Source organism: Ixodes scapularis, unplaced genomic scaffold (genome assembly GCF_016920785.2).
Source record: "Ixodes scapularis isolate PalLabHiFi unplaced genomic scaffold, ASM1692078v2 PGA_scaffold47__10_contigs__length_4178495, whole genome shotgun sequence".
Taxonomy (NCBI): domain Eukaryota; kingdom Metazoa; phylum Arthropoda; class Arachnida; order Ixodida; family Ixodidae; genus Ixodes; species Ixodes scapularis.
In genome coordinates this window covers 3,165,548-3,236,543 of record NW_024609876.1, presented here as the reverse complement: position 1 = coordinate 3,236,543, position 70,996 = coordinate 3,165,548, and the positions used below count along the sequence as shown (strand labels likewise).

At 47.2% G+C, this 70,996-nt stretch overlaps 3 protein-coding genes and 1 long non-coding RNA gene across 4 annotated transcripts; 1 reads left to right on the top strand and 3 right to left on the bottom strand.

Annotated features, from left to right (window-relative positions):
* Window positions 1-49: 49 nt before the first annotated feature.
* LOC115312705 lies at window positions 50-4,311 on the bottom strand. Its single transcript, XM_029971598.4, has 3 exons — window positions 1,297-4,311; window positions 946-1,102; window positions 50-451 (listed from the first exon to the last, which is right to left on the bottom strand). Exons 1-3 carry the CDS (start codon window positions 1,539-1,541, stop codon window positions 59-61), a joined length of 795 nt encoding a protein of 264 aa, XP_029827458.2. The 5' UTR covers window positions 1,542-4,311; the 3' UTR covers window positions 50-58.
* A 5,318-nt stretch (window positions 4,312-9,629) lies between these two features.
* On the bottom strand, window positions 9,630-9,873 carry LOC115314836. Its single transcript, XR_005714998.3, has 2 exons — window positions 9,758-9,873; window positions 9,630-9,689 (listed from the first exon to the last, which is right to left on the bottom strand). It is a non-coding gene; the product is annotated as an uncharacterized LOC115314836 (long non-coding RNA).
* A 3,753-nt stretch (window positions 9,874-13,626) lies between these two features.
* LOC115323878 (RNA 3'-terminal phosphate cyclase) lies at window positions 13,627-41,177 on the bottom strand. The gene is made up of 11 exons (XM_040207489.3): window positions 41,032-41,177; window positions 40,810-40,910; window positions 37,753-37,896; window positions 36,303-36,426; window positions 33,932-33,990; window positions 32,341-32,482; window positions 27,784-27,908; window positions 26,472-26,530; window positions 24,430-24,524; window positions 20,820-20,924; window positions 13,627-13,729 (listed from the first exon to the last, which is right to left on the bottom strand). The coding sequence occupies exons 1-11, from the start codon at window positions 41,086-41,088 to the stop codon at window positions 13,649-13,651; spliced, it is 1,092 nt and encodes a 363-aa protein (XP_040063423.1). The 5' UTR covers window positions 41,089-41,177; the 3' UTR covers window positions 13,627-13,648.
* Window positions 41,178-63,367: 22,190 nt separating this feature from the next.
* Window positions 63,368-64,367, top strand: LOC115323872. The gene is made up of 2 exons (XM_029984381.3): window positions 63,368-63,426; window positions 63,543-64,367. The coding sequence occupies exon 2, from the start codon at window positions 63,544-63,546 to the stop codon at window positions 64,327-64,329; it is 786 nt and encodes a 261-aa protein (XP_029840241.2). The 5' UTR covers window positions 63,368-63,426; window position 63,543; the 3' UTR covers window positions 64,330-64,367.
* The last annotated feature ends 6,629 nt before the right edge of the window (window positions 64,368-70,996 follow it).

Genomic DNA, 70,996 nt, shown 5'->3' with positions numbered 1-70,996 from the left:
CCACCGAGCTACTCTTGAATGTAGCATAAATGCACACCGGGACAGCTTACATTGCAGTTTACGAGGCATTTTTATTCATGAAAGCCATCAATGAAGTCGCGAGCTCTTGCTGCACCTTGATGGCGGTTTCTTGCAGGACTATTTCCCGCTCGCGTAGGGCAAACTCTCTTGCCCTCGATGCCTCAAAACTCTGCCTGAGCAGCCTCTGCTCATCAATCACCGTTTTAATATATGCGGTGCTTGGAGCTTGCGGCCTCTTCCTTTTCTGTGGCCTGAGCGGCACGTTGCTCGTGCCATTGACGCTGCTGGGCCCCGGCCTGCTGACACTTGTAGTGGCGGGGGTGCTGGTGACTTGGCTTTCCTCGCCACGCAGCTCCTCTCCCGGTTCCTCGACGGGCTCCTCGAAGTAGTCCACTTCGACCACGCCTCCCTCTTGCATGTCGGAGAGCAACTGAGAGGAGTACCACACAAGTAGTTTTCTTGTTAAGCTACAAGAGACTGCAGCAAGCTGTTAGGTGCCACCCAAAGCCATTATACAAGGGGTACTCAAAAGTAACGGAGCTCCAACCCTGTGTATGAATGCTTTGTAGTTGAGAATCATAATGCTAGGTATTGCTACCATAGTTATATGTGTCAAGAGTATAGCCATAGTCTGGCAGAACCTTGAATTTTTAAAGCAGCCACAATGCTCCACTTCAGCTGAAGCTCTTGCATCAAGCTTTACCGCACTGCACCGTCACACGCATGCAAAGTTTCATCGCTTTGCAACGGCTTGTCGAAAAAGCAGCCAAAGCAGAGGAGCACCTCGATTAGCTCGGTGAACTCTGCTCGGTGGGCAATTTTCAAAATAATTTCATGCATTTGCCACTGGCTGCCACTTGTACATTGAAATGATTTGTTATTAAAAAATGCGGAAACTTTTTTGAGAGAAACCACGAAACCCACCTCCACTACTGCTGGTGTAGCATTGTTAGAAGCTAGGCTTTCATCCACGAGGGTCGTGTCGTTCAGCGGTAGGGACCCCAACAGTCGGTTGAGGTCCCAGAAGAAGGGCCACTTCATGGCACCGGAACCCGTGGTGGTCCCTTCCCTCAGGTGTTTTCTGAAAAATGGAATTGCAGTAAATGGCAACTTTATGCAAAGCTATTGATGTATGTATAATGGGATTTTTTAACTGGGATATTTAAATCATGATTTAAATCATGATCTAAACCACGATTTAAGTAATCTTAATTTTTATTTTCCGTACTGACTCGTACTACTCTCAGGGTGCATGAAACTTTACAATTATCTTACCGGTACGTGTTGGTCAAATTTTCTATCTTGGTGTGAACCTGGCCCTTCGTCCTCACGATGCCGCAACGAAGCAGCTCCTCCGCAATCTCTTCGTACACTCCTCCGTTACGCTTGGCGCGTCGAAGGTCCTCCATTCTGCCCTCCCAGAGCCGGATCAACGTCCAGGTCTCCTGGGAAGTCCACACTACGCGCGGTTCCCTCTTCTTCGCGGCCGAAGGTCCCGCTGGTCCCGCTCCGTTCGACATGGTGTCACTTCGCGCGCGTTCTTAAAACGACTTAAAACAATAAAATATATATGTACAACAAAAATATTATTTATATACAACACAAGAATAAAAGACTATAAAACGATGATAAAATATAAACAAAAGAAATAGAAGATGAGACAGATAAATGGCAAAAGGAATGGGAAAGCTAAACAACCGAGGTAAGCGAGCGAGCAGACGAGCGAGCAGACAACGGCTGGTACTGGGCAACTGAGACCGCGAGTATATTAAACGAATATATCGCAAAAGGTGTGCGAGATATACAGGTTATAAGCATTTTTTTCTAAAAATAATTGCTACAAGCACTGTTTTCAATTGTATTTATATTATTTATAATGTTTTATTTCAATTCGCGGAACTTGCGCTGACCGCTGTTGACGAGGCTACACATTTACGAGCCGTAAATGAGTTTGGGCGAACTCAGTTGAGCTCGAATGTCATTTAAGTCGAATGTCATTTAAGTTCCCGTGTGACACTGCCTAAATGACATTTACGCTGAATGTCATTTGGGGTAAATGTCATTTGAAGTGCCCGTCTGACAGGGGTATTACTACCACAAGTTCCTCAAGAACGCGTCCTCGATCATGGCGCCGTAGTACGAGCTTCTCCGCGCGGAGGCAAAGTGGGAATGGGGACCCAGACAGCAACGCGCGTTTAGCGAGGCGAAGACCCAACTCAAAAAAGGTGACTTCTTGGCGCATTTTGACCCAGACAAGCCGTTAATTCTTGAGTGTGACGCGTCACCATTGGGCATTGGCGCCGTACTGTCTCACGATGTTGGCCAGGAGGTCCTGCGCCCCATAGGGTTCCGCTCTCGCACACTCACAGCCGCCGAGCGGAATTATTCACAGTTAGAGCGGGAGGCCCTCGCTTTGGTGTTCGGTGTGTCGAAATTCCGAACATACCTCTTGGGAAGGTGTTTCACGCTCGCGACTGACCATAAACCCTTGTTGGGGTTGTTTCATCCTGATAAGGCCGTACCGGCGATGGCTGCGGGGCGGATCCAACGGTGGGCTCTGCTGCTGGGGGCCTACAACTACGTCATCCAGCACAAGGACGGCAAAGCCAATATTCCGGCCGACGCACTCAGCCGGCTTCCAGCGTCTGGATCAGCACCCCCTGAATCGGCGGAAGACGTGGATGGCTGTGAGTATGTTCTCCTCACTGAAAGCCTCAACGATGGCGCCTTGTCGGCTAAGCAGTTGGCCGTTTTGACGGCGGAAGATGATGGTTTCGCAAAGGTGCGGAAGTGGGTACAGGAAGGCTGGCCCTCTCGTCTAGCACTAGAGGACAGCCATTTAAAACCCTACTTTGACAGGAGAGACGAGATGACTGTTAGCCATGGGCTTTTGTATTGGGGCCATCGCGTGGTTGTGCCGCAAGTTGCCAGACCAGCAATGCTACGACTACTGTATGATACGCATCAGGGAATGGGCTCCATGAAGACGCTAGCTCGCTCAATGCTGTGGTACCCGTGCATTGACCAAGATATTGAGCGACTCGTAAAGACGTGCCATATTTGTGTGCAGGCCGCACCGATGCCACCTAGACAAACACCTGTTCCGTGGCCGGAGACGGGGCGACGCTGGTCCAGATTGCACATCGATTTTGCGGGACCAGTGGATGGTTTTATGTTGTTAGTTGTGGTAGATTCACACACGAAGTGGATTGAGGCGGTGCCCATAAAAAGTGCCAATGGGGTTTCTACGGTTGAGGCGTTGCGAACGGTATTTAGCACCTTCGGGTTGCCAGAAACCATTGTATCTGACAATGGCCCACAGTTTACATGTGAAGAGTTTGGAAAGTTTCTGCGGCTCAATAACATCGTTCACCTTCGTACGGCACCTTACCACCCCCCGTCTAATGGGCTGGCGGAGCGCGCCGTCCGTACAGTGAAACAGGGACTTAAAAAAAACAAGCAAGGGTCGCTGCAGACTCGTCTAGCAAGGGTGCTGCATCAGTACCGTCGGACACCTTCCGCAGGTGGCAAGACCCCGGCCATGCTGCTAATGGGATACGAGCTGCGCTCAAGGCTAGATAATGCGGTCGTAACCCCACCATCACGAGTCAACGATCGGAACGACACTTATACCAACAATCCTGTCCACACAGGGGAACCAGTATGGGTGCGAAATTTTGGAAGAGGTGAACTGTGGACACCAGCTAGAGTACAGTCCACGGACGGCGCACGCATGGTCACCGCCGACGGCAACGAGGGAGACGTCCTTCACAGACACCTCGATCAAATCAAGCCCCGGCTTCCCGAAAGTCCACCGGAAAGTGCTTCCAGTCCGTCACGTCTCCCGCCGCCGGAGGCAGCGCCAGGCCTGCAGCGACCGACTCGAACCAGGAGAGCCCCAGTGCGGTTTTCCCCCTAGGAGGGAGAAGACTGTTGCAGATCGGCTACGCCGCCACAAGCACAGTGGCGCTTGTCATCTTATCTTCCACCTTCTCTCTCCCTTTCCCTCTCGCCTTCCCCTTGCCTGTCTACCATATAAAGCGCAAGCTGCGCACGAATAAACGTTGATTACCAGCCGCTATCGTCACGTTCTTGCGGCGTCGTAACACACTCCACGCCGAAATCACCTGCCGGCGCTGCTGATCCGAAAGTTTAGCACTAGGTGACGCCAGCGGCCGCCTGATCGTAAGAGTTGCACCATATTTGTGTTTATACATCCACCATCTACTTGCCTTGTTGCTGCTGCACTGCTGCAGCTACATCCGCTAGGTTTCATTCGTGCTGCGATTCTGTACCCACGTGGTTCCGTATCTACGGCATCCGAGGTTTTGCCATCGTTCGCTGGCTTTACCGGTATCGTGCTCCGGATTGCAGGTGTAATTAACAACGTTTAGCCTCCGTGAAACCGGTGACCTTATGATCTACACGGAACTTCGGAGGCAAATCGCATCGCAATTTGGTAAGTTATCAAGCTATTTTTTCAGCGATAGTTTTAGTCGAACCAAATGGGAATGTTGTCGGTTGTCCTGTGTCTTTTTGTTTGGATTTCAATTCGCAAGGTTTGTCTAGATTGCTCCCATGTCCTGGTTCTTTTTTCAGGCTCAACCGCTTCACACTGTAGCTATGAGCAACCAAAGCAAGTTTCAAAAGGATTTGACGATTTCCGAGGAAGATAATGATCCAGAACGTGCCAAGACAGTGAAAAGAGCCCGAAAGTCCTACGACGACAACAGGAAGTACCTCGAAACCTGGGAAAAAGAATTTACATGGTTGACCAGTGTGACGTCACAGGGTGTGAAGCTTCCGTTCTGCAAGTTATGCCGAAAATCACTGCAACCGCACTGCGGGACACTGGCCAAACGTGCACAGGGAGCTCAGCACAAAGAAGTTTTCAAGTCTGCATCAGTGTCTAAGATGCTGAATTTCCCAAAGAAGCCAGGCCTGTCAGATGATCTGAAACGTGTAGAGTTAGAGTTAGCTCTCGCAACATGCTGCCACTGCCCTACCTTGGCAATTGACCATCTAGGGGAAGTGATAAAAAAGAATGGTAAAGGCAGCACTTTTGAACACTTGCGTCTTCATCGAACCAAGTGCACTGCTTTGATCAACTCTGTCTTGTCCCCCTCTCTTCGAGACGAAGTGATGACTGACATCAAAGGCAAGAAGTTCTCTCCGATGCTGGATGAGACCACGGACATAAGTGTTGAGAAGTTGCTTGCAATATGCACTCGGTATTTCAGCGAGAAATCTGGCGAAGTTGTAACTCCCTTCTTAGGGCTTTATCCAGTCGTTCATGCTACTGGTGAGGCACTTTTCCAGATTGTCAGGGGTTGCCTTTTTGAGTATGGGATGTGCCTTTCGGATTGTGTTGGAATTGCCTGTGACTGAGCTGCTGTAATGGTTGGCGAACACAACAGCGTGTGGTCACGAATCAAGTAAGAGTCCCCTAATTGCATCCTGAACAAGTGTGTCTGCCATTCCTTGGCCCTCTGTGTGCAAAAGGCCTTCGAAACCTTGCCTTCTAGTCTAGGCTACCTGCTGACTGAAACCCCAGGATGGTGTTCAAACAGTACACTCCGACACCGTGCTTAAAAGGAACTTTTTGAAGACCTGAAAGAACAAGAAGTGAAAGCAGAAAGTGCCGAGAAGAATTGCCACATGCCATTTTTGAAGTTGTCTGGCACACGATGGCTTGTTCGAGGGCGTGTCATCAAGAGATTTCTTGAGCATTGGAACGGGCTGAAGGCTTACTTTAAGTTAGCCATGCAAGAAGGATCTCAAGAGGTGAGGTACAAGGCTCGTTTGATCCATGACATGCTCCATGATGACGTGAATTACCTTTATTTCATATTTCTGTCTCCCATCGTCCTTGAATTTGAGAAGATCAATGCCTTCTTCCAGTCAGTGAACATTGATCCAGACAAGATGTTCAAGGAGCTCGACATACTTCACCGAGCGTTGAAGTCAAGAATCTTCAACAGGCAAGGGATTGACAGACTTTGGAGCTCAGTTTACCAGTGAACTACTTCGTTGCTGCAAGCACCAGGAGTCCAACCTTAGTGAAGCTGCCGTGGAAGGGCTCAAGCAACGCTGCCAAGATTTTCTCAGTGACTTGCTAAAAGAAGTGGAAAAGCACCTTCCTGCCAATCAAGCAATTTTTCAAGGCATCAATGGACTTCACCCTTCTAAAGTCCTGTCCCAAACTGCACGCCTTTCTGTTTTGCAACTTCCACTTCACCACCTGATTGAAGAAAGCTTAGATGTTATTGAAATGCAATACAGAAAAATTGTCATGCATCTTTGGAGTGAGGAGAACATATTCAACGGCAAAGTTCCAGAGGATTCTGCAACATTCTGGGCTGGAATTTTCAAGTACCAAAACGGCATGGGTCAAAAACCCTACAAGGAACTGGCACTGTACGCACTGGCCTGTCTTTCGTGCCCAGTGTCAAATGCGGTAGTGGAGTGGGTCTTCAGTCAGGTCAGGTGTGTGAAGACGAAGTACAGGAACAAGATGTCACTGAAAACTTTGGATACCATTGTATGAATTCGCACAACATTGGCCTTCAGGGAGGTGTGCTGCGTGAAATTCACTATTACTGATGATATGCTACGCAGGTTCCAGTCGGACATCTATGATGCTCAAACGGACGATTAGAGGGCGAACGACATGTTTTTGTATTATTAGTAATATATGTGTCTGACGAGTGCTGGTTCTTTGTCATTTTTAGGATTTTTTGGCTATTTTAGTTTTTGGTGAAATCTGGGGAAATTTTTGTGAGTTTCTGGTGTCGCGGTCACTTTTCAATCTGGCAACACTGGCCTCAGCCACCGTGATGGGTGACGGAGCTCGCGCATGCTACAGATAACATTTCGCAGCACCTTGCGCCAGTCCCTGTTATCTCGTGGGTGTCGGACGGAAGCGAGCAAAAAAAGCATGACCGCGAACAAGAAAGGAAGCGCACGCGCAAAGCGTGAGTCTTGGCAGTTAGTTAGTTAGTTGGCGGTACCTAACCCCTTTTGAGACAGGGGGGTCAGCAAAAGTTCAAATTGCCGACACAGGTAAAAGTTTTAGTTCTTGTTTTGTTTTAGCTTTTCCCACTTTTGGGACACTTTCACTGGTTGGCGATCAGATGCAGTCTCTCCCATCCAACGAGAATGCGCTTGGTTGCTAGTGAACCGTGGGCTCCTTCCCCGAATCCCAGCATTTCGGGAATCCCCTCTTCGCTGGTCGCCGAGAGCGGCAACGCGCCGTGAGATGGCGCAGCCAGTCTTTTCGGCTGGCGCTCCCGCGCCCCGCAAACTTTTACCGCCGACTGTACTATCGGGGAAAAATGAAATGCGAACAGAGGAGCGCGTGGTTCGCGGTACAGGCTGCGCCGCCTGGAAGTGAGCCTAGGAGCGAGGGTGCGTGGCCTACTCCGACGTGTTCACGCCCCTCCCTCTGCGCTCCCCAAGCTTCAGCAGTGCGCCTCTTAGTGCGCTGAATGCTTTCACCGCTATCTTTGCTGGCTCAGCGCGCGCGGTGCAAAGAAGCTCGCCGCACTCGCCGAGCAGGCAAAGATAGCGGTGACAGCTTTCAGCGCACTGAGAGGCGCACTGCCGAAGCTCGGGGAGCGACAATCGAGGGACGTGAATACATCTAAGTAGGCCACGCACCCTCGCACCTAGGTTCACTTCCAGGCGGCGCAGCCTGTACCGCGAGCCAGACCAGAGGAGTGCAACTTCCTATACCGCCCATGGAACGCAAATTGGAAAACCCTGGGAGGCCGCAGCGCCATTTGAATCCCCTGGTATCTGGTGGCTGTACTAAAATCAACATGGCGGCACAGCGAAACCAAAACCGAACCTGCACGGCAGCGCCATTGTGTTTCGATGGATGGGCGGTAGCTTGCGCCACCTAGAGTGAAAAATATATATATATTGTAGCTTTTTTTTTTTTTTTTCTCGGTTTGCGCGTTGCTTTGCTAGGCTTCTGCTGCTTTGCGGCTGGTCTTCGCATTTCAATGCTGGTTAACGTGCGTTGAAACGCACACAAGCCAGCACTGAAAAGCGAGACCAACAGCAAAGCAGCAGAAACCTAGCAAAGCAACGAAAGTGACACATACACAAAAAATATGCAATGCTTGTCCTTTTGCGTTCATTTTTATTCACCAGACAGTAGAAAATACAGACGAAATTTCTCACTGTTTTGCACACGAGAAACAAAGAAATGAACAACAAAACAGGATAAAACGTTAAGGTTACGTGCGACGAAGGTGATGATATGCGTCCTTGCAAATTTGATTATATAAGTAAGCATATAAGTAAAGACCGACGACGGTGTCTTAATTGCAACTAAAAGAAACTAAGCAATGAGCGCCAAGAAAAACAGCTCAGCTCTTTGGTATTGAGTCTTCATCGAGAACCTGCCCATTCGTTTTTAATATTATCACTTAAATTTAGGAGTGAGTCACTGCTTAACGAAACGGGAAACCAGAGCGGATCGCTCTATCGCTCATCCTCAGTTAATCGAAAAATATTTAGGCTCATATTTTCACTCCTCGCGAACAGACGCGTTAATCGCTGACAACAGTGCCAAATAAACAGCTCACAGCAAAAAGTTTGCCATCTTTTAAAGTGAGCATATGTGCTCGATCTTGGTATGAAAAAGTCTACACAGAAGTCTCCAGTAATTTGACAATGACATATTTCTCGCGGCGAGTGAAGAGCAATCCTGAACAATGATAGGATTTGGTTTTGTGATTGGAAACCATCGTAGCTATTGCTAAAATCAAACAATTAATACTCACCACCACTGCGACAGTTAGGTTTTGTTGCAAACATCTAATCAGAAACTTAAGCAAGAGAAGACCAAAAGAGCGTACCGCACGTCCATTCGAACTCGAAACCATTGATATCCCGGCTTTCGGCAGTCATTGTTTCCCCACTTGGCACATCAGGTGGTGTGTTGATGACGAAAATCCATGCTTGACCACATTACACCAACAACGAGTTCCCACGAAAAAGAAAAGATAGCCGCGCGCGCGCACGAACGCGGGACGAATCTCGCGCCGCGACGCACTCCCAGAAGCGAAACAACTCGCCGGCTCTCGTCCCTCCCGCGTTCTAACGGTCCACCGACTTCCCGGCGCCAGCGGCCAGCGCATCTCGAGGCGCGAGGCGCGGGTTCGGAGAGAGAGAAAGCGCGCCCAGACACGTTGAAAGAGTGAAAGAGAGAGTTACGATAACAAGCTTCAAAGCCATTCACACCTTCAAAACAACTTCACTTTTATTTCGCATCATTAGATATATGAATCAATTTTATTTAAAATTAAATAGCAAGTGCCAACAGCCGCTGGGAGCGCGGCAATCGGAAGCAGTTCGCCGGACCGGACAAACGTCATAAGTATACGCGGCGGGACGGAAGTAGCCGGGAGCTTCACCCCACTGGCCAGACCGCGAGCCACGCGCTCCTCTGTTCGCATTTCATTTTTCCCCGATAGTACGTGCGAGCCGCGCCAACACTGCAAAGAATGTATTAACAAGCACGAGACGAACAAGCTCACCGGACGACAATTTCACGGCGCGAAAGCTCTCAGGGGAAGCTTTGGTTTTCTTTTTGTGTGTGTGTGTTCGAAGAACGTTTCTGAACACTCGAACAAAGGAGACCGCTCACGACGACAAAGCTGCAAAGCAAAAGAGGAATGTGTTGGTGCGTAGGATGCCACGCCCGTGACATAGGGCTGTTGCTTACCTCCTGCGGCATCCTGTCCGTCAATGTCACAAACCATAACTACAAGGAACGGCCACAATTAAAGCACGAGCTGGACACAATGCGCGCAATGCCTATCATGGCGGATAATTTTTATATCTGTTGATGTCTACTGCATTAAAGCCTATGGCGTTGGTTGTTCAGCTCATCAGTTAGCCTAATGTTTTGTTAGTTGTTGTCATATCAAACGAAGTTAATTACATTAAAATATATTCTTATAAAAAGCACTTCAGTCGTAAATTGGCAAAATTGTCAAAAAAAATTATAAACTCTAAGTCTCGATTTTGGTCTTACTTCTAGTTTCGTTTTCCACAGCAACGCAGCTGGTCGAACCGCAGCTCGTTTTTTCAAGCGATTTTAATGGACTTTTTTGGGGCGTGCCATAATAACCACCCTTCGTCTGTCTGTAGTGTGAAATTCCAACACTCTCTATAATTCTTTCAGGTATGCTAAAATGCGAACCCATTTTTGGAACAGGTTCACTGCGCGTGACGAATGAGGAGGCGCCATTGGCCAAAAGCGTGCTGGGCGTCTTCCAGGGCATCTTCACGAATCCGAATGTAGACAACCGGAAGCCGGAAATAATACCCTGGCAGTGGTCGCGATAAACAAACTTAATAAGTGTGTTGGAGTAACTCTAGGTGACTGAAAATATGGTCCACGTGATGTGTCAATCACGGTCATCCAAAATCATGGTGGTGGAAGAGCGCAACTATACTCCGCGACAGCTTTTCTTGGCAATGCAGTGGAAGGTACAGGCCCGCGATCCCCTCTCCCATTTTGAGTGTGCGCGGGCTCTCCTCCTCTCCCCGGAAATGGGGGAGGAGGAGAGCCTGCGTACACTCAAAATGGGAGAGGGGACGCGGGCCTATACCTTCCACTCTATTGCCAAGAAAAGTTGTCGCAGAGTATAGTGAAACGATCGACATACTCTGTACGCCAGGCGCCGAGGGCCGGGAATCTGCCGTCCGAACGGTCACACTCTGTTCAAGCAAAACAGAGTTCGAGGGGTACCATGATTGTTTCTTAAATCTTCATGATCCTTTTCGAAACGTCACGTGCACCTACCACCACTAGGAGATTCTTTTCAGCTTAGAGAGCCTGTTAAGCCCTCTTCCCGAGTCTGGTGCACGACCCTGGCTCCACCCGCGCCTCCCATTGATTAAACCCTCCCTTTACACGGCTCTCATGTCACATCATCGGCCATTGCCGCGTCATTGACTACATAGACCCTAGTAACGTTGCCCGCACCTCCTGCAGCGTGCATCTCACACAACCAAACTTTTTTTTTCCTTTCAAGAACAACTAGAAATGACTACAGGAATGACTACCAGCCAGGGTCGACCTTACACCATCAAGCGCCCCGAGCAAACTTTGACCATGCCCCCTCCCTAACCTCAAAGGGCCCATAAACAAATTTTGGGCTGGTGTAAATCAACTTATATTGGGATTTTACTAATAGCACATCGTTCAGTGGGCCAAAAGAAAAAAAGTTAGAAAGTCAAAAGCCTGACTTTCGGTACGAAAATTTTGAAAACACAGCAGACTATTTCGTACCTCCTTCCCTTCGTAAGCTCTCTGCCTTTTCACTGCGATACATCCGCGGACACCGCAGCGCGTCATCGGGCCCAAGCGCACGTCGCACGGCACCGGACCTCACTTAATCCCTTCAGGGCCCCTAAGCCGACATTCTGGTGGAAGCTACGCGTTTGCCGGACCAATCAGCCACCTCCCTGTCATCACTTGACCTCATTCTGTGCGCGTCGGTATGCGCGCGAAAGGGTGATCAGGTCGCAAAAGTGTGGCTGGCCCAACGAGCAGATACCTTCCACAGCACTGTCAGCTTCGGGGTGAACGGGGTGGGGAAAGCAACTTTTGTCTGAATTTTGAGCGACGGGATAATCTTCTAGGGGGACAATGGCTGTGTCCGGCTACACAAACGAGATTCCGAGCAAGAGGGACTCCCCCCATTCTGTCTTCTTGAACTGTTTGTTAGAATGCCCGATTTATGAGTTGAGGAGGAAAGAAACAGGAAAAAGTTGGAAAAGCGTTTCACGACTGCTTTGAATATGCGAGTAGTGGCCCAACGTGAGTGTTTCGCGAGCCGAGAACCGCATTCCAAAAACGATTGGCCATCGACCATATGGCGTCGTGTCGGGCGTTGTGCTCAAATAGATAAAAAAGCTAGAAACAAATACAATAAGGGGTGCTGCGGGGCCTTCCTATTGATGGCGCCCCGTGCGACTGCCCAGGTAACCCCGGTGGTACTGCCACCAGCACAATGTGATGACGACCTACCGGTGGTCCATCCGGTCATGACTAGAGCTGGGGTTTTGGGGACATGTCCCATTCTTTTTAATTTTTCCGATAATAGTTTCAGTTACCAGTAGACGTCTAGCGTGCGATTTCCACCTTGTTTTCACCAACTCTGTTGTCCCGAATCATCCAGAAATTACGTTGAGTATCTCGAAAGATTACAGGTCGTCCCAAATGTCCTGCAGGCTTTTCAATAGGTGTCACATTGTTGAAAGGGCACGCCTGTACATGGAGTGCGTTTCCTTCCTGATAATTTTGTATCGGCAAGGAGCGAGCATGGCGTTCTCTTGTCAACGTGCCAATATCTTTACCCATTTAAATGTACCGGGTGTTTGTGAAAAATCGTAACGCGGCTTTTCGCACTGCAAAAATAAACTAGACATTGCGGGGAGCTCAAACTCTGTCAAAATGTAGTCCCAGACATTCGAGCACGATGCTAAAGTTTCAGCACCAACTGTTATTTTATTCAAAAGTTATAAGCGATTTTCTGAAAATTTCAATTGAAAAATGGCGGCCGACAGAGCTTTCGAGTAGTTGAAGCTCTATGGTGCCGGAAACTGAAAACGGGCAAAAATGGGGCCAATTTCCCCATTGAAAATTTCAGAAAATCACTTTTAACTTTTGAATAAGATTACAGTTGGTGCTGAAACTTCGGCATCTTGCTCGAACGGCAGGGGCTAAGTTTTGATGGAGTTTGAGCTCTCAGCAATGTCTAGTTTATTTTTGCGGTGCAAAAAGCCGGGTTTGGATTTCTTGCAAACACCCTATACTACACAGATAACCACTAAACCAGTGAAAGGGCAGGCGTTTAAATAACTAAAGCTGACCTGACACAAACCTGGTGCAAGAAAAAAAAAAAGAAGGAACAGTGTTATGATAATTTATTGGGACGCTCATTGCTGTTTAAAGCTAAAACTGGGGTGCTAAAAGTTAGCACCGGCACCGTCGCTACTTTTGAAACGCCTCACAGGCTGCGCGATAGCTTCCGCAAATGAGCGTTGGGTGGCGCTTCAAGCATGAGAGGCTGTCGCATTTCATTTGTTTGGGACTGTGCATAGCACGACACTGTTTGGAGAAACAAGCAATTACCTTTTTTTTTCCTCCTAGACATGAAGGCACACAATGGTGGAAAACACTACCTAAGCATTCTATAGTTGAACAGGTTAAGAGGCCAGATGCTCCACCTCCAAAAATCGCTCATTGCCCTCCGTCTGGTTGCTCATGGGACCAAGTGTTACCAAAGGTAGAAAACGTTCGAAACGAAGCAACTGTAGGAGGCCAAACAAGCAATCCCAAGCCATCCAAACCGACAAACCATCTCTCGAAAAAACCAAAAAATTAATTTAACGGGACTTCCATGACAAACTGCGTACGGTCAGACATTCGCGCATAAAACCTCGGTGCGGCTACCATGCAATCGGTTGGCGAGCTTCCTTCATCCAAAACAGACACCGTGGAACTCGGAACACCCCAAGGAAATTTGAGTGGCTCATCTAACTGCGACTGCTAGTGAGCCAAAAAGCATGGCGAAGGCATTAACGATAAATTAAGTTTTTATTACGCGTTCGTGGGAGAGCAGGACGCTCCCTCACACTCCAAGATGACGCAGTCCCCCTTTGGCACCGTCGAAAACTTGGCCTGCAAAGACAAGATGCGAGATGTGAAGAACGGTCTTCGGAATTGTCGCTCCGGCGTAAACCGCAGAATGAGATCCCTCCCCCAGCTCATTTTAAAGCATAGGCCAAGTTAGTTTTTCCAATTGTAATGATCTTTTATTTTAAAACATTCTACAGAATGTTACTTCTTTTTTCTTTCGAAGAGCAAGGTTCTATGGAAGGTTAGTGATTGTAGATTGATCAGAACCTTACAAGAAAATTCTGCTTTACACAAAGTTAAAATCATTTTCTTTTAAGTCAATCAAACCTTACCTCTGACCGGCTTTTGACAAAAGAATTTTCTGTCACACTTTGTTTTAAGTGATGCATAAAAAATATTTTGAAAAAAAAACATGGAGACTACTACACGGTGGGCGAGTTTGTCCGCTCCTCGTGCAACGTGCAGTGACATCACGGTACCGGGCTCTGACGAGAATAGAGAGGATACATACAGGGGAGATATCTTAAAGGGCACATTGGTTTTGTTCACTAAAACTGGCAGAAACACTACAACGAACAGAGAACTTACAGCAGAGATGATGTAAGCTACCCACCAAGGAGAATGCCATCTGAGGGGGCAGAGCTGTGTCATACACACAATCACTTGCACACCGCCCCCCCCCCCCCCCTTTTTTTAGTGCCTCCCCTCTAATGCGAAAAAAGATGTGTTTCAATCGCCTTGCAATTAATTTTACCAAATGAGCAATGGCGGTATTCTTGTGGTAAATAATGAACTTTGGCTATTGTGGCATCACACCTGTAAAAAGTGAGACAAAACACAGCTTTACATGCCACGAAGGTATAAAGTGGTAATATCGTAGTACATTCGAGAAGCTGTTGCAACACAGAGCGCAGTTCTTTGTTGGGTTCAAGACTGATCTATTGGCTTCACTGATAATCACAACTAATTCTGGATGACAGATAAGAGTATGCACTTCACTGTTGTATTAAATTTATTTGCCTCGCTCGTTAAAGTTTGATAGGTTAAAGTTAGCAGATCATTCCGATGACTCCGATAAATACCCGATACTCTGCCGACGCTTTTAGGCATGCATCGTATCGTCATTGGCACCATTATCGGAGGTATCGGAAGTTCAGAAAGACGCCCTACGAAGTCCAGATTGCATCCAACTCGCAAATCAGTCACTTTTTTCTTCTTTAATGCTTTAGCATTAGAACGCTTGCTTTGACAAAAACCTGGTGGTGTTTTTTTTTCCAGTTCTCACGTGCTACTCTCCCCTTCGGTTTGAAGCGCTGACGTGAGCATGCATCATCCTCTTCCTCTCACCCCGGCGCTGACAAACTGACAGACACCACCATGTTTTCTTCAAAACAAACCTTTTCGTTTTCGGCAAAGTCACGCGCACAGCTGGCACAGAGCCAGAGAAGAGGAGGGGCCATGTAACACCTGCTAGATAACAAAGCTCTAGTGGTGAATGAGATGGCTTCATCAGAGAAGGCCAATGCTGGACGCAGGTTAGAAACGAGTTCTGCGTTAGCGCTTAGCTTCAAAGTCAAGTTTGAGTGGAACGTTGACGCAATTGTTGCATTCAATCTGTGCCCAGTGTTGGCCTTCTCTTATGATGCCAACCCATTCAGCACTAAAGCTTCGTTATCTAAAAGGTGTTGTGCCGTGGTACGGTGGAATGCGGGCATGCTCAGTTGTCGCTGTGCTGTCATCAGTTGTTCTTTGCTCTGGGTTTCTATAGTAGCGGTGCGTGGGCTGTGATCAGTATGTGTAGTTAAAACGATGGGTGCGGTTCACTTCACAAGTGATATGGATGCAGTTCCTTCCCCGAGTGATATGAATGTGGTTCTTTCCACGAGTGATATGGATGACCGTATCCAAGGGCGTCAACATACTGATAGGCAGAGTACAAGAAAGAGATAAAAAAAATTACAGGAAAATTTATTGGTGGATTCTTGTAAAATTCGTTAGCATGACCCTTGAAAAATGCCACACACATCCTTCTTTGGGAAATGGTAACACTGACCCCATAACGAGGCCAAAAAGGGTCAGCAAAAAATTTAAAAAAGCAGAACAGAAAGCCAAAAAAAAAAGTGGAGGGGTCAGCATTCGCGTTTCCCAAAGGGGGACGTATGTGGCGTTTTCAAAGGTCATGCTAACGGATTCCACAAGAATACACAAATAAATTTTCTTGTAATCCACCAATGAATCTTCCTACAATTTTTTAACAAGAATTTGCAGGTTGAATTAGGAATCTGTGCTTTAGGAAATTCGTTATAAACGTTCCAGATATCGAAAGACCCGCCCGTTGTCAACAGGAAATGCAGAACCAGTCTTCTGAGGATCTTCTGAGGTTGTCAGGTTACAACGGAGAGCTCGCGATTCGTGCAAATGCAAACTTTCGATGAACTGCCTGCCTACGATGAGTGCGAGCACGGGTCCTAGATTACTCCAAGTTTTGGTTTGCGCTCTCCTTACTTAGCCGGCGAGCCGCTTCATCAGGGAGCTGGTTGTGTCTGAAAGCTGTGGAAGCCAGGAGAAAAGGGAGCGAAACGGCTCACAACTCAAACACCAGCGCCACAGTTACGCAATCCAGTCAGAAATGAGGCTTCATGATTGGCTCACACGCAAGAGAATCCATGTTATGATGACTGAAGCCCAATTCGTTACTAGCGTAAAAAAAATGCAGCGGCGAATACAGGCATGGAGGTCTGGCACCTAGTGAATAGAGAAACGACTTCACTTCTGCTGTTTGGATGGACATACGAAAGAGAAGCCAGCACCATGCCCCACCACTTTGGCCATTTCGGGAACTTCGGGAAACTGCGGTCGGCTGCCGTGGCTACAGAGTACCGTGGCTCTTGCACTACCTGCATCAGTCCTCCCTGCCCTTCAACAGGGCACGTGTGTCGAGCTTCCCCGCTTTGCACCGGAGTACTAGGAGCAGTGGCTGACAGGGAAGAGCGTCGGGGTTAGCGCTATAGTAGGCTCGGAAATTATGCTCAATGCTATGACCGGTCTTCCTTCCTTGATCTTGATTGTAGGTGAACCTATAATTTTAAGAAGCTGTGCCGAGAAAGAGAAATGAATACGCTGGTCTATATTTAAAAAAACACGATAGTCAAGGTCGTTCCCGCACAGCTGTCAATCAAAAGAGAAGCAAACATCGACTTCACTCTGTTTCCAACGCCGCTAAAGAGCAGCGTCACTTTTAAAGTGTGAGTGAATGTTTTTATAGTATTTGTGGATGGTTGTTTTCATAGTTTACGATATTCTTGATTTTTATAGGTTCATAATAGTTGGAATAAGCATTTTTATTGATAGACTTTTTAGCAGTTATGCTGGATTTTGCTGGCAGTTTACACAAATTATATTTATGGGCTCAATCAACTACAGTAAACTCTCACTTGAGCGAGTGTCGGTTTAACAAATATTTCAGAATAACCAACTTTAAAAAAATCCCGGTGGTTTTCCTATGCATTCTATGCAAAAATGTTGCAGTTAAACGAATTAACGAATTTCAGAATACCGAATATTACAGTTCAACGAACTTGATCGGTGGACCCGAAATTATTTTTGCAATCATTTCAACCAAGGTTTGTGCTTCGCAGTACCAGGCGTAGCCGATACCCCCACCCCGCCGCCGCCGCCTCAGTAGCGGCGGCGTATCATCGCTAGCGCTTACAGTGCCGTCGAGGCAAAGCGGCGATGCGGTAGACGAAAACGAACCACGTGGTTTGTGTTGTTTCTTTGTCATCGGTTCCATTCAGCCATCTTAGTTTTGGGTAACAACGACAGGACGGCAGTTTCTGTGCCCACTTTCGTAATGAGTACGACGAAACGGAAGCGGCTGTCTCTATCAGACAAGCTCAAAATCCTTCGGCGTCTGGACAACGGTCAAAGGCAAGTGGACGTTGCGAAGGACTATGGGATTTCCCCATCGACGTTGTTAACGATTATGAAGCACAAGTCGAAGCTTGAAGGAGAAGGTGCGTTCAATCCCAACAGGAAACGACTCGGCACGGGATATTTTCAGCCAATGGACGATGCCGTCGTGGTATGGCTTCATCACAGCAACAAGCTGTGCCAGAGGAAGTGCAAAAAAACAGTTTCTGGACAGCTTTGTTACTTCATGCACTTTAAAACTGCCCATGCAAAATAATTTTTTTTTTTTTTTCAAAATGAGAAAGGCAGCAACGTAACTGTTATGTACTTCGTATATATCGATGTGCATGACTCCATAAAATTGCATTTCACACACTTTTGACTCGATGCAGTGCCCTATGCTGTTCCATGTTCTAGTGAATATATTCAGTTTAGTGAACTTTCATTTAAGTGAACTCTTTCCTTGGGTCCTTTGAAGTTCGCTCAAGTGAGTTTACTGTATAATCAAGCAATCTCATCAGGAGCAGAAGACCCTGGTTGTTTCTGAGCAGCAACCATACCACCGCTTTACACATTTTTCTCGTGACTTTTTGCGTTGTGACATGACCGACACCATGGCATCGAAGTCGATAAATGTATTGAGTAGACATGCCATAAAATATACAGGTTGTTTCTTGAAACAAGGACAAAATCGTTTCTGCGAAAAGTATGTGTTGCACTGAAAAAAGATTAATGCTGTAATAATCTCTCCAAAGGGCCCTTTTGGAAAAATTAATAAGGTTCGGCATAAGTAGTTTATTAACTACTTTTTAGAGTACTTATCTTTTTAATTAGTGAATTTATTAGAATAATTTCAATCAGAAAATTGCTCAGGATAACTGAATACCATTAAATCAAATTATTCTAAAAATATAAAACGCATGTACAGCATTTTTTTGCGCTCTGGAACAACACACAATTTGGACGCATTCCTAGATTTTAGCCTCTTGTCGGAGCGCATCGGAGCGCCAGCAGTCTTGACTCCTCGGCCGAGGTGTGAAACGCACATGCGCTACACTTCGTTCCCTGATACGGACAAGGCAAAACGATAGCTGCACGCCTTGGTCAAGGAGGCAAGACCGCTGACGCTCCGATGTGCTCCAAGAGATAGTACTAAAGCCTAGGAACGCGTCCAAATAGAGCGTTTTTCTGGAACGTAGTAAAATGCTGTACATTCCTTTTATACTTCCAGAATAAGTTGATTTAGAGGTATTCAATGATCCTGGGCAAGTTTCAAATTGAAACCACACCTATAAACACACTAATTAAAAAGTTAACTGCTTGAAAGTAATTAATAAACTAATTGTACCAAACATTCATAATTTTCCTAATTGGACCTTTTGGCAGAGACCATTATGACATTAACCTTTATTCAGTACAACACATACTTCTTGCACAAACGACTTGGGATTGCATTTTCAGGGGTGAGACATGTGAAACAGGTTTTGGAGCAATTTTTGGAGCAGAAAAATCTGGATTTTGAAGCAGCTTAGGAGCACAAAATTCGCGTTTTGGAGCAGCAGTTTGTGCATTCTCGAGCAACTTCGAAGCACAGCAGTCTACAGTTTGGAGCAGATTAGGAGCAGAAAATGTTAGAGCAGCTTATCAGCAATTTAAATCATAAAAAGTCTGATTTCAATCACATGAATCTGATTGTTATTTTTTAATCATTATTTTTTCTCACCCTGGTTCCAACAAGTCATCAGCGCTGATATGCACCGAGATAAAATATATTTTTAAAAAAATGGAAAAGGCACACGCGACTCCAATGCGCATAGATGAGGACATGAAACACAGGGTTGCTGCAAAGTTAGGCGGGCACCCAGGTACCTCAAGCTTATACGAACTGACGCCAAAGCGCTATTGTAGTGCAAAACTTTTTAAAGCGGTGATTCCAGAGCATGAACAAGGAAGCATGGCTTATTACAACCAGACATCAATCTGACGCTCATAGAAAGCATGTGCAGATAGAGAAAAAAACTCACCACAAAAGTGAGTTGCGAAGTAAATAGTGAATTGATAGAAAAACTATGAGCAGAACATGCACGCACGATACGGGTGTGTGATAACCGAAAGTACTCACGGCGACGGCGCTGTCCATTTTCACGAGACGATTGCGGACACGAGTGAACAATTACACAATGGAGGCGCTCAATGACACTTTTAAGAAAAGGTTTACTCTCAAAACGAAATACTTAGGTTTGCTCGTCTTACTAGCCTGTGCATCATACCTCCCGCGGCCAGACAGCGAGACCGCGGGACAGTGCACCGGAAGCATGCAGTCACAAATGACAGTGGAAAGTAGTAGGGAAACCGGGAAAAGACCACGTATCATAGGTATAGAAGGGTACTACAGCTGAAATCTTCGAATCCGGCGGTTGCTTGCGCCACCCTGTACCCGTGCCGTGTATTTTACTACAACGAGATTGAACGTTAAAAACCAAGCTCTTGTTTCCCACTAAATCTAACATCGCCGCAAATTTTTTTTTTTTTTTTTTTTAGTTGCTTTTGCTGCAGTGTGGTGCAATTTTGACCATTTTGCGTTTTTACCGCAACTAGGTAAAGAAAATTGGGTTTGTATCAAAATGGCGCAATTGGCGCAGATGTCACACCCCGGCATTTTCATAAACGCCCTCTAATATGGAGTACCCGGCGGCGTTTATATTTCGAAAAACCATAATTTATTCTCTCCAACTCTTTCTCCCTCCTGTGTATATTTGTTCCACTTTCTGGTTTTTTAAATATTAGTTTCAACGAATAATCTTTTTCCCCCCATTTCGCTCATTTTTGCACATTTTGAAGCACGTATAGCGCAATATATTTAGAGAAAATTACATTTTGGCGCGATGCGTAGTGCTCGCGTTCATGGTGCAGCTTGGCGCAAATGGCGCAGCACTTCCATCATTGTATTTATGATACAAGCTTCTTTGTGAGCTAATAAAGCGGCCATTTTTCGACATGCAGAGAATTTCTACGAGTGGATTAGGCACCCGGTGCAAATTATCTAAGGAAAAGCTTTTTCTTCTCAACCGAAATTTGCTCATGCGGACTATACATTAGGCACGGACTACGGTCCGAAAAATATGGCACTTGTCTTATCCAGGCACTTCCAAGAAAAGTGCATTTTAGAAGCCGCACGTCCCAGTAGGCACGGGCACCGAGGACAAAAAAGCACACTTGCCGTCGTGAGCAGATGAGCAACGTGTATAGCAGTCTCTGTGTGTAGCGTCAACGGCCCAGACAGGATGCGCGACTTTCCGCTTGCGAGTGCCGCAAACACCACCAGCTGCGAGAGAAGACCATCTTTTTTTACCACGTTGCGGTCGACTCCACTGTGGTAAAATGGGACGGGGAAGGAAAAACATATACGCTAAAGGGAGGGTTCCCCATTTTTAGAATTCATTAATGCAGAATGTGTTTCATTGATAGTTTTCTACGAGAAGATTGAACAAGCGTCACAAACGAGCAATATGCTGGAAGTGTCGCATCATGTTAAGCTTACATATAAAGCTTACAAAGGACCACGCAAAATGAATGCAGAAAAGGTGCACCAGCGTGGCTCAAACCTGGGTCAGTGCGGTGGCAGTCGGATACCATAGCACGGCTACTCTGGAAGGATTGCACTCCCGGCAAGACATGCCGGCGAGAGCAGTGCGACGTCAAAACGTGTAATCGCTCGCTTCACTGATGTCGCGCGTCGCGTGGGAGCCATAGAAGATAGTGCCCATGCGGCGTGGAAGTTCATTTAATCTTGCCCTGGCTAACGACGACCACGACCATGTTTTGTGCTCCTTGGTCTTAGTCGGCACGATCAAGCTCGTATAGTTTTTTTTCTTTCAAATTCAGGGGTGCTTTTTTGGGGCCTTATTTTTTCTCGCAAGCAGCCTCGCAGACAGTTCCGCGTGGGTACCCAAACTAAACTTTAGATGAATACTACCGCTGTTCCCTCATCACTTGTAGTTTTTCTCGATCAAGGACAGCTCCAAATCGGGATTTTTCATTTTTCTCCAATTCGGGTGAAACCGGCTAGGGGTTAATATTCAGCAACCATCAGTAAGTACCGAAAATAGGGAGCCCTAGTTGGAAGGAACGAATAAAAGGCAAACCGGAGCACGTGGCTGCGCTACCTTGAGGCTGATCAAACTGCAGACATGCACACCCTCTCCACTTGATGTGTCGAAGGCCTCTAACATTGGCGTCTCATTCGTACATGACGATACACTAATGCAAAGAGCTCTTTGAAAACGTTGGGACACCTGCCTGAATCTCATGAACCAACAACTTGTTTGGAAGTAAAAACATGTTTCGACCCGACTTAACTGCACCATCCCTAAAGCATCCCAATTCTCAGCTCCTGTTCTTGGCTATGCTGTTGACACGTTGCATCTATTCGGCGACAGATTCAGAGGCCTTCCGTAACAAAGAGCTGTTCAGGTTCCGAAACTTCACCGAGTTAAAAGGGAGCTACCAACGCTTTGCTTGGATGTACATGAGATACAGTCAAGCTTAGTTACAGTGTTGGGCAAAGTACATATAGAAAGCGCTCGAAGTACAAAGTAAATGAGAGGTTATATTGCCGCGAGCGCAGCTGACCAAGAAGGCAGCGCGCTCGTGGTCTAACGGTTATCGCGCGTGCTTTCCCGGCAGAAAGCCAGGGTTCGATTCCTGGCCGCGGAGCCGCATTTTTGTTGACTCTGTAAAGTAATGTTCTGGTAAATTCGAGAACCATGTTGCTTGTTCAAGGTCAGAATGTTCTACACGTCGAACCTTCTACACCGATCATTCCAGAAGCCCACACGTGTACATAAGGGGCTCAACGTGGCGATGTGCAGTCAGTCTCGCCCCAGCACTCGATCCTGCGGTTTCGCCGACATCGACGCCTGCGACGCTCTGCTGTTATCTTCCGTTTCCTTTTTATTTCTTGGGCACAAGTTCGCCCCATTAAACGTTTCAGTTTCCTCAGTTATTCTTTGTTTCCTCTTTTGTTCCTTCGTGACAATATGAGGTAAAGTAAAAAGTAAATGAGAGGTTATATGAGGTAAAGTAAAAAGTAAATGAGAGGCTATTTGCACATCTCTATAAATTAGCAATGTAGCCTTGATAGAGCACTGCATCAGTACAAAATTATATTAAAGACAGCACTGCATCAGCACTGTTCCTAGTGTTGATTTAGCACAGAGATGTATGTGTGAACCGGCTTTACAGGAAATTAATGGCTTACAGTCGCCGACCAATTTTTTGGATGCCAATAATTCGGACTTCTTAAATATTTCAGACCTAAAGGAGGGACTGTGACCTACTCGGGGGAAATAATTCATGTTCACGACCGATGTTTCTAACAACTTGAAGTCCAAAAGTCTGATTTTTCGGACAAAATCGTTGCGAAAAACACCATTGAGAAGCCGCCATTTAAGATTATATGTTGGCTGCACATGAATTGGCTTGGTTCGGCAGCACCACTTAAGCACTGCTAAGTCCTACCACTAGGTGGCGCTATGCTACGAATTTTTTCTCTCTAGCTGCGCGTCGCTGTCATCATCGCTGTTACCATTTTGCTTTGTTCATTCGCCATTCTGCAGACGTGGGCTTGCGTCTTTCACCTCGTCTCGGTGAATCGTGTTTTCGAACTACTCTGGCTCGGACGTCACGGCCCCATCCATTCTTTCACCACCGTGAAACGTCGCTAAGAAAGCAGAAAGTACTCGACCATAAGGTTAGAAAAAAAGGCAGCAATCCTCAAGCTAATACTAGAAAGTGGCCGAACGCATAACCTAAAGCAAGGCGCGCAGGCGTAACCGGAATCAAGGCACTATTGACGGCTGTTTTAAGCCTGCTTAGACGTTTTTTTAATCTGCTGATTTTTTGGACTGCTCTATTATTCGGACGTTTTTTCGATCCTGCGAAATTCGAAAAATCGGTCGACGACAGTGGTGAAAAGAACTTGATTTTCCACTGGTATCTAGGCATTTTGAATGCAATTTGGATTCAGTTTTTACTGAGGAAATAAATAAGCTTCAGCGGACATAAAAAAAAAAATTTTCGTGGCAACCGAAAAGAATAAATGTTTTAATCAGAAAAGTTTTAAAGCTTTCGGATAAATTTGAAGCTAAGCGATAATCCAAGCTTGGCCAATGTCAGCCTACGGTGCGTCATCTGCTCCCCCGTTGCGAAAGATGGCTTCACCGCATCGCATCACTTTATCCGTCGCCGATGCCAGACACTCCCTGATTGCGTCGCCGGAAAAAAAGGCGTGTACAAAGTATGGGATGTTCTCAAGCGATGTTCGGGAGTAAAAATATCTTTTACAAATAACCCAACAAACAGAGTGCATGGAGACTTTTTACAAAGCCGTCTTTAGGCGGTGCATTCCTCAAACTTTACGAGTGTAGATTTCCAATGCACAAGAGGGAAAATGGCAGGAACTTTCTTAGTTGATGCTGCCTTTCAAAGACGGCGCAATCTATAAATCAAAACCATGACAGAGTCCTTGAGACGAATGCCCGAAAACAGATCCAGCAGGTGCGCGCGTGTGTAGTGCCATCTGTAAGTAGCAGCGTCGACCAAGCTTTTGCCAATTTCCTACCTATGCACAAAAAAAAAAATTTGGAAGAAGAAACTTTTTTTTTTTTTTTTGAAACCTAGGTTTATAAAATTCTAAGTATGATTAATGCACCACCTAAGGACACCTTTATGAAAAGCTTCAATGCACTTCGTTCGTTCGTTTATTTATAAACCTTTTCTTATGCCCGGCGCACGAGAACATCTTGTATATCGCACTTGCAAAAACGTACCTGATCTTGGAGGTAGCTGTCGACGCAAGTCTCTCTCTCGAGTTCGCGCAGGAGGTCCCGAGCCGCCGCTTCGCCCACGGCCTCGGCGGGCGACCCTGGAAGTGAACAGGGGACGACGAGACTCAAATGAAACTGAGGGGAAAGAAGAAACTGACAGAGTTAACGCAGACCTTTGGCATCGGTCGAAGAAGACCAACGCGCAGATTGGACGCATCGGCATTCGGCCGTGTTCAATCGACGAAAACACGGGCCAAAAGCTGTTGCAGCACCCGTATCCAATGTCCCTTAGGCGAAGCTGAAGATCCAGCACTACGGCTTTGCGTGCCAACAGAGGTATAGGGAGGTGGAAAGAGGCGAAAAGAGGAGTCCCTCTTCCAAGCCACGATGCCCTCTTACTCGAAGCAACCAAAACGAAATGTGCAATAGCTAACCGGTAATAAGAAACAATCTGCTGATGATGATGATGTGTGTGTGCTGTCAACACGCAACTAAGAACACAACAGAGAAAGAGAGACAGAAAGAGAGAGAAAAGGCACAAGTTGGGAGAAAGACTAAAACAGACGGAGAAACAAATCGAGACAGAAATAAGACTAGAGATGGATACACAGCAATGCCACTGCACTTAGCCAGCAATGGGTAGAGCTCATTCTATATACTTTAAACGACTTAATTTTCGCGAGCTCAAATTTTTGCGAATCGGGCTTAAGTTGAATATTTGAAATTATTCGCGGGTTCTAATTTTCGCGAATCGAGTGTAGCTTCCGTAGCGTTCACATATTGCCCGCATCGTTCGCGGGGCGTATTTTTCGCGAATTGAAGGCGATTCGCAAAAATTAGGTCCCCGCAAAAATTTCGTCGTTTACAGTATTTGATATCATTTGCGTCTTTTTATGAAAACAAGACCTTCCCCACATGCTAGTTCCACAAAACAAATTCTGTCTCCATTTCACTTTAACTCTTTCCTGACCATGGAAAAAATACCTAGCTGTTTTGTGCGACTTTCTGTTACTTCTTCTTTTGCTAAGGAAATTTAGGTTTGCAATATGCTGCATGCATAAAAATAAATCTAAATAAGTGGGCTTTTGAATGATGCAAACATGAAAGCCGAGACTTGAGTTCTAACAAGAAGCTTAACTCATGAAACATTTTTTTTTAAATGGCTGAAATTAGATAGATATGGCTAGTATATCTATAAACAAAAAAGTGCCCCCAAAAATTAAAATATACAAAATGTCCCCCATTTTTATAACAAAAAACTCTGCTAAACCTAGAGTCCTAGCTCAAAAAGGCTTCGAGCTACCACATGTTCAAATCAACCCACCCCACCCCCTCAGCTGAAATGCCATTGGGCTAAGTAGCTTCTCAATGTGATGAAGCAAAGGCCATCAGAACTGGAATATGCTGAACTGGCTCCGTCATAAGACTTGCGCTGCTACCCGAGTCCAAAAACCGACGGAGAATTCACAAGAATTTCCTCGTTTGCAGGTACGTGCCCTACCCGGCCGAATTCGTGTCGGTAAGGACGACATGCCATTGGTTTCACACTTGGCTTAAAAATCGCCAACGAGTGGAAAGATGAAGGGATACAAAGAAACCGAAGTTGTAGTCTTCGGCTCCCTATGAGAAGGTGCAGTGAGCGCGGGATCTCCGCGAGAGTTTTGAATTGGGCCTCCGTACCCGTCAATCACTAATGATCAACACGATAAGGGTGCGGTCAGGAAAGAGCTAAGTGCGAGCACAGCAGTAGCTACAAGAATGAGCTGCGGGCTTTCGATGTTTGAGCGTGGGCGCTGGTGCAGTGGAAGCATCATTTGGGGTAGCATGCTCCTAGCTTCGGCTTCGCTGGCGCGTAAAGTGAAACAAACCACGTATCACTTTCGTGGGAAATTGGAGCACAGTACCTCGCAAGATGCAAAATGCGTTACTTCGCGTTTCGCGAGCAGGTTCCCTCCACTCGGCACACGCGACAGATGCACAGGCTTCGTTCCTAGACGACGACGCAGCGATCCGAGAATGCGCCGAGGTTAGACAAGACCACCCACCTCTCTTTCCGAGCGCACTCCCGGCCCTGTAGCATCCGGTGGAGGACTTGGCCATGACTCTGGGGGGAACGACAACTCGTGAAATGACGTGGGGCAATCGGGCGAAGGAATTAGCTCCCATGATCATGGTGCTTGAAACACGTCTCTGACTGGTGGGTTTACTGCATCCTTAAAAGTGCTTCCTCCAGTTTTTCCTCGCAACCTACCCTAATAAAAATTTCATATTTTGCCAGGCGATTTATAATGGTGTCGGGACACCAACCAATAAATTTTTTTCTGCAGTCGCATACCTTTTAATGCATTCGCATTACTGCCCTGGTATCTGCGCTGACCTTTAACTGGTTTGGAGCGCGCATTTATAAAGTTTGCAACGTCGCCACGAGATAGCGCTGCAGCCCCACTAGCGATGGAGGCCGCACTGCATTGGCTGGTTATAAGGAGCAGCGCCGTGACGTAGCACCTAGCAACCGAAGATCGCCGGCAACATTCTCCTTCGCCAATTTCGGCGCTGCGCCGTGGGGGACGGCGGGTGTATCACTGGGGCGCGTGTTAACCCCCCCCTTCATGCAGCTTCATGGTGAGTGTGAGGATGGCTCATTACAAAATATTAACCCACCTTGCACGACCCGTACATGCCGTCTCGCGGCATTTCCACTGAAGGCTTAAATACGCCCCAGACCCGCTGTCCCCCACTGCACCTCAGTTGCTCGCTGTTACATCACGCCGTTGCTTTCTATAACCATAAGTAAAAAATCTCAACTACTTTGAGACCAAAACATGAGCATGGAGACTCATGGCCAAATAGCGGGCTGAGGAGGAGGGGGAAATGTGGAGGAGAGAGTTGCCGAAGTCACGTGGCTATCGATTTCTTTCTCTGCTCCTCCACTTTTCCAGCATGTGAAGCAGACAACGAAGACATTGCGTGCACCGTTTGTTGTGCGATTGTTTCGCACTTATATCCGTTTTGCTCGCAGTTCTGTATTTGAAGATCGATTGGCCAGTACCGCGAATGTCAGTTCCAAAGATGTGGTCCCACATTCATGCTTTAATAATTCAAAAATGCAGAGGTGCGCAAAGTGGGGGTCGTGAGGGCCTAAGAAAGCCGAGCTGCCTATAGCTTCGATACTGCTCTAAAGGCAGGAAAGGGGGGAGGGGGGTGTTGCTAGACAGCGTTCAACTACTATGGGGGTCGCGGGCCTGAAAAGTTTGAGCAACTCTGCACTAAAGAATACGAGTGTTGCCCCAGTCGAAGACACGTTTCGGGACCAATACCCTTAATACGAAACGACCGGGAAGCAAGAAGGGCACTCACATGATCCCGCTGCCGGTGCCCATCACGTCGGCCTCGTTTTCCTTGACTCGTTCGATGGACACGTCGACCGAAGGCAGCCGCTTCTGTATTATCCCGGCTGCGGTGTCGGCCATTACGTGCGCCAGCTAATTGAGAAACACGGACCAGTCCTTTGAGGTGATCCCGCAACAACACTTTCAAACTCTTCAAACTACCCGAAAAACTATCCCAACAAAACGAGCCATCAAACTTTCAAACAAGCTTCAAACTACCTCAACAAAACAAGATGGATTTAGGTCTAGAGCCCCCAATCCAAAAAAATTGTACGTCCATGCATTTCTTCCCAAAACTTGGCGGGGAAATTGATGTCACGGGAGGTCGGGGTATTGAGCGACACCACAAATCGATGCAGTGGTGTCCAGTGATCACATTGCGTGAAGTCGGGTCATGCGACACGATTCCTCGCTAAATTCAGCAGGGATGTTTTTTGACGTCCCGCTGTGGCCACGAGATGCCGTGATCTGCCATAACGTGACCATGTCACGTGACCTCGATGCGACGTAAGCTTCCCCGCTAAATTTAGCAGGGACATTAATAAACAGTATGTTCTTTGCACCTCGAAATGATTGTTTAAATGTCTTCTAAACTAATTTGAATGATTGCCCCTTGAATACCGCATTCCATGGATTTTGGGACTTTCGAGATACAAAGGTCACTGGTAATCTTTAATTATTTTTATTTTATTCTAGGAGAGAAAGAAAGAAAACCTATGAATACAAAACCTAGAGATCTGGTACAGTGGCAATGCACATAGCAAGACGAAAGAAAATAACATATCACAACGTAGTATGTGCGGAGATTCAATATAGAAAGGTGGTACAAAGCAACAGCATCAACAAAAAAAAAATATTTGGCACACCGAGACAAATGCTATAAAGAATATTCTTTCCCCAGAATTCTTTAAGACTATCACAAACTGCGACCCCTTGCATAAGCTGGTAAAGTTTCGGACTATGGCTTGTTTCAAATTGATTCCACGAAAGGCAAGGGCTACTATGGCACCAGAGGGCCAACGAGAATGTTGCTGCAGGCAATATGACAATGCACTGCAAGCGCAGACTCTGGCAGCAGGCTGTCACATGCCCCGCTTCGTCGCTCTTGTCAGCTCACTGGGGCAACAGCTTTAGCTATTGGCCATGTTACGAGACAGACTATAAACCGACACGCGGAGCGGCTCTGTTTACCAACACGGCCGGAAGGCCGTGCATGCATTGCACGGTAGCTATGTGGGCAAAAGCAGCCCGGCTCTCCGTGTTTTTGCCATTGCGTTCTATGGCGTGCGCTCGTTGTTGACGTTGTAGGGACGTGTGTATCTTTATTTGTGCGTCATATTTCCTCACAAGGTATGTCGTATGCTATGCCCGACTATTTGAGCTTGTGGCCTGAGCCTGAACGGCAGCGGTATCGAAACAAACTGTGCGTGGACGGCGTTGCCTACGAGGATCCGTACGCCGTAAACAAGGCCTGCTGAACTTCCGACGCAAAGTTGCTGCCACAGAAGTCGACGGCTCACGTCGTCGTATATTTAGTTTTTTCGCCAAGCCAGTTCACAGCCGACACAGTGCAGGTGTACAAGTCTCTCGAGGTCCACGATTACTTCGAGTCGGATTCCACGCTGCCGGCGGGATCAGCAGACTCTGGGTCTGCGGAAGTGTTTGTATTCATTAATTTATTAAATACACACAGCGTCTTCAAGTCAAGGTATAATATTTTTCCTACCTTCATGTTCACAAGGCATGACAAGCAGTAACAGTTTGTCTGTTCTGAAGTCTTAGAAATAACGGGTTACAAGTAACGGCGTTGTTGGTAACGCGTTACTTTTTTCAGTAACGTAGTAACCTACTCGTTACGTTTTCGACACAGTAACGGGTAACATACTTATGTTACTATTTCAAGTAACGTAGTTATGCTAGTCGTTACTACTTCCCAAGTCTTAAAGAAATTACACTTCAATTTTTTCCGTGTTTTAGGCGTCAAGCCACGTTTTTCTTTGAGTTTTTTCTCCTAAGTATTTAGGTGGAACCGTAAAAAAGAGATAAAGTAATTATGTTCAGTTTCTGCATGAACACAATGTTTCTTGATATATGACCTGTATCGTCAAAGCCGTAAAATGTGTTAAATTACAATTTTAAAAAAGTAACGCAGAAGTAACATGCGTTACTTTTTATCGGTAGCAGTAACGCGTTCCTTTTATTTGCAAGTAACTAGTAACGTATTTCGTTACTTTTTTTCGGTAACGCCTACAACACTGCCGTTCTGTCGCCGATCCCCTTCTTCTGGGTAGCACAAGCGTAGCGAGCCTCCGACGAGCGCTCGGCCGGTGCTTTGTGCGCGAACACCATGGGAACAAAATCCGGGTGGTCTCGATCAGAAAACGGTTTCTCTGCACATAAGCAAGCCTCGGGACGGAGATTGAAGTGGAAGCTGCACTTGCCTTCAAGAAAGTGTTTGCCGCACAAACGGTCGTTTGCGCGAGGCGACCATTCTTTTCAATCCACGGATATTATCCACTTTCTATGCCTTTCAAAGGCTGCCGGGAACTTGTGGAAACTCGCTCCACTGCTTTCCTTGTACATTTCGGTGCAATTAACGGCAACACAGCTTCGCGGCATGCTGAAATGTTATGACACCCATGCGAAACGTGTGCGCTTTTGCCTACACCCCCCGGCTCCGGCGGGATCGCAGTGCCGGCGCAGCCTCGTGACGTCAAGCACGCGTGTCGGTCTATAGACCAGGGGTGATCAAGCTCATAGAAAAAATCGTAAGGGTGCAGGCGAGCTGATGAATATTAACCATGTTGAATTAACCTGAGACTGGGGTAGAGAAGAAACATCAAAACGTAGAAGGGACAGAAAATAGACAGGATGACGTCTCAACACGAATTCTTGTCTATTTTCTGTCCCTTCTTGAGACGTCGTCTTGTCTGTTTTCTGTCCCTTCTACGTTTGGATGTTTCTTTTCTACCCGTCTCAGGTTAATTCAACATGGTGTGACCAAGCTTCCGCTTTTCATGTGTTAAAGTGCGGCTCGCGGTTCCCTTCCCTACACCACCCCCCCCCCCCCCCAACCCCACAAACACACACACTCCCCCCTCCCTCCCGGTCACACGAGCACTTCCCCAAAAAGTGAAATGAAACACATTTTCAATTGAAAGGCAGGTTGCAGCTTGGTAGTCTTGTGTTACTGTTACCTTACCTACAGTTGGACAGCTCTTGACTCGGATAGATTGAAAGTAGTTCCACTTTCATTTATTGCTCTGGGTAAAAGTTTGCCCCCCCCCCCCCCCCCCCCCCCCCCCCCGCGGCTCCTGGAAGTTTCGTGGTTTTGTTTGCGGCTCCTAGGCCAGGTCGGCCTGGCCACCCCTCCTATAGACCATACCAATAATCGCCTTCTGCTCGCTGCCATCTTTCTTTAATGGGCCGGGGGACAGATTGTGAGCATGCAAGCAAGGAGCCATAACCAGCGTTTCCAATTTAGCTGTTTTCCCGCTAAATTGAACGGTTTTCTCAGTTGTTTAGTGGGAGAGATTGCCGTTTTTGCAGTTAGCGGGATTTCTAGCAGTTTTCGAGTCACACTAATATGTTTCTTAGCAGTCTAAAATGTTCTCCAGTTTACATTGATTAATCGTAAATAGCTTAATTTCTTAGTAAGTTAAGTCGCGGTGTCATTTTTTATCACTCCCAACAAAAATTGTTGCGAGTGAGAATGGTTCTTGCGACACCATTAAGATGTTATGAGGGCAAACACTGAAACACAACGTTCAAAGAATCATTCTTAGCCTGCACCTTAAACTGAGCATTTTTTCAGGGTTCTTTTTGCAGGTATTTGATTTCTGAATTGGCAACACTGGTCGTAACACGGTTGCACTTTGAACACAAATGTCTGAGCCAGCCATAACCCTCAGTTGTCGCCACACATTACGACGGCTGTTACACATTTGAAAGTGCTTGTCTAAACGTGAAACCGCGGGAGGTGTTAAGTCTTTGGCAAACTATAAATGTTATATTCCCACGGTGTTTCGCTTTGCAGGTGCTAATTATAGTTACGAAGATAGACGCTTAGCACACGTGACACGCGCGAGATGGTCGCTTTGCATGCCAGCTGCTCCTGCGATTGGAGAGCCAGCGCTTCCGATTCAGGCTTTTAACACTTCTCGGAACTGAACTCAAAGGATGAGAGCTTACCATCCGATGGAGAAACTCCATAAAGCAAATCCAGTTCAGAATCTGAAACCGCCGAAACGTCTCAGAAGCGGACGCGTCAAAAGGAAACCGAAAGAAAGAACGGTGCCAATTTTTTGCCTTCAATATTTCCATTTGATGCATCTAAACCTGAACAGCTTGCAAGCATTGTACATGCTCCCACTAGATGAGAAAGAAAAAACCTGTGCATCAACCCTTTCTTATACAATTTCTTTTGAAACAAAACTCAACCACTGGGAAACGTCTTTTGGGAAAAAAGGTCTCAACCGTCAAGGAGTTAGTGAAGTGAGCTGGAAGGCAACTGAGAGAAGGTTACCTTGGGAGGTAACATCCCGGCCACGAACGACCTTCCCGTGACCCTCACGACCTTCCCCGGCTCAACCAGCTCTACCGGCTTGAGTGCTGCCACTGGCTCCACGTGGACTTCGATCTGGCCGCCTCCCTTGGGAAAGTAGCCCCTGAAATTTATTTATTAAGTTATTGTTTAATTAATTTTGCATTTATATGTACTCCGTTTCACCTTAAATCTGATTGGAACCAAGGAGTTGGGAAGAAAGAACACAAACACGCATACTATAAATGAAATGTCATGACATATTTTTTTGCGCCTGATTGGATCAGGTGGCAGTAAGACCCGCATGCAAAACACCAGAAATTTTGTGCCCTGGCACTTTTGACCGAGTTTGATTGGCCCACATTGAATGGTAAAAGAACTTGCTGTTGGGCTAGTTGGTGTTGACTGTATTGAACCATGGTTAAAAGCGGTAAAAAAATACGTACACAAGATAGAAGCCAAACACGGGCGCTACTCACAACTGTATTGGGAAAGGAAGATGGAAGTATATATATATATATATATATATATATATATATATATATGTACTTCCATCTTCCTTTCCCAATACAGTTGTGAGTAGCGCCCGTGTTTGTCTTCTATCTTGTGTATGTATTTTTTAGAGCTTTTAAGCATGGTTCAATATTGAATGGTAACTAGGATGAATTGGCTCCATCCTAGATACCATTCAATGGCATTCGTAGCGCTCCGACCTAAGGCGAAACCAAGCATACATACAGCGTTCAGCAGTAGCGCGGGCCGCCGAAGCACGCTGAGTGTGGCGCACCACCGGAAGGGAGCACTTCCCACGCGCCGCTGCCATCAATTTCTGGTTGGCTCACAGGCCTATCACGTGGTGCTTGTGCTCTTTCGGGAGCTTCCTATCGGATCTAAAAGTTACTTATGAATTTTTTTTTTTTGTTACACTTAAAACAAAGATTAATGAGTAACTTCTAGAGCCCATAGGAAGCTCCTGAAAGAGCGCAAGCATTATGTAACTACGGCGGCCAGTCACGTGACTATGGTGGCCACTTTTCCACGGGCTACCGCGGGCGCCAACTACAATTTCGTTTCCCGCCATAAATATAGCTCTAAAATATTTTTTCCTGTTGTAAATTTATTTTATGACATCCTTTTTTCATTTAGGCTGTTAAAAAAATTTTTGTTTTTCTTTGCATACGTTTTTTTGAAAAAGACTTAAATAAAAGCTTGGTCTACGACCTTCTATTTCAAAGTTTTGAATGAAAAAACAGCAGCGTTTTGCACTGGTTCTGGGACCTGTGTTCGATATGAATCGACAACTATCACACCAGCGTGTGGTCGTCAATGGCAGTCTGTGATGGACCTTACAAACTCCTGTTAGGTCAGGAGCAATACTGCACTGGCTAGATACCCGCTTTTCAACGGGCTCACCGAGGGAGACCAACTGTCCGCATGTCTAGATATCCATACGACAAACTTTACTTTCTAAATTTTTTTTGTTGGCAGACACTCTATCAGCGTTCCCACGAGCACATTGTGGCGCTACCGCAAGACATAAAGGATAAGACAAAGGTGGCCTAGAGCCTGGTACCTTCTAAGTACACGGATGTCGACTGCAGCCCCGAACTTCTGCAAAGCAGGTTGAAAAACCTGCCGAAGAAATGGGATAAAAATTGTTTAGCCCACGAGAGTTCGTCATGCCATCTGACAGTTTTGAGCACAGTCGTAGTGTCTGCCGCCATTCCATCCTGTAATTTCCAAACTTTTTACAATGTTTGCCGGGTACCTTTTGCCTGTGTAGTGTACTTAAGAAGCTTTGGCTTCGGTCCTACTTAGCACTGGAAATGCTTTTAATGTGTGTGTGCTCTACAGCTAGTCCATCAGGACGTGACGCGCCTGGCAGCAATCTTTTCGGTACACATAGTATAACTAAAATTTTTGAATCCACAACAAGGGCAAGCTGGACCTCTACCTTGCCTGCACTTAACAAATGTAAGTTTATGCACTATGTAACACTAAGAGTTTGGAATGATTTTTGTGCCTCCACGCCTCCACTACCGTGTGAGCGCATCTTCGAGTGATTGCAAAGTCTCGCTTTGCATCTGGGCCCCGGTTTAAACCCGGTTTTTGGGCTTGTTGTTTAGAATAGATTTTCTTTTGTGCATGACGAGTCTGAGGTGGCCACCAAATATATCAAAACGTTAAAAAAGTGTTACAAATGCAAACATTGCCTCCTTAATGTTTCTTCACCGGTGCAAGCGAATAACAAATGTTCCAATGCACCCACCAAAAAATTATCACATTCTGGTCTGCGTTGTGGTTGTACGAAATATAGGCTTTTTTCAACGGCAAATTTCAAACAACCCACGGAATTTTTATGATGCAGTTTTTAAAAGATTTAGTTATCTCCTTCTGTTTATATAAATATTCTGAAATAAATCACGAAAAGCAAGGCTGCTGCATTGTGTAATGTTGAGTACAACCAAGCAAATGTTATGAGTGGCCCGATAGCTGAGTTGTACTACTTTTAGAAGTTTTCTTGCATTACCTATCATTTAAATAATCTGGTCATAAAAATCCCAGTCGACTGCTTGATTTGATGTGGGAAAATGCACATTGAACCACAACGCCAACTGCAAGCAAGGTGGTATTTTTTTCTACCACCACTTTCGATCACCTTCTACTGTGAAGCTTCGAAACCAAAAAGACTGGAGGCAAAAAACCAGAGAGGGCGACAAACTAAAGAAGAAAGTACTATTTTGACGGGAGACTTCAAAATAATTCAGAAACCATTTCGACGGGGGACATCAAAGCAAGTTAAAAAAATATTGTCATGTCTATTTCATTTATGACTGCCGTTCACCCCCACAGTGACCATGACGGGTATGGGGTAGAAGTTCACATAAAATATAGAAGAAAAGGTCTCATAAATACAAAAGGCAAAAGGAACGTAGGCAAAACTGCCCCTTAAGCCTATAATAAGTGTATAGCAAAGTATGCTATGCTCCAATAAAAAAAAATATCCAAACAGTGAACACTAGTTATTACTTCCTGCATAAAGAACAAGAAAAACAACAGATTTAACGAGCTGTGTTACATAAATTTGAAATATCATTTGCAAAGTCCTCTGGATGGCTTATCAACACAATGCCTGGGGAAGGTTATTCAGAAAGTGTCAACATGGTATTAAAATAGAGTAAAGCTATACGCACTCCGGAGTGCACTTTGGACAGAAATGGCTATACACACTCCGCAGAGAGTTCATGCCATTTGGGTCACCCCTTTCGAACGGCACCTGCATCACTGGGGAGCTCATTAACACAGCCCCCCGGCTGCGTTCACGCAGCTTCGTGGCGACAGTATTCGGCTGCTAATAACAAAACTTAACCAGTACAAGCCGCTCCGCAACGTTTAGCCGGCAGCCCAAGCACCGCTGTCCCCAATCGCACCTCCAGAAAGGGAGTCCCATACCATTTAGTTCTGCAAAGTTTCGTCGACAATATTCGGTGTTTTTAGTGTTCATCGCAAAAAAAAGAAATGTCGTAAATATCGCCAAATGCCAACAAAACAAAACGTTCTGAGAAAAAAAAAAAAAAAAAAGTAGGCCCACCGCAGGTCGAATCTGCGTCTACTTGCATAGCAAGCGGACACCTTAACCCCTATGCTATGCCATCGCTCAGAAAACTCATTGTGACCATTTGTTTTATACGAGTTTAGCGGAGTGCTTATAGCCATTTCCATCTGGAGTGCACTCCGGAGTGCGTATAGCTTTAATCATTAAAATTACACTTAAACTTGTTTTGGCGGTAGACGCCGAAAAAGTCACTGCCTAATCGATTTTTGGGGCCACACTGTCACTGGCTCAGATAGGAGATCGTCCGCAATTGTCCAGCTTACCTCCACCTCACACTTCGGCGTCCCTCCGAATGCAGAACCAAATGCAAGACGATGCGGGAGCTCACCGAGAGAGTGTAGTCGATCTGGGGTGCCATCTCCGCGTTGGTTCCTCCGCGAAGCCACAGCGTCGAAGGCCCGTTAGCAAACAGCAGGCACGGGAGAGCCACTTGCAGCAGGAGCACCACGCTCCTGCAGAAACCGGACGACACGGGGTCCCACCACTTCAAGCAGGGAGCAGTCTTGGCTGCTCGAGACGCGCACACCCTACCTCCGACGCCACAGCATGCACGTAATGACCCAATGAGACATTCTTGAACTGTTTTGCGAGTTCACAATCGGGCAATAGTTTGGTGAGAATGTCTCACCAACGTACAAATTTAAGAGAGAGGCTTCACGGCCTCTCGTGTACTCCTTCGACCCTCCACTTGCGCCCCTTGACTGAGGCTTAGAGCACGCTCATCACGCGAGTTTGTACAGCCACTCGCACGTTCTGCTGCCTGTCGTCAAGGGCTCCGCTGTCGTTGTCAGTCCTCAACCTCCCAAAAAGGAGAGCAGACAACAGCAAGGAGGCAAGAAGAAAGCCGTGCCATATGCATGGTTAATGTCTTCACGGAAAACATATGTGCACGCCGGAACTTTCAGTTTTTGAGGAGAGCGCAAGTTTATTTCTGTTTTGCATGGCACCTGCAGTGTCCTGTCTGGACAGCCCTTAAGCCTAGGTAATAAAATAAAATTTGCAACCTTGGTAGCAGAACAAACCACACTAGCGCATCTTAAAGAGAAGACAGACTAATATCTCACTCTAGCAAGGCCTTATAAAGAACGCAGCAGGTGCACAAGCTCCCCCACAGGAAAAGCCCTAACCAATTGTCATAATCTAAGGAGGTAGAAACAAAAGGTGAAGCTGACAGACTTGAAGCAAGCCTGCTGACACAGATCTACAGTGGACAAGAGGAAAAAAACAAACCGAATTAAAGACAAATGTGCTCAAGCTTAATGCAAAAACATGTTGCTCCAATGTTTTACATACTTTCATCTTCTGCAGACAACATCCAAGCCCAAGCACAGAACGTGTACTGGGATTCTGAGAGCACCGATGTTGCACTAAGTTCTCCAGCAGAGGTTAAAATTTCATCTGTGCATGCCCGTTTGCTGGACACTTTCTGTATTAAAAATAATTGGCTTTCTCCGCGCTCCGTGGGAAAGTAAAAATGCAGGCTTCCCTTCCTCCCCGAGAGAGGATACACTCAATTCAAGCAGCTACGGAATGCTCAAAGAGAGCGTACAGCGAGACGACTGTCACATCCGGTTTGATGCACAAAAACAAATAGCCCATTTGAAAAAGAACAATAAAAAGTGAGAGGCCACGTCACGATTTTAAAAACGCAGCTGTCAAAGAACACCATCCAAGTGCTAGTTCATAACCATCCAAGGTTATGAACTAGCCATGCGCAGGAAGACAAGTTGTGGAGCAAGACCAGAGAAAAAGGTGCAGTCAATTGATTTGGTCCTCACCCGGCTGTTCCCGTGTCGGCGGTAAATTCCCCGCCCCTTATTGGACCGGGGTAGAAGGTCACTTCCGTCGATCCAATGGCGGCATTCTCCAGGCGCCCTCCGCAGATGTCCCTCACCAACTTCAGTCCACTAAGGTGCTGTGGCCTGAACCGTCGCAAAAAGCCATTGCTCCCATCATGTCATTGCGATACCTCAGGGAGGAGGGGGGAGCCTCGTGTTCCCCATAAAAATTTATGAGGCAAGACCGAAATTACCACTTCCAAAATGCACTGTTGTACCATGGCCACCAGCTGGATGTTGCCACAAAATAGGCCAAGGACAGTGGCATCAGCAGGAATTATTTTTGAGGGGGGGGGGGAGGGGGGGGGGGGGAAGGCTTTGTTTTATTTTTGGCATGTAGTAATCGATGTCCTGTGCAATTCACGGGTAAAGACACGGCCTGCCCCAAGGCTGGAACAATTCGGTAGTCATTCAATATTTGTCATCCTTTCCTGAAAAAAGAAAAAAGTGATGATTTCGGGTTACGGGGGGGGGGGGGGGGGGTTGACCTTTCCCCCTGCTTATGGCACTGGCCAAAGAGATTTGAATTGCGTCAAGTTTGATACCGCAATATACGCAAGGAGCCCAAGGTGTGCGCTAAAACTGCAGAATCCCCAAAGCAAAGGAGCACAAATGCTATAGCATTACATCTCTTTTGGCAGCAGCCAGACTGAAACCATAGCTTTAGTTTACGCTACAACTTCCTGATTCGCTCTTCACAACTCTTCCTCCATCTCATGTGAGAGCCATTTGTCTGCCGGATGATGGTGCGCAACACCGCTGACTGGCTCCTGGCATCATTCCTTAGAGGACGAAGGCTGTGTAACACGGCGGCGGATCCTTGAGCAGCAAATGTGTCGAAGCTTGACGAAAGTGTCTGGCAAAGTAGCAGACGCTTGCGTCTCAACACTGCCTCCTGCTAGCACCCCGCTCACAGCAAGATTGCAAGACATACTCGCGGCAACGCAAGCTAGGCAGCGCTGCGTGGATCAACTGGCGATGACATTGAAAGACGAAAGGCCTCATCTCCTAGGCAGTGTTGCTCGTGGAACTTCCCCTTTTCGTCAATGCCATCTCTTTCCTTCTCACAGTTCTGCCACTCTCTCCTCCGGGAAGACAGGTGCACCCGCCCCTCCCATCCAACCTCCTTGGCCAAGGCAGTTAGAGACTCCCAGTGGCGTTCAGTGGTGGGGCCATACCAAACACAAGCAGCAGCAATACAGCACCTGGAATGTGTCTTCAACTGGTGCACCCTATTTCGCCTCGCACTACAACGAACCAAAGGTCAAATCTACCGGCCGCCGGGTCCAATCATGAGCCGGTTGGGAACCAAGTGTTGCCCCGATGTGGGTTTTAGAACTCTGAGACGTGCGCATTAACACGGATGTTAGCACATGTGGTTCCTAACTGGCTCGTGATTGGAGTCCATCGTAAGGCTCGTTCGCTATGCTGCAACCGCTTGTAGCCACTGACAAAGAAAAAGCACACTGGGGAAATCATTTGGTTTGCCCTTGAGTGCTTCCGATCTGTGTATACATCTTGCATAATTCTTTGACCGTGTGCTTGAAATATTTCTGATAATGTCACGAGATATTGCTTGTCGTACATAGTGCATGGATTTTATTTCGCAAACACTGAAAGTCTTTTGGTCTAGCTATATGGACATTTTCGAGGGTACCTAAAAGATGATGGTAGTGTGTTCCATCGTTGCAGGCGGGTATGAGCGACCGCAACGCAGTCAATAACGCCCAAAGGCAAAGGTGTGACGAGACAAAGTAGACAAAGGTGAGACGAAATAGAGCACCCCACATCTATACATGCCTTGCAAGTGACGTCACCCTAGAGAACATCTAGGGAAGGACGGGGCCCCGCACCATACTGGTGGTTGACTTCACACCGCGCGGATGAGCTTACCAAGGCGTAGGATGCTGCTAACGGCCCGGACATGCGCTAACATGCACCATATTTTCAACAAAGGTGCCGTGAACTTAGAAAAACGTGCTCAGCTTACGATTGTGACGTTTTTCCAGTACGTGCGGAATTTTTCGGCATTGGTGCGATTGCGCTACGAGCAGGAAGTTTCGAAATGCCGCCGACGAAGTTTTGACGCAAAGGGATGCCGTGTCGCCAAAAAAAAGAAAAAAAAGCTTAATTGCAAGCTTCATGATTTGACCAGCGGCTCTAGGAGTCGCTTGTAGAAAAATTTTTACGATTTTGCGAAATACTGGTAAACAACGCAATGTTACCGTCATAATCTTAACCCTGAGACAGGGATAAATCAAATAACGGACAAGAAACTCTCATTGTCTCATTGTTTATGTTATTATGTTTCCTAACCGGCTCGCCTGCATACTTTCGCTCCTTGCAAAGGTTATCGTATCGCGGACGGCACAAACCGATGACCCGGCGGCTCGGCGAGCTTGCACATGGGGGCCGCCGATCGCCGTCGGGCCGGGCTCGCGGCGCGACACTCGCTCGGATTCGGCCGGGAGCGCCGAAGGTGCGCTCGAAGCGTGAAAACGGCGTTATGCAACGAAGGTCAAAGGCTATATACACCACGAACGAGCAAAAGCCGATGCAAAGGCGTGCGCGGCGCTGTTTACCATTGCTCTCGCTGCGAAGGGCCGTCGAGTCAACCACCAGCATGGTAGATACCGGTGTCCGACGTCATCATGTGACGTAGGTGCAAGGCATGTATTGGAGCATTTGCAAAAGGGCAACGGACCATGTTACGGGGATGTTTGGGGGTACGGCCCACACCTCTGCGAGCCTGGTGGCTCTACAGTTGGCCCACACTTTACGCAGCTTGCAAGTGCAGCCATTGCGGGGTACTGAGAGTTATTTCTACTTACTGGTTTCTATGTATGGTCGATGACAGGTTAAGAAGTCAGGGGAAGATCCTCCCACCTGTTTAGCAGAGCGAACGGTGTAGAGGGGTTCGCCTCCTCTCCAGCGTTCGCTCTGCTAAAGTGGAAAGGGTTGGGATGAGGGGACGGCTATCGAGGATGGTGCGCTTGCCTCAATCCTGGACTGCTGCGGCCGGCTCGGATGTTCCACACTCGCACGGGCTTTCGAAACAGGGTGCTGAACGCGATAGTCATGCGAAGGATTTGCCCACCCTGCAGAGAACAGAAATAGCAGGGGGTGCCTGGATGGCCTGGAGTCTCGGTAAACGCGTCACGACAGGCGGAGCCCGCCGCAACTGAGTGCGAATGCCACTGGCAAGTGGTTTCATGTTACCCCTTCCATGACGCTCCCGTCGATGGTTATTACTTCTCCTGAGGAATCTCCAGACATGTCTCAAAGAAGTACGGTGATAATAATTCGACGCACGTGCAGATTAATTAGTTTCACGGGAACTTTAGTTGTTACAGCCTGACAAAATTCAGAGCCGGCTAGTCAAATGCACGCAGCTTGGATTGGCTTGGATTCGATAGTGGTAGCACAATGTTGAAGAGTCTAAAATTAATTCTCGCTAGCTGCGCTGGCAGCACGCACAAAAAGTAGAGTGTGCGCCGGGACTGCGAGCGATCTCATTACTCCACCAAAACTTCTGCTGTACTGGTTATCGCGTACACCGAAATAACTACATTAGTGCCGCCCCCTCTAGCGCGTTGCATTATGGTACCTCCTTGGCCAGGGAAAGGAGTGGCATTGTTTCGGTTTCGATTACCCCGTTGACGAAGTGGTGAATCTCAGCATTGCATAAAAATAAGGTCAGCTCTCGCTTGCATTTACCTATTCATCTTGATGGGAACCCCCGTTAAAACACGGACCTCCAGCAACCATAAGGACCCTTCTGAACATGCTTTTCCCGTAGCCTGGTTAACCCCCAAAGTGTAGCTCACTGATCAGCCTAGAACACTGTGGAGACAAAGGAACAGGATTATCTATCTATACTTCGTTTCAGCTTCGGTCCGAGCGCGGCCGATGTTTTGAGCCGAAGGGTCAATCAAACACCGCAAAAAGCGCAGCGTCATGGCGTGCTCTCTGCGCTTGATAAGACTAGCCGGCGGAGGGGCACGCACGGTGAGACGGCGAATACCGGCTGGTCCTATCAACTGCAGAGAGCACGCCATGACGTTGTGCCTCTTTCGCTGTTTGATTGGCCCTTCGGCTCATAACAACGGCCACGCTCGGACCGAAGCTGAAACAAAGTATAGTTACTATGCTTCTTCCATCTGCGATCATAGTTCGATTTTTACCTGCGCACACACTTTGGCACGTAGGGAGCCGCACAAAATGTGCACCAGCATTCTATCCGTATTGATAGGCAACACAAACACCAACATAAATTAAAGGAAATCCACATATCCAAAATTCAAGCTCTGTATTCGTCGTGACGGGATGCTGTGAAATGAGATCGGAAAATCAAAACCAAAACTGTTGCCAATGGGATCCAAAAACGCTTTGCGCGGCACTACGCCACGAGGATCACTTCGGCTTTGCGCACACTCCGTGCGACGCGACTGGCGCGCCGCCGCGCGGCCGGTACCGAAGGTAGGCAGCGAGAAGCCCAGAGAAAACGAAACCGAAACCACGCCGCGTACATTGGTACGCATTTAAGTCGGAGTGGTGCGGTCGCGCTGGGTTCACAGCATGAAGTGCTGCCTGTGCTGTGTCATTAAGTGCTTCAATAGTTATGCGTCGTATCTCGTGGAGACAAAGTTTCACAGTTTTTCACCTCGCCGATGTTTTGTAAGACAGCGACAACGATGGAGCCGTGCCGTACGACGTGAGAAATTTGGTCTCCCGATCATGTCTGCCACTGTGTCGGCACGGCTGACATATTCTACACTGCCGCTTTGCGTTTGTTTTCGTACCAGTAACGCCTACATGTGTCAGCGCCGATGGGACAAACCCACACTCGCAGGTATGCAGTGCCAATTTCGTTGGAGGAATGCCTTCCACAGAAGTTTCGTCCCCATCGTACGGGTCGATGATAATTCCGGACAAATATGGCACGCAATCTGTACTTCATGAAGAAAGATTCGAAAGGTAAAAAAAGTGACAAATATAATTCTAAAGAAAACAACAATGAAACTCGGAATCACTGGAGAATCGACGTTTGAGTATGGAAGTTTATGTGGTGTGCTTTCTTTCTTGACCAGCCTCCTTTTGGATGTGGAAACGCTGACACCCCGAGTCTTGTAGACAACAATTTTTTTTTTCTCGGCTTTAGAGCTACTTATTGCAAAGTTGTTCCAACTGGAAGTACCGTCCACTGGTCCCTTCCTACCTGTAAAGTGTGCACCTCCCACGATGAGTGGTATTATCTGACAGCCTTTGATGGTCAAAGCCAGTTCCCATTTAGTTACGCCGCCCAAACTAAATTTCCACCTGGTTTCGCTATGCCAACTCTTTTTGCTATAATAAGTGTTGTGCCAAGTGACGGTCATGTCAAAGTACCTGTGCGCCGAAAATCAGCACCTCGCACAACAGGTTATTACACAACAGCTGACCGCAAAAGCCCTTGGCGGCCAAACCGTGTGTTGGCCGACAACTTTGTTTTCTCGGCTTTGGAACCACCTTTCGTAAAGTTGTTTCAATTGGAAGTACAGTCCACTAGTCCCTCCCTACCTGTAAAGTCTCCACCTCCCCCGACCAGTGGTATTCTCTTGACGGCCTTTTCATGATCAAAACCGGTTCCCATTGAGTTACGCCGCCCAAACCAAATTTTCACCTGGTTTCCCTATGCCACCTTTTTTTTTTTTTTGTATAATAAGTGCTGTGTCATGTTACTGTCAAGTCCAAGCACCTGTGTGCCCAAATCTGCACTTTGCACAGCCCGCTATAACACAACATTTTGGGTCCAATATTGGATACCCCGTACAGCTTTATTTCTTTATTCGTTAGAAACATAACTTTCACACCTGCTGTCTTAAAGAAACTTGGCTCTCTTCGTGCACAAACTTAGTGAACCTCTCACTAGCCTCCAAATATCATCGTTCCAGCAGTCCTAGGTTTACAGCGACGAGCGAAATAAATTTCCCACTCAGAGCAATGAAGGTGGCGGCCGTCTTGTTTTTCGGAAAATTGCTCCAACTCCTTTTTCGGCCGCAACTAGAGAAATTACCCCTAATAACGACTCAAACTCAATATATAAGAAGTGGAGAACAGCTGAATGCCCTTCTGCCCCAGCACTCATGCAACGTCACCCTCAACGTATCGGCTCAAAAAGCAAAAGTTTCGTCCGTGCGCGCTTCCGCCGCCACAGCTTCGCACGCGAAAAGGCGCCGCAGGCTGCTGGACGCGCCTCACTGTCGAACGCCAGCTCCTCCGCTAACGGCGCTGCGCGCGTTTTTCAAAGCGCCCCCTATAGTTCCCGCACGGAGTGTTTACTGAAAGAGGGCGGAGAGAAAAGGGGAAAGGGGTACCGGCGCTTTCCTCCTTTCTGATTGTGTAGAAAGAGGGAAACTCGCCGTCGAAACTTGGGCCGCTGGCGTCCACCGAGACCGAGCTAAATACGACAACAGCGCCACTCTTTATCATTTGTCTGTACTGTGGTCACCTTGAGCTTTTAGAAAAAGCATATTTTTGCGTAAAAAACAAACGGAAAAGACTCTTTTTGTATGAAATTTATTGGAGCTTAGTACCAAATGATGGGCGCGCGACGTTTTTAAAATCTTTAGGTTACAGGGTTTTGCGGCACAATTAATATTGTTTTTATACAACCATGCCTCACCGGTGCTTTCAGGTGGCTTTCAGGACTTAGGTGCATTTTAACTTGGGTAGACAGTCGCGGCGCGTCCGCTAGGGAGAGGGGGGTAGCACCCCCGTAACCTCTTCCGCTGTATCTGTTTCGGCTCCACATTGGCCGATGAAAGCCAAAATAGAAGTATACCGTGCAGATCCTCGCGTGGCCGCTGCGGGAGAAATGGCGGCGTTGTGTTCGTCATTGGCTCGGTTCTCGAGGGCAGATCGGGGCCACTTTTTCAGATTAATCTCTATGGCAGTTTCCCAACTGAGTGTATAAGCAACGGTGGTTTTGCCAAAGCACTATTAAAACAGCAAATATTGCGGGGAGGGGCACGTTTAGGGGGCAAAGCTTCCATTAAGACGATCTTGGAAAGTCGCGGAAGAAGGGGGGGGAGATCCCGCGCTTTTTGGCCGCTGACATTTGAATGTGGTACGTGACGTGATGTAGGACAGAGGATTCCTCCCGGGGGGAGGGGGGGATGGCATCCGTGCTGGCATTCATCTCAATGCCAGTGTTTTATATATGCGTTATGATAATCGTATTTATTCACAAAACAAAAAAATAATTAATCAAATGTGCGCGTTTTAGATGTAAACGCAGGGTGTCCCTCCAAAAATCTACAGGGTTGTTCTTTTCTTCTCTTTTTCCTTTCACTACGAAAATAAACTACGCATCACCGAACGCTCATTCTCCGCCAAAAGGTAGCACTAGGGTGCCGAAACATATGCTACATTTCTAGCACTCACCATTACCTTGTTTAAAAGTTATAAACGCTTTTCAGAAATGTTCAATGGGAAAAGGGCGGCCAACAGTCTCAGAGCAATAGCGGATATATGTTGACGTAACGTGTTCAACTAAATACTTAAGAATTTCGACGGCAATTGCTCCCGCGCAGACCCATGCAAAATGCGTTTGCGTGAAGTTTAAATCATAACATTCATCTAATTTTTCTCTTTGGCGCTGTACTGCTAGCGCATGTGGGTCGTTGCTGCTGCTGGGCTGACTAGAGCCCTGGTGATGCGGACAACGACAGAGAAGCCCGGACGCATAGTGGAGAGTAGTGACGGGCCGAACTTTTGCCGATTCGAAAATTCGGCGCCGAATCTTGGGATTCGGCAAAGCCAAACTTTTGCCGAACTTTTCTAGAGGTTCGGCAAAAACACAGTGTTACCGGACATAACGTTGATATTTTGTTTTTTCTGTCTAAAAAAAGTTTTACATTGTATTTTTCTCAACTTAAAAGCAAAATTTGTGTGTTTGCTGGCGATTTTAGTGACTTCTTGCAGAAGTGGCGTAACAACGAGGTTGGGTAGTAGCGAGCGCAGTCACGAATCACGCTACGAGAGTTTCGGTTTTGAGGTCTTATCAGCGCAAGCCTGCTAGTGTGTGTGGTGTACATTGCTAATACAAAGGCAATAACACTGCGTTCATACTTTCTTTTGGAGTCACCGTTTCGTGCGCGAAAACGAATGCAACGGTTACTGAGCTTTCACCAGGAAATATAACAATATTATTGTCAATATGCATGTTTTCGATTTGAGTCTCTTGACGTCAGCTTTGCATGAAAGTGTGCATTCCATACTCGTAATAAAGTGGTGAACTGGGCCAGTTGGTTGACGTTATACATGGGGAAAATAGCTCTGAAAACACGGACTACGAAGAGGAACTAACACGACACGACAATGCTGTACTCGCAACTGAAGTATTTTAATAAAGGAAACAAAGACAAAAAAAAAAAAATACACAGTATCTTAAAAGATTGCACTCAAACCCATACTCGCGACGTCTAGTTTTTAACCTTTAAAATGCCGGTTTCTGGTGTTAGGACACACACGGACGTTTAGGAAGATGGGAAAAGTTATGAATGTCAGATGTGTAACATCGAGCATGATAGTTCTTTGTTTAGTTTTATGCAGATACATGAAAACCACGAAATAACGCTAATGTAAAATCAATTTTTGTTTTTTGCACAAACTTCTTGTGAGCCGAAAAGAGGATTGTTATAATTGCAAGGTTTCGGCGCCACGCGATTCGTGACGGGTGCCACGAGAGACTGAGATTCGGGGTGACGCTGTGCACGGACGTTCTACGATGGCCGGCTTCTGCATTGCAACTAACAACCATTTGTAAATATTGTAAATATAAATGTAGTTACATAAACCAAGCTCGCTACATTTCTGGTGACCCGGACGTGATCGAGCCGCCTACCATACCAGACAGCGTGTATCCCGCATCCTACGTCCACAAGTTAAGGCAACCAATGTCAACCCTTCACCGAGTTCCATCACGCCAATAAACGCAACCGAAGGTTTTCCAACATCCTGCACTGACTGAGGACGTTTTCATCAGAAAGGACGCACCGCGGAAGCATCTGCAAAACCTGTACGATGCACCATTTCCTGTCCTGGAAAAATCACCAAAATACTATACCCTGTTGCTTCGAGGTAAACGCGAAACCGTCACAATTGACAGACTCAAACCGGCTTTCTTCTCCCCTTCGATTCACCAACGTCCAAGCAACAGGATACCACACCAATACCCACAGAGCACCAAACAAACTCCACGCAAGAGTCCACAGCCACTTGTCCAAGGGGAGGGGGGAGGGGGGGGGGGGGGGGGGGGGGGGCACTTGTAGCCCCTTGAGCTACAAGGACAACAGGAACGACAGCGAGAGCGGTTTGTTTCGGCGCCATGCGATTCGTGACGGGTGCCACGAGAAACTGAGATTCGGGGTGACGTGATGCACGGATGTTCTACGATGGCCGGCTTCTGCATTGCAACTAACAAATATAAATGTAGTTACATAAACCAAGCTCGCTACAAGTGCTTTAAAGGGGCGATGCAACAATGTTTGTACTTTGCGCAAATACCGCTTATAACGCATCCCTGACGTTAATGACCTATGAAACACGCGTTCGTTTTTCACCCCACGCAATAGAAGTCCCAGAAAAAAAAATTAAAGAAAAAAAAGCAGCGTTCACCCCCTCAGCTCGCAGCCAGAACAAACCGCCAATGTTGATCATAACCACGCGCTGGGGCTGGCAATGCACAGGACACGCGCTGAGTTCCAGACATTGTTATGGCTCGTCTATTGTCGTCGTTACAGCGATTGGACACGGGCCACTACCCGAATGCTTCTCGAGGTAGTAATTATCACGAGCCCAAAACGAGTGCCCACGCAATGTTCGGGTCCAATCTATGAACCGCATTCGAATATCGTCATTGGGGTGTATTGCGATCCCTAGTGCCACTAAATAAGCTACGCTTCAGAGTAACGACACTTGGCCATATTGTGTCTTAAAATCATGGTTGCCAGTTATGTGAAGCTTTATCTGAAATCACAGGAAACGCTTTTCCGCCCTAAACAAATGTTTAAACAGTTCGCGACAGAGCAAAGCAATATTACAAGAGCTTCCTAACGCCGAATTTAATGCTAAGGAAGTCGCAGTTTTTGAATCGTGACGATCAGCCGTTGCGTCTGCTCTGCATACGAGCCAAAATGGCGGCGCCCACAACAATGTCGGGGAACGGAGTGCCGATACTCTAAGCGGAGCTTATTTAGTGGCTCTAGCGATCCCCACGTTACGTCATCAAATTTTGCAAAGGAGAGATTGAATGAAAATGATCGCTATTGTCCTTGATTTACACGGCAACAAAGGAGTTTCTTGTCTAGTGGCGTTGCCTGCGCGTATCCTTGTTTCCCACTATACTCTGTTTCACCTTGTGTTGTACCGCAGGAAAGGCTACAAGTGCGAGCTCCATGCTCTATGGCACACCTCGGCGGCACAGGCTCTCGTGCACCAAGGGCAGCTGCCAACTCTATGAGCTCGCGCTTCTAGCCTTCGCTGCGGTACAACATAAGGTGAAACGGAGTATAGTACCAGTAAGCTCGTGTAAAGTGAACAACATTCCAATTGAATATCGTTGCACCGCTCCTTTAAAGTAATTGTCGCTCAATGCCTCAACTACCCCGTTGCGTCACTAAAATGGTCAAAAAAACAATTGCATTATTCAGAAGGTATCGCATCATTTGTCACTTGCGCAGTGGACTGCGCATATCTCTGGCCCATCTTCTGTTCTTGAGGCAGAAAATATTGAAGAGAACCACACCCGTGAAGGCTAACAAACGCACAGTTGCTGTGTTGCCTACTCCACACCTCGCCGTAACCGCTGGTTGTTCTACACTGTACGATGGTAACTGCACGACCACACGACGTCTAAAGGATAAAGGAGGATAAAGTTTATTTTCAATCAAAAACCGGCAAACAATCCAGCCCGCTTAAGCGTAGAACGCTTGTATGCGGGACATGACAGTAATTATATTTATCTTGTAGACATAAATATAATTCACAATTAAATGAATCACAAACACATACGGCACTTAACATCCTATATGATTAGGATAAAAAAAGGAGAGAAAAGTACAAAATAGTACGGGCAGCTACGAGAGTTCACGTGCTATTAACAAAATTCAACGCGAAATGCAACAACAGATGCAACAATGAAAAACAATCAGTCGTAACGAACTAATAACAAGTCTGTGCAATAAGTAACATCGAATGCAATAATAAACTCAGTCAGTGGTAACCAAAGAAACATCAAACAAACAATTTCCATAAATCAGTATCTACGTACATCTTTTATCGTTCATTACATCATTAGACAGAAAAACACCACCCTTTTATAGTCTTGTTCATCTGCTTCTTGGATGACAGGTTAAGGAGATCTTTAGGTAAGTTGTTAAATATCTCAGGAACATAATACTGCCTTTGTTTTTTTCCGTAGTTCGTATATATTTTTGGAACGGCATAGGTTTCTGTGTGTCGGAGTGTTTTTATTCTGTTTGGTATGTCTCTGAACTCACTGGAAAAATAGTGGCTGGTTAAAACAACAAATTTAAATACATTTTCAAAAGATAATATTCCGACTGCATTCATTCTTTCTTCAGTTTCAAGAGGCTCATATTTAGACCCATATACTATATTATTAACACATCTATTTATGATATTATCGATTTTGTGTTGTTTGTATTTAGCGCATGTTCTGTATATTGTAATACCGTAACGGAGTGCAGATTCCCCCAGTGAAAGGTACACCACTCTCCTCAAATTGATGTCACAGCCACTTTTCAGCTTATAAAGATATGCTGAGACAACACGAAGTTTTTGTGTAATTTGTTCAATGTGATTACCCCATGTAACATGTTCGTCGAAATGCAGACCAAGATAGGGTATTGTTTTAACATTTTCCATTCTTTGGCAGTTGCACTGATGACACTGTCGATCATGAAGAAATATAGGAACATCAAATGGAACATGTTTATGAGGGTTTCGAAAGCACATCAGTTTAGTCTTGTCGCTATTAACAAAAATATAATTATTTTTAAACCAACTCATTAATTCCACTATATCACATTGAAAAATCGGAGCAGCGAGATTATATTGTTCGTGTGGTAGTATTAAGGCTGTGTCATCTGCGTATTGGAATAGATTTGACTTAAGGTTAAGATTACCTATCCCATTAATATAAATGTTAAAGAGTAAAGGACCCAGAGTTGACTCCTGAGGAACACCGAATTTCATTTGAATTGGGTCACTTAGTTGACCCAATTCACCAAGCTTCACCATTTGAAATCTGTTCTTGAAATAATTTTTCAAAAGTGTATAAAATGGCCCCCTGAAACCCATTCTGTATAATTTAGCTAGCATAATTGAATGGTCTATGGTATCGAATGCTCTAGATAGGTCAAGGAACAGTGCAAGAGCGATTTGATTATTGTCTAGCGAGTGATAAATGATGTCTGAAAATTTTTCCATCAACAAAGTCGTGTTTTTTTTGTTTGCGAAACCCGTATTGTGAGGAGTGTGTTAAAGAGAATTTGTCACAGAATGATGTCATCACTTTCGCTAAATGCTTTTCCATGATATGAGTTAGAGTTGGAAGAATTGATATTGGCCTATAATTTTTCAGTTCCTTCTTTTATCTTTTTTTTGTACAGTGGTCTGATGATAGACAATTCCATCCCATCTGGAATATTTCCGCTTTCAAATATGCCATTAAGAATCACAAGTAAAGCATTTTTCAATTTCTCGAAATTACAGTAAAGGTCCCGCACTCGTATTAGATCATGACCAGCTGGCTTCAGTAAAGACATACTAGAAAGTATTTCCTCTAGCTCGCACTCAGTCATCAAAGGCAAATACTTTGATGTCATAGTAGTTTTAGTGTCCACAACGGACTCCTCACTTTTATTTACCATGTTTCTTAAACTCTGTACAGTATCAATAAACGTGTGATTGAAAGCGTTTCCGAGTGCTCGAAAATCTGTTGTTTTTCCAAAAGATTTTGTGATTGCTTCATCAATGTTTTGTTCTGCCTTCAGACCAGCTAACTGTCGTGTAAGTTCCCAGGTCTTTGAGAGTTACCTTGGCATCCTTTGAATTCATTCAGGAAACATTTCTTTTTTGCTAACCGTATCGTTCCTGTTACTTTATTTCTCATTTTTCGGAATTCCTCTCTCAGAACCTGATTACCTGGGTTTTGTTTACATCTTTCCCAAAGCTTGTCTTTTGAGTAGCAGAGCTCCATTATATCTTTATCAATCCATACATTTTATCTTTTCTTGAGTATTTTTGTTTTTCTTGATTTCGAATATATTTCCTGGAATTTATCTCTTAGGTGTTGGTAAGCAGTGATATGGTCATATTCAGTAAGCAAATTCCAATCATAAGTTTGAATTAATCTGTCAATATTTATGTTGTCAAAAATAATTGCATTTTCATTTTCCACATACGAGTTATCACCATCCTTTTCTTGGAGTAGTGTTGTTATTATAAAGTAGTGATCATCAACTTTTTGTTTAATAACTCCAGATAATACCCTCATTTCATTTACTCTTACAATGATATGATCGATACAACTTCTCGTCATACTATCCCCTGAACATTCCTCTCTCGTATAGCCTTGGACAGTATTTTTCATTCCAAATTCAGCTAATATGTTTAGGTACTCCGATGATCCACCTCTAAAAAGGTTTTTAGCATCTATGTTGAAATCACCTGCCAAAATCAGGTGAGGGCTATTGTTAAATTTTTTTTAAGAGAGAACTGAATTCTTCGCAGAAGGGAGCTACGTTGTAGGTTGGAGGACTGTACACAGCACAGACTGTAAACGACTCATTTTGTCGGTATATTGATGCTACTACCACTTCTGCAGTAGCAAACGTTATCTCCAGGCGCTCTGATACCCCAGTCATCCCGTACAAACATCAAAACACCCCCTCCTTTATGTTTTTCACGACAAAGATAATGTGAACTGAAATTATTTAATTTGTATCCTAAACAGGAAGCCTCATCAACATTGATTTCGGTCAATATTAACGCATCTAGGCTATTCAACCTGTCTGACAAGTAGACATTCAATTGATCCCAGTGTTTCTGCATACTTCTAATATTAACATGTAACAGTGAAAAAGAGTTACTTTCATAATCTGCTTTAGTGCGTTCTATAAAGTCATCCCAGTCAGGGAATGATTGAAATGAGTTGTCCATTTTAACGAATTCTGTACAGGTCTCTCACACTTTCGATTCGGATAAAAGCAGCATTCTCTTTTTGCCTTACAAATATTTTACCATTACGCATCCATACAAATTTATATGACTTTTCTTTGGCCGGATTCTTTGTCTCCCACAACAGGCTCCGAAGAGCTCTGGTTATATTTTCGTTAATGTAGATTCCTTCTTCTCTGAGTGTTGTCCTTTGCTCCGTTCATAAGTCTCTGCTCGCTTTTTCCCTGAACCTAACCAAGATCGGAGAGACTTTTCCTTCCTTGGCTTTGAGCCTGTGTGCGGCCTCAATCTGTTCGGGAGCGGGAACTGGTAGTTCAAGTCGTGATGCGAGTTCCTGAACAAGCTTCGTTATATCTTCGTGCCGCTGTTGCTTTATGCCGTGAATCTCTATATTCTTTCTAGGAGAGTACATTTCAGCCTCGTTTAGCGCACTTCTGAGCTCGACGATTTCGTTGTTACTCTGTTCCAGCCTGGTTGCTAGGTCATCTGATTTCTTTTTCAGTTCCTTCATTGTGTTTTCTTGCGTCTTTAGCGTTGAGAGAACCTCATCATATTTAGTGCTGAGCTCATTAAAGCTCTTTTCCATTCCTTCCACTGTTTTTGTTTGGTTCTCTATTTTTTCCATCATGATGTCGCCTTTGCTGGACTGTGCGCTAAGCGATTTTTCTACACTCTCTATCTTTCCCAGTACATCACTCAATTTCTTATCTATCTCTGACATCCTTGTCATGACAGATACCAAGTTACAGTGTTGGGAATCTTGAGTCACCAGGTCGCCTGGTGACTGACTGCTTGATCGCCTACTGTGCGTTTTGCACGTGGCACAATGCCAGGTTTTTAGAGCTTCAGCAGTCATGCTTTTATATGATGTTTTTGTCGTTCCGGAACATTTTCCTACGTGGTAAATGTTACCACATGCAACGCATTTAATACTCAGGACATCCCTAGTCAAAGTTTTAAGGCACGCCAAATATTCAGTCGTCTGAGACATTGTACGCTTAAAGAAGAACAAAACAAGCAAATCGGCAGTCCAGCAGAATGCAGTCAAACTTTTTACGTTAACATCGCTTTCTTACCTACAAGATGGAATGTAGGCGATTATTCCCAGCACCGACTCATCACCGGACTGCCATCCGGTGCCTTGGGTCGGACGCTTTTGTAAGCGAGGACTGACGTGGGTTGACGTCACGCTTCCAGGCACGCCTCCCAGTTGTCACCGTTCGCTGATAGCAGAATAGCCGCGGTGCCTTCTTGTCGATGACAGCACATATCCACGCTGAGTTACGTTCCTTGAGTCGACAGTCTAAACACAGTTCATAGTTCTGAATCAACACAGTTCATACTTCTGAATCAATACTTCTAAATGAAGATTAGTAGGGGAAGAGATCCTTTTGTTCAAGTTTGAAGGTGGATGGATGTTGCCTTATCGCGTCGACCTGTAAAGGTTGTCAACCTCTTGCATTGTGTGGTGAAGACTGTGGCGCTTGAACTGTATAGACTTCGTCCTTTTGTGTTGGTGGAGATGACCTTGAGATTGAGACTATATAGGGAGGTGGACTAAATAAGTTATCTGAGTGTGGGACGTCGTCCTGTCTATTTTCTGTCCCTTCTACGTTTTGATATTTCTTCTCTACCCCAGTCTCAGATTAATTCAACATTGTTAATATTCACCAGCTCGCCTGCACCCTTACGATTTTTCCCCCTTCTGTCTCCACACTGCCTCCTTCTATAATGAAAAAACGGTTAAAGTACAGGCGAGCTGGTGGATATTTACCATGATGGAACTTAACCCGAGACTGGGGTAGAAACAGAAACTTAAAAGTAGAAGGGACAGAGACAAATGAAGAAGAGAACGTCTCCTTCTATAATTGCCTTCTCTCACCTCTCTCCCTCCAATTTTACCTCCTCCTCCTCCCCCTCTCCCATCCTTTACGGAAGTTCTCGTGCTGGGGAGTAGGGAGCAGATGGAATGCTGAAGAGAGAAAAAGTTTTCCTCCTCTCCTCTCCAGCATTCCGTCTGCCTTTTCCTCCCCTGCCCTCCTTTCCCTCGAAAGCTGGCCTTTTTTGCATACTCTCGCTCCGGACCGCCAAGTAGGCATATCCGGTATGAGCAACGAAAAAATATTAAAATATTTCAACCTGCAACTAGTAAAAAAATAGAGGGGGAGAAAACGAGAATTCCATACTGGAATTGACAATATTTCAAGATGGCGGCACCCTTGTGAAAAAACGTGCAGGCACTCAGGCATCACTAGTTAATTTTTTTTTTTTGTTCACGTGAAAACAGGCAAACACGTCATCATTGCTGTTAATTCACATCTGACATTTTTTGTCCAGAAACAATTTATTTTCTATTAAATACAGCAAAGTTGCTCCAAATGTTGTATTCAGAAAATGGAAGAGCAAACAAGACGTCACTGCTGGTCACCTTCGTGCAGATAATCACTTGACGAATTAACATGATGCAAGCACGACTCAATTATTAAAACGCGATTTGATCTTACGACAGAATCAAGAAAAATTATCACCACTAGAGTTCCGTCCAGACGGAACCGGTAGTCACCGCCAGAGTTCCGTCCAGGCGGAACCGCTCATTCACACTGGAAGCAGATCTGCGCTCGCAAAGCGGTTGCTCCCACTGCTGCTGGGTGAGTTATGAATTTCTGAGCGTCTGAAGTTACTTCTACGCAGAAGCATCGAGAACGGCCACGAAATTGCGGAGCGAGTGCGGCCGGCGTCAAGCTGCACTCGCGCCACGCTTTCCGGATCGTCGCGTGGAAACTCAAGCTAGGTTAGATATTTTGTTTTTCTTTTAAGTCAGCGTTCTTCATTGGGTTTTGTTTATTTTTTATGGTGACGTTAGACCGCACCACCAACTGAAATAGGTGGGAACGTACGCCGTAGGACGCGGCCAGCTGAAATGCCGGATCGAAGCTTTGGCATACATTTCTCGCGCGAACGAAACGCCACTTCGTTTAAAAATTGGTTTCGGTGACATCGGATAACGCGAGGACCCTTGCTCTTAAACACTCCCGTGTTTTTTCATGCTTCAACTAAGTTGTCTCCCGCGTGACATAACCCTACCCCGACACGTGTAAGAAAAAATGCATAAACGCGCACCGATGTGACATGGGCTACGGAAGGTCGTGCGGCGTATGTATATTAAGGGTCCATATCACAAGAATGAATGACATTTTAGCGAACGGCGACATTTGAGCGAATGGTCGTTTTAGCGAATAACGGGGGCGCGCGTTAACCCATCCGTCGCGCTGCGCTTTACGCCGCTTCGCGGCGACAGTCTGCGGCAACTCATTACAAAAATATGAACTCATTTGGCCCACCCGAAAACGCCGCTTCGCGGCGTCCGACTATTCGCTAAAGTGTCGTTCGATGAAACGTGGGCGTTCGCTAAAATGTCATTCGATCAAATGAGTGCCTCCCGTATATTAAATACTTTTGCACATAGAGGCGCCTTTACTTAGATCCGTATCGTTTCATCGACACAGGTTTCGTCGACACCGACGTTTCATGGACACTCGTTACGGAAACCGCACGCTGTTGCGGCGTTTTGTCGCGTGTGTATCACGTGACGCGAGCGCACCCGGCCCACCTGTTCATGCCGCTTCACGACGACAGTCTGCAGCGGCTCATTTCAGAAAAAGCTAATCTGAGCTGTTGATGTAATGAACTATCGATTATACGGTCTGTTGATGAGTTGACAAAATGTCGCGCGATAAGCTGATTGCTGCGAGATCGCAGTCAGTCTGACGTCTGCGAGATCGCATTCCGCATTCTCGCGGATGCCTTTCATCCCTTCGCGGCTTAATCGAGACCTTTTTCCGGGTGTCAAGAGACTATGTTAAAAATCGCTGCTTCCTTTCTTCGTTTCACGGGAACCGGAACACCGTATCCGCGTCATGGCTTGAATTAGAAAAACGTACTGCGGAGCAGTGAACACTTTTCACCGCGAATACAGCACGGCTACCACGCCTAGAAGGACTCTCGGCGCAACTGAACGAACCGCGATCGGCACTGGACGAACCGGAAGCGTGAAGCCACGTGAAGCCTCGCTCCGAATGACGAAACCACTTGATGTCATCGAGTGCGCTTTGCGAACGCGGATCCGCTTCCGGTGTGAATGAGGGGTACGGGCAAGAAGGATAGAAGCATAGGAGAGGGCATGACGACAGCCGTGTAGCCTCCACAAGCCATGCTCCCTTGACGCCTCGCCTCTTTCTCATTTTCCTCCTTACTCTCCTCACTTACGACGCCAACGTGACCACATCACGTAACCATAGCTAGCCTTCGTCTAACTGTGGGGTACTAGAACTCACCACAGGGTAGCCTTCGATCTGACAAAACCTACCGGACGGAGCGCGCGCAAGCCTGCAAGGAGTCTTTCTACAATCACCCATCCATCTAACACGTGACATGTCACGCGCACCAATAGCCAGAGAAATCTACGGTCACGTTGGCCGCAACATCGTTTAAAATTTTATGACTAGGCTTCACCAATATTGCAACGTGCCCTCTCCTAGTACTTCTAACCTCCTTGGGTACGGGAGCCAGAGTTGCGCGTTCACCCCCGGGGCGCCGGCTTTCCTGCACGGCGTGCGGAGTCTGCTCCTCACGTGACTGAATTTGGGGAATAGCGGCGCCGCGCGTTCGAGGCGCGCGGCTCGCTCAAAAGCAGGGCAACGTACGCCGGGGCGCGCGCGATGTCTACTTTCCTGCACGGCACTTGATCCGGCTCCTCACGTGAACGGATCTCAGCGAATAGCGGCGCGGCGGCACGTGGAAAACAGACGCGCAACTTATACAGGAACTCTAGTTCCAGCAATCCTATAACATTTCTACTGCTTCATGGAAAACAGTTTGTCCAACCTCTACAAACCACGCATCTCTGGCCTCTATTACCGCATATGTGCATTAAAAATCTCCTCCCATGCAGGTGTTTCTTTCAGATTTTTTTTTTTTTTTAGTGTTTGTAGTTACTGGGAGCCAGACACAGTGATTGCGGTACATATAATTTCCAAAGCTTTATTTAGGAATGACAACCACTCTAATACAAGACATGTGGCTGGGTGCACTGTCGCAGTGGAGGAGCACTCCCTGTCTCCACTTCCCACGACGTTTCTCCTTGATTGCAGCGCATGATTTTGTAATTAAGTTCGCGTAATAAGAACGCTGTATTGTGACTCCACCTTGTAAATAATCGAGGGAAAAGCAAAAACAAAAAAACCTTGGCGTTCCAAAAATATGACCAAGAGCTCGTTATTGTTCCTATAGCTTGGACACGAAAAGCAACAATACTCTCTACTGGGCCCTCGGGACGGAACAAACAGGGCTCTACGAGGCTTGCTGTTGTTCCGTCTGGACGGAACCCTACTGGGCCTGCTATCGTTCCGTCTGGACGGAAGTCTGCTGGGCCTGATCGCTCCGTGTAGACGGAAATCTACTGCGTCTGCTACTGTTCCCTCTTCACAGAACTCTAGAGGCACCGCATCAAAAAGCGAACTCAGCCGGGGACAAACAAATGCTGAAAAAACTCTTTTATAAAAGACACCATTAAGAGATGAACAAGCGAATTACGGAGTAACTGAACGGAACTAAAAGATGAGCGTGTAAGCGTTGATGTTATATAGACAAAATAAAGAAAAAGACGGACAGTGCAATTTCGCAAAAAGCTCAGCCCTCAATTAAAAAAAGTATTTCGTCGTACAGTTGATCGCTTAATAAAGCCATCCGCAATGCCATTACAGTTTATTCTGCGGGTGAGATCTTTGTCCACGCAGAAGCGCAGCATGATTAAAGCGAGTCTGTCCCTTGGTTGCGATGATTTAAATACGTTTTTATCGGACGAAGACAGGAAAACGATCCTTAATTCTGGCGTGCATGATTTGACAGGGATGGTTAGTGCAATTTTAACCAGCTTAGGTATTTCTGGCAAGAGGGCCCTTAACTCTTCGCCATTAGCGCCCGAGAATACAACATCCTGACATCTGCTGATTGGTATATTCCGAACCTAACACCGAACCTAATGCTCAGAAAGTCGCAGTTTTGAATCATGACGATTGGTAGCTGCGTCTGCTCCAGGGACCCCGGAACCGGGGGGAACAATGCCTGCACCCCTTCCCCCTTCCCCTCCGTGTTCCCCTTGCTGCTCAGCTCCGCCAAGCCACGTACTCGGCTAAGGGCAAGCAAGCGGCTCTCTGTTGTTACGGCTGGTTGCCCACCGACAACACAACCCTCGCCCACAAAATTCCAGAAAAAAAATTACGAAGTAAAGCGCGAAATACATGTACGACGAAACCGACCGATCCGACGTCCGATCAGGCGATACGACGGTCGGAGGCGAGGGTTTTCAACACTCTCCGGTGCTGCGAAAACCCTCGCCCCCAAGGTCGTTCCGGCAGTCCGCACGTCGGATCGGACGGTTTCGTCGTACATGTGTTTCGCGCTTAAAGGCCGACGACCAGAGTTGAGATTCTGCAAGGCAGAACATCCTCCTCACCATAGGGGAGGAGGAAACCGGCAACGGTGGACCTGGTAGAAGGGGGGAGAGGAGGAGCAAGGGAAAAGTGGAAAACGCGAACTAGTCGTCGGTCTTTAAAGCGAAGCGTCAGTAAACCGCGGACGACGCGACAGCTTCAAAAAATGGGAAAGAGAGAAAAAAAAAAGAGCCGGCGCCTCGGGCTTGCATAGCACAGTGAGGGAGTCTAGGGTGCCTTCATGTGCGCACATGAAGGCTCCCTACCCTACTCCACACGCGGGTTGGACATCAGGGGGAACGTGCAGCGCACTGTTTTTGTCCACACAGCCAGCCGGCTTCTTCGTGTTGCTTATATTTTGAGCAACGACGTTTCTCCAAAAACACAAAAATTCCTCCTATTTTTTTTTTTTTTTTTGGGGGGGGGGGGGGGCACAGGGCCGGTCGCGAGGCGGGGAGACGGTCTGCGCGAGAAGAAAGCCCTTCTTGAACGGAGACTGCCTACAGATGTAGCGAGTTGAGGGGGAAAAGTTTCCCAACTCCCAAGGCAAGAGAAGGGCGACACAGGTTGTAAAGGGAGAGATCGCACTGCAGTCTGTGTTGAAGCGCTGCTACCACGGTGGTCGTCGGAGACATCAAAGAATCGCGGCATCTTCGCCGGTATATGTTTCTGAAACACAATTTTGGGTCTTGGCGAGCCAGCCTGCTATGTTCAGGCGGGCGCCCTATCATGCACCCAGACGGTTTCAGCCTATTTTCAAAGACGACCATAAAAAGTGAAAGCCGTTTACAACTCCCTGTAACGCCGAATTAGAGCGCAGCTCTTAAGGAGGAGGAGGGAAGGGTACGGGGGGGGGTCAACTGACCGGAGGGGGGTCACGTGACCTGGGGGTCGCGTGACGATGACAATGCCGATGATGTCATCACTGACGTCATCAGTGACGATGACGATGCAGATACCGATGACGTCATTAGTGACGTCACTGATGACTTCACCAGTGATGATAACGATGACGATGCGGATGTCGGTGACGTAATCTGTGACGTCATCTGTGATGATGACGATGACGATGCGGATGCCGGTGACGACATCAGTGACGTCACTGATGACGTCATCAGTGATGATAACGATGCGGATGTCGGTGACGTCATCAGTGACGTCACTGATGTCGTCATCAGCGATGATGACGATGCGGATGCCTTTGACGTCATCAGTGACGTCACTGATGACGTCATCAGTGATGATGATGATGACGATGCGGATGCCGGGGACGTCATCAGTGATGACGTCGATGACGATGCGGATGCCGGTGACGTCATCAGTGACGATGATGTCATCGGGTGGGGGTCACGTGACCTCGGCGGCGGGGTCACGTGACCTCAGGTGAGTCACGTGACCTCGGGGGGTCACGTGACTTCGGGGGAGTCACGTGACTTCGGGGGAGTCACGTGACCTCCGGGGGGTCACGTGACCTTGGGGGGTCCGTGACCTTGGGAGGGGTCACGTGACCTTGGGGGGTCATGTGACCTGGGGGTCACGTGACCTTGGGCATCACATGACCTAGGGGGTCACGTGACCTTGGGGGTCCCGTGACCTTGGGTTGACCTTGGATACGCCGACGGCGACGCCGACGCCGCTCAAGCCGGAAACGGGCGCCTAAGAGCTGCGCTCTAAAACAGGAAACTTGCTGAAATAAAAAAGGGCATCGCCACTGAAGGTGCTGGAACGAGAGGGATGTTTATAGAGCGCAGCTCTTAGGCGCCCGTTTCCGGCTTGAGCGGCGTCGGCGTCGCCGTCGGCGTAACCAAGGTCACCTCAAGGTCACGTGACCCTAAGGTCACCCCAAGGTCACGCGACCCCCCAGGTCGGGACACCCAAGGTCACGTGACCCCTTGAGGTCACATGACCCCTCCCAAGGTCACGTGACCCCCCAAGGTCACGTGACCCCCCGAGGCCACGTGACTCCACGAGCTCACGTGACCCCTCCCAAGGTCGCCTCAAGGTCACGTGACCCCCCAAGGTCACGTGACACCTACTCCCAAGGTCACCTCAAGGTCACGTGACCCCCAAGGTGACCCCCACGAGACCCCGAGGTCACGTGACCCCCCAAGGTCATGTGACCCCGAGGCCACGTGACCCCCTTCCCCCTCCCCCCCCAAAGTCACGTGACACCCTCCCCCGAGGTCACGTGACCCCCCCTCCCGAGGTCAGGTGACCCCCCGGAGCATGTTAAAGAATGAGGGGAAGAGGAGGAGGAGCAGGGGTCTACCCTCCCCTCAGTACCCTTCCCTCCTCCTCCTCAAGAGCTGCGCTCCATTTCGGCGTTACAGGGAGTTGTAAACGGCTTTCACTTTTCTTCCTCGTCTCCCAGAGTCCATCTGCTTCCTCCCCAGCCTTCCTTCTCCTCGCCCTGTCACTTCTCTGAAACGGCAGTTGTAGATCTGTCACTGTAAAATCCGCGTACGGTTTGTTTGGACATCTCAACATCAAAGGATGTACTTTTTGTTTTGACGAGTGCAACGCTAAAAATACACAGTATTTAAAGTTTTACACTTTTAATCATTATGGCTACCAAAAGGACGCTCCTTGATGCGTGGTTGCGGGGGCCCAAGAAATTGGCAGTTTGTCAGGGAAATACCCAAACCTTCGGCACGGCAGCAGCGGACCGTATCATACCAAGAGACACCCAGAATTTACAAAAAAATCTGGTAGGTTTTGTTTCAATTTTGTGTGTGTGCATGCGTAGCAAAGCAAGAGGGCATTGTCGAATCTTAGGTTGCATAAACTGCATTGTATGGAGTTCACGATGTTCCGTTGTTCCACGAAATAACCGCATAAAACAGTTTTGTAATATATTGCGAAGGTATTTAGCACACAGACGTATTTAGGTGGTGGAAGTAATCAGTAAAATTTCAATAAAATAGTTCACTAAACAAAACAAAAAAAAAATCTTATTTTTTTTTTTTATTTTGCGTATAAACACCAAATGATATTTTGAGCCACTGTGGCGTTAATTCTGGCGAAATAAAGGCTATGTTATGTAATATTGTATTTTATTTTTATTCCACCCATTTTTTCAGTTATAATAAACGCCTCAGTTTCCCAGAAAAATGTTTGATAGTTTCGCGAAAAAGAGATTTCGCGAAAATTTACCCATAAAAAACTGCTTCTTTTTTTTTCATTTTCTTTCTTTCCCTAAAAAGGTTTATTTCCTCATTTTCAAAAAAAAAAAAAAAAAAGATTAATCCACCATGTCCGGGCATCTCTGTAGTAAATCGTAACACGCACGTTAACAAGAAAATTTGCGCATAGAAAAAATCGCAAGGGTTCAGGCGAGCTGGTGAATATTAACCATGTTGAATAGAAGGGACAGAAAATAGACAGGACGACGTGCTTGAGACATCGTCCTGTCTATTTCCTGTCCCTTCTATGTTTTGATGTTTCTTCTCTACTCCAGTCTCATGTTAATTCAACATGGTGAAATTTGCGCGGTCACTTCAAAGGGCTAACGAAACATCTTACGTGAACTCCCGGTAAAGTATGTCAGATCCCCTAACCGCTAAATTTAGCGGAACATTTCCCCCGCTAAATTTAGCGCAAAAATTACCCACAAAATTTAACGGGAAAATTTCCCCCGCTACCTTTAGCGGGTAAACCTCCCATAATGCAACGCGCGCGGTTACACCGACGCCGACGCCGCTCAACCCGAAAACGGGCGCCTAAGAACTGCGTATACAACAGTATAAAATGTTTATTTTGAAAAAAAATATTTCCTAATATCAGGTGCGCTTCAAAGTTCTATATCAAAATATAGCGCACAAGCGTGTTTATAATAATGTCGGCCAAAGCAAGAATGCCTATTCAACTATCGCAGAGCGCGATTCGGTCTTGTCCATTGGTTATGACAAGGCGTGGGGCTTTGTCGTTTTCTTCCTTGCTTCTGTTTGGATGTCAGAAACGTTGGAATATAATAAACATTGAATAGATACGCAACATGGCGAAAGCAATAACCTAAACCGTAATGCGGCTTACTTTCTTTTCACCGATAACAATTGCCTTCGATCGGGTTCAGGCGAGCATCATGAAGACGATGTTCGCTAGCCGTCTTGTCCGCGAAGTTTTGATCACGTGATTATCAAAATATGGCCGTTGTGAAATAGAAACCACTTTGACCCTCAAGGTGCGGTGCTCAAATCAAAGCTGCCGACCCCGGCACACACATAAAAAATTCCAGAAAGTACTTGAGAGAAGCTCATTTTAATAAATAAAGTGTATTAATTTACTAAAATTCTAATAATTTCATGCGGTTTATAAAATATTTCGTTACAAAAAAGTTAACACTCACCCCATGGGGTCCGACAACTCTCCAAAACTATCCGAACCTATCCGAAACAGTAGAAATTCGGCTTCCCTTCTGAAACATTCCGAAACCCGCAAACCCGAAACTCTAAACCCGGGTTTCGAGGCCAAAACCTGTTTCGGAAAAAGGTTTGTCCCGTCAATCGAAGTGATGCACAGCAAGAACGCACCCAGAACTTTTACTGTTTTGATTTGTTTTGCAGGATTGTTGTGTACATGTTATTATCCTGATCCGTTTTTCTTTATGGGGCAAAGGCTTTGTAGGCACCACGCCTTTATCTCTGCCATGGACTCGCAAAGCAAATAACAATAAAAACATGTTGCTCGCGTCCAGTCGTTAACAGTTCGTGGTTATCAACCGTCGACGACTCAGCGCGGATTCCGCTACTGATCTGAATCAGCGAGCCGTGTTTTATCAGTTTAGCTAGAAAGCTGAAGGGCAAGCGCAGTTCGTGCGATTTTACGTCAATTATGACGTGCGTGTTGCTGAAACTTTCATTCCACCCGCGGTGTCCGCGTAAGTGGAGTGGTTCTTAGAGCTGCGTAGCCCTGTCTTAAATAGGTTTCGAAGGAGGGGGGGAAATTGGTCACATTACGGAATTAATTTTTTAATTACCTTCCTTTTCTCACAAGCATGGGCACCGTTGATCTTGACGACGTCATCCGCTGCTCCGAATGCGCCACCACCGCGGATTCCCCGGCTGCCATGTCCGCGCATTGCCAGCGCATGCACGGCGACGTCTATACGGCTATCCGCTGCTGTGACTCCTCGTTCTTCACCAGAAACCTCTACCACAGCCATTGCCGCAAGGTACACCCCGACCGCTTCATCTGCGACCAATGCAAGGACACCTTCAAGACGCGGGCCTCTCTGAACGCCCACCGCCTCACGTTTGTCAAGACGTACGCCTGTCCCCTGTGCGGGGTCCGGGCCGCCAAACTGCCGAGGATGAGGCGGCACATCGAGAAGAGCCACGCCGTCATCTTGGATCAGGGCTACATCCTGGTGGGACTCCAGCCGACGCAGAAGGCCGACGAGAAAAGGACGCGCGTCTTCTTCCGGAAGCTGCTGAAGCTCGTGGTCCCCTGCTGTGCGCTCCAAGCTGCCCGTGCCACGGCGAATCTTCTAATCAGCGACGAGTTGGAACGGTCGTACACATGCGGTCTGGTCAGTCGAGACGTCTTCGACTTGGAATTTGGGGAGTCTCAAGAGCCTCCGCTGCTGGGCCGAACGGGGTCTCCGGAAGAAGGCGTAGTCCCGCAAGATGCGCAGGAAGATCCCGAAACCGCGGAGAGTGCTTCGGGCTTCTTCGACGTCGTCGCCGAGGAGACCGGGCCTACTTCCACCGACGAACTCAAGGTTAGCAACCTCCTCAACTACGCCCTGACCAAGACAGTAGCAGCTGTTGGCATCTTTTAACAAAAAACAGATGGACGAACGGAATAAAGAGCTTGAGACCCACATGTATTCAAAGTGTTTTTAGCGATCGCGTGTATGAATATTCACTAATCCGGGTGTCGAGTTGACAAAGCGGAGTTTTTACAGGACTTGTACGAACATCGCATAGAACACAGGGTCTCTTAAGTTATTCCTAGGACGACTTGAAGGCGAAAGCCAAGGTGCCGATGCATTAAAGAAAGACACATGATTTACTTTGTTTCACGTTCTCTTTTTTGATATTCTCTTTTTTTTTTAATTCTCTTAATTTCTTTCATATGGTGTTTCCAGATTTCACGCACACAATTCCTCGCAGTCCTCATACATCTCTTTAATAGACCGATCTCACCAGCCAGTTTGACTACGCCACCGCTGCCGCAATGCATCGAGGGATCTTTAGTGTTTTTGCGCGTGCGACGACCTGGCTGGAGCTCTGCGCGTGCAGGGCACGAACAGCCTCGTGCACTGCCGATTGCCTCCTGTGAACTAAAGTTATGGCCGCCTCGCGCATGCGTCGAATGCTTGGTGAGATAGGTCTATTCTTAATTCACTTTGATTCCTTTTAATTCGCTTTGTAGTCCCTCTTGATTCCCATTGACTACCATTGACTACTCTTCTAAGTTACTCTTAATTCACTTTTCTTCCTCTTAATTCGCTTTGATTACTCTTAATTGGCTTTATCATCCTTCTTGATTTCATTGCCTCTGATTCGCCTGAGTGGTCACGTAAACGTTTTCGTACCCTTCGTGTCGCCGACGTGTTTTCGCTCAAGGACTTTGATGGTCGACTGAACGATGAGACATATAAGGCTTTCGCCTTAATAATCCAAGCGTGTCAACAACCTGATCTACATCTACGCAATGTCATCATGCTAGGATGGCGCCAACTCAGCAATCAGGCCCGACACCAAGCACCATTTGACGCTTTGATTGGCCACGAGGCCTACGCTGACGCAGCACTGATTGGGCACGAGCGCAGCGCCAGCGTTCGATTGGCCCTCGTGGCCAACCAAAAGCCTCGAAGGGCGCTTGGTGTTGGGCCCGATTGCTGAGTTGACGCCATCCTAGCATGATGAATCTATTCAGAATAGATTCATCATGCCATCCTAGCATGATAAATCTATTCAGAATCGTTCTGCCCGTTTCATACTCTCGAACTATCATCGTACAGCCAGTGTAACTTCCATGAAATCGTCCCTCTCCTTACCTGATCTCTCTCGCCGAAGAAAAATATCTCGTCTATGTTTATTTCACAAGATTTATTACTCTAACCCCGCTCCCCGTGAAGCATTGTTTTTAGAACCATCGTACATATCATCACGTGTAGACCATGACCTGAAGGTAGGAGGAGGAGGAGGAGGAAAAACTTTATTCAGGGAAAAGGCATGAGTGTCTTCTCTCTGGTCGGGAGCCCCTAGTCCAGGGCCCCGTTGGCCTCTGCTATCCGCTTAGCCCGAGAGATCAGCATTCGCTGGTCCTCGGGCTTTGCGCTAGACAGCGCAGCCTCCCAGGAGGTAAAGGATGGGTCAGGGATGGGAAGGATGCCTTGCCCCGGTGGAGAGGGGCAGGCCCAGGTAGAGTGGAAAAGGGAAGGTTCGGGGGATTGGCAGCCGGGACAGGTGCCCCGGTATCTGTTTGGGAAAAATAGATGCTTGTGGTACAAATTTGGGAAAGTGTGTGTTTGTATCTGTCGCCACTCAATCCCTTCCTGCCTAGATAGGTCCCTGTGCGGAGGGGGTAGTGTTCTACGCTGTGATCTGTAAAATGCCGTGATTCGATTGTACGTGTGAAGCGGTGTTGGCTCTGTGCGTAAGTTCGATGTGGTCATGTTGTGATTCTCCGGTGCCTCCCCTTCCCCATGCAACGCCCGGCCGGCTATTTCTCGGGCGAGTGCATCCGCACTCTCGTTGCCAGAAAGGGAGGTATGTCCAGGAGTCCAGACTATCTGGATTGCGGGTAGTGTGCTTTGATTAACTGTGTTTAGAATGTGTCCACTTCGTTGTGAGACGATGCATCGCGCGAACGCCCTGCACGCTGGCTGTGAATCAGTGATTATGGTACAGGTCTTGTCTGTGTTTTCAGTTTTACGCGAAATCTGTGCTACGGCTAATGCTATTGCCGCTTCTTCGGCCTCCGCGATCAATGTGGGAGAGGCGAGAGACGCTATCGCTTCACCTCGTCCAAGCGAGTCGCAGACGACTATGCACTTTGCCTCACGTGGGGAAGTGTACTCCCCAGCGTCAGTGTAACAGACGTCTGGGTCGTTTTGATATTTGAGCCTTAGGTAGCGGGTACGCGCGAGGCGTCTACCTGCATTAAGAGTGGGATGCATGTTCTTTGGTAGGGGCAAAACTCGTATTTTAGCCGCAATGCTCGGTGGGACAGATTTTAGCTGTATGCAGCCCTGTTCTTTATTAAGTGGTTTGTAGCCCAGCCTGGCTAAGAGATTTCTTCCAGGCTGTGTGTAGCTGAGTCTTGTACGCTGTCCAACAGCCTGAGCCTCAATCAGTTCTTCTATAGTATTGTGAATACCAAGTCGAAGAAGGCGCTGCGTGGATGTATGCTGAGGCAATCCAACCGCCGTTTTTATAGCAGTTCGGAGGATCGTATTGAGAGTGTCTATCTCTCTGCGTTTAAAGTTATGGAAGGGACAATGGTAGATAACTCTACTTACTAGAAGAGCCTGGACAATTCTCACGGTGTCGGCTTCTTTAAGCCCGCCACGTCCATTGCCCACCCTTCGTATGAGGTGGGCAATCTGCTGGCATTGCCTGCGAAGCATTTGCACGGTGAAGGATGCCTTGCCGTTGGACTGAATATGTAGGCCGAGTACCCTGAGTCTGTCGACTGTGGGTATCTTCTCTCCATTTAGATTTAAACAAATTTCATCTGCTTTAGTGCAAGGTTTGCTTCTAATGAGTAGAAGCTCAGACTTGTCGGCGGCGCAAGTTAGTCCTGCTGCTTCTGCAACCTTCTGAGTGATTTCGACCGCCTCCTGAAGTCCATCCTGTATCTCCCCATCCGAACCCTTGCTTGTCCAGATGGTGATGTCGTCTGCATACAGAGCATGCCTGACGTTAGGGATGGCCCCCAGCAGGGTCGGGAGACTTGAAATGGCTATATTAAAAAGAGTCGGCGAAAGGACGGAACCCTGTGGCGTTCCCCTCCCCGAGAGCTTGATGGGCTGGGAGCGAAGATCTCCCAGCCCTAGAGTAGCGGTCCTGTCCGTCAGAAACGCACGGACATAGTCGTAAGTTTTTTTGCCGCAGTGTGCTCTGGTCAAGCCCTCGAGAATGGCGTCGTGAGACACGTTGTCAAAAGCTCCTCTAAGGTCCAGTGCGAGTACCGCTCTCGTCTGCGTTCTTCCAGGAAAGTCTAGGATGTCCTCTTTGAGCTGTAGGAGGACGTCCTGTGCTGACAGATTTTGTCGAAACCCGAACATTGTGTCCCCAAGAAATCCGTTAGCTTCGAGATGGGATTGAAGGCGTCTGAGAACTATGTGTTCCAGAAGCTTACCTATACACGATGTTAGTGAAATGGGACGAAGGTTTTCTAGCGTGAGAGCCTTCCCAGGTTTCGGGATGAAGGTGATCTCGGCGTGTTTCCATTCCGGTGGGAGGACACCGGTACTCCATACCCTGTTAAAGTATGATGTGAGGGCCGAAACGGAGGCATCGTCCAGATTCCTGAGAATCCTGTACGTGACTCCGTCCTCTCCGGGAGCGCTATTGCGGGTTAGGCCAGTGAGTATTCCCCTAACTTCGTATTCAGATATGTCCTGATCCAGCGGATGGTCTGCTTCTTCATGGGGATATGGGCGGTAGTTTGGTTTGGGGCCGGATGCGATGTAACGTTCCTTTAGGAACTCCCACAAGGCGTTCTCCCCGTTGTGTGCCGTTTGATGAACAAGTTTTATTATAGCCTTGTTGGTTTCGGTCCTACTCTTTGTGGGGTCAAGCAGACTCTTGAGCAGACTCCAGGTCTGCCTGGTTCCTAGGGTACCTTGTAGTTTGTCCCATAGTTTATGCCAATTAGATTGGGTGAGCTCCTCTGCATAACGCTCAGCTTCTTGGGTAATTTTGGCTATGCGAATTTTTAGTTTCCGATTATGTTTCTGTCTTCTCCATCTTTTAGTTAGGCCACGACGGGCTTCCCATAGATGGAGAAGATGCGGGTCAACGACGGGCGCCTTGTCCGTCGTCTGAACTGTCTTGGTTACTCTGTGAATGTCGGCGTGGAGTTTTCTTACCCATTGTGCCAATGGTACGTCTTCACCTATCTCTTCGGCGTTTGTCTGAGCCCTGAGCTGGCGGAACGAGTCCCAGTTGACCAACCGCAGGGCCTTCTTGTGTCTACGATGAGCCTGCACTGGAACTTGAATTTGAATGATAAAATGATCGCTGCCCAGACTCTCCTGGAGGTTGGTCCACGTGCACGGGCCTCTCGCTCTGGCGAGGGAGAGGTCCGGGCACGTGTCGCGGCTCGCGCTGTTTCCTACCCTCGTGGGCTGATCCGGCTCGTTGAGGAGCGTAAGCTGATTTCTGTCTATGGCCGTGGCTAGTTTTCGTCCCTTCACCGACTCTTGATAATATCCCCATGCCGGGTGGGCCGCGTTCAGATCCCCTACTATGAGAAGCGTATTCTCGCTCGGTTTGGTTAAGGCGATAGCGTCTCTAAAAATCGCGTCAAAGGTGTCTTTTCTCGCCCTCGGTGAATTGTACAAATTAAGGACGAAAAGACTGCTCTGTCCGCTTTTCTGCGGGAGCAACTCGAGAAAGACATATGGTATGCCAGTGACCCTTTCTAACTGATGTGGAACGAACGGTAGATGTTTGGCTACGAGAGTGGCTACCCTCGGAGGTACGCCCTCGTGTTCCGGTTTTGAAGCACAAGTCACGTATCCCGAGAGTGCCGGTGTACACGCGGTTTCCTGCATCGCGATAACTTCAGGTTTTTCGTCGAGTGTGGCGAGGAACTGCGTGAGCGCCCCGCGCTTGCGCCGATAGCCCCTGCAGTTCCACTGCCAAACGCGTATGTTACTGGGTGGGCGATTGCGGAGGACCAGGTGGTCCGCCGCTCTGACCCTGTTACTGTCCCGTTCCATTGTGTTGTTCCTGAGTAAAGTTCTGGGGATGGTTCTGGGATAAGCTTAAGTGTGTAACTGGGGGAGACCCTGTTCCGGACGAGCGGTGTCCCGCTGCCTTGAAGCTCTTTACCCCGAGCCTGTGTCGAGGCATCGCGGAGAGAATGTCTCGAACCAGCTCAGGGAGTTGGGCTCTATTTTCCTTAAGGATTTGTCTACGGGCGTTATCCATGCCAGTCTGCATGTCCCCTTTGAGTGTAGTGGTCATGTGATCCAGTTCCTTGCTAATACCAAGTCTGGCCTCGGCGATCTGTTTGGCTACTTCGCGTTTAAGTTCTTCGCTGAGACCGAGTGGCTCAAGTCTAGATTTTTTAAGCTCCTCCCTAGATCTCTGCATCTCCTCCCTAATCATGCGGAGTTCATCTCGATAGCTCTGCATTTCCTCCCTGAGTTCACGCCTCAAGGTATCCAGGAAGGAAGTGTCGGTGGCACAGGGATTGCTTTCAATGAACGTGTGCTGAGTGTTTTGTTTGTGTGTGTGGTGTTGTGTCCTAACGCTGGATCTAGGAGCGGGAGAAGGGGGGCATGCGGGGAATTGGGAGGGAGTGGGAGGCTGCTGCCCTGTCCAGCTCACCTTCGGGGCCTCTGGACCGGGGCTCCTTGATTTTCGGGTTTCAGCTTCCTGCGCCGACCGTTGTTGCTGCATCCTCCGTCTCGACCGGGATCGGGCTCGGCTGCGGGAGCGAGATCTCGCCTTGGATCTGCTCCGGGCCCGCTTGGATCCGGAGCGGGTGTCTGAACCTTGAGGGCCCGTCGACGTTGGGCTGCTGTCGAGTGTTTCAGAGGCCAGCAGAGCGTACGGGTTTTGGTTCGCCCATCTCCTCGTTGGTAGTCGTGGCCACTGCTCCTCGGGGAGTACAGCCTGGGTCGCTTGCCCGGGTTGAAGCGGTGAAGCCACGTGCTGGGGCCGTTGACTTCCCTGCTGATGGCGGCCATGTTGTTGTTGCTGCAGGTACTTCTGAACGCGTGACTTGTTGTACGGAGCTCGCTGCCTTGCGGGGCATCGAGGGTCCGTAGCCGGGTGAGCCCCGCAACAATTCACGCACTTCGCTTCGCATTCGTGCGAATCCATGGCACTGCCTTCAGTTCCACACTTCGGGCACCGTTGCTTTTCAGGCTGAGGGCACACGTCCTCTCGGTGTCCTAGTCCTAGGCACTTAGTGCAGACTTGTTTTTTGGGTCTGTAGACCCTGCACTCAAATTCGCCGCCATCGATATACACCAGGCGGGGAACCCTGAGTCCGTGAAAAGTGATGATGGCTGAGGTCGTACTACCCATCATTCGAGCGTTCAGGATTATGTAGTTGGTGTTCCGTGCGTTGAGTTCTTCAGTGAGCCACTCGGACGAGGGCCGAGATGTGAGGCCCGAGATGACCCCCTTACAGGAGTCGTCCGGCATGGCGGCGTAAGGTTTTACTCGGAACTGCTTTTCTCCGAGTGCGATGGAAGAGATATTGCAAAGCCGCTCCAACGTGTCGACACTTGGAGTGCTCACAACGGCCAAGTT

Coding starts and splice junctions, on each gene's coding strand:
- LOC115312705 (XM_029971598.4), bottom strand. CDS start 1,541: ATGTCGAACGGAGCGGGACCAGCGGGACCTTCGGCCGCGAAGAAGAGG. Junction 1,103..1,296: donor AATTTGACCAACACGTACCG/GTAAGATAATTG, acceptor TCCATTTTTCAG/AAAACACCTGAGGGAAGGGA. Junction 452..945: donor CTACACCAGCAGTAGTGGAG/GTGGGTTTCGTG, acceptor TACTCCTCTCAG/TTGCTCTCCGACATGCAAGA.
- LOC115323878 (XM_040207489.3), bottom strand. CDS start 41,088: ATGTCTGGAGATTCCTCAGGAGAAGTAATAACCATCGACGGGAGCGTC. Junction 32,483..33,931: donor GACATCCGTGTACTTAGAAG/GTACCAGGCTCT, acceptor AATAAATTTCAG/GGGCTACTTTCCCAAGGGAG. Junction 13,730..20,819: donor TTGCTCATCTGCTCACGACG/GCAAGTGTGCTT, acceptor TTGTCTTTGCAG/GCCAAGTTTTCGACGGTGCC.
- LOC115323872 (XM_029984381.3), top strand. CDS start 63,544: ATGGGCACCGTTGATCTTGACGACGTCATCCGCTGCTCCGAATGCGCC.